We start from the raw sequence: 72,089 nt of genomic DNA on the forward strand, positions 1-72,089 counted from the left end.
GTGGTGAGACCAGCGATGCTCTACGGCTTAGAGACAGTGGCACTGAAGAAAAGACAGCAGGAAGAGTTGGAGGTAGCAGAGCTGAAGATGTTGAGGTTCTCTTTGGGAGTGACAAGGATGGATAGGATTAAGAATGAGTTTATCAGAGGGACAACCCACGTTAGATGTTTTGGAGATAAAGTCAGAGAGGCCAGATTGAGGTGGTTTGGGCATGTTCAGAGGAGAGATTGTAAATATATCGGTAGAAAGATGCTGAGGTTGGAACTGCCAGGCAGGAGGTCTAGAGGAAGACCAAAGAGGAGATTTATGGATGCAGTAAGAGAGGACATGAAGTTAGTTGGTGTGAGAGAAGAGGATGCAGAGGATAGGGTTAGATGGAGGCAGATGATTCGCTGTGGCGACCCCTGAAAGGGAACAGCCGAAAGACAAAGAAGAAGATATTGACAATTAAACCAATAAACAAGATACATTCTTGTTGGTGTCCAAAACCCGCCTTTTATTACAGCCGAACATGGTTAGTTAAATTTTCTTTCTCAGATATTTTAGAATCATGGCTTAAATCATGGACCCAAATTGAACTGTGTTACTTCTGCTTTGCTTTGATTAACATGTGCGCTTTGTAATGGCTTGAATCCACCCCTGCCTGCTCATTCGTTTAGCTTCATATTGTGTAATGTTATTCCATAATGAGACAGGCAGATACTACTGTTCCAGCTGCTAGGCAACATCATCACAATGACAGGCATGATGTGTGATACCTGGCATATAAACCCCTTAAAATGCCTTATTTTGAGTGTGTGGACTTTAGCACTATGCAAATTCGTGTTGTTAGAATGAAGAACAAAGAGAAAGAGAGGGAGCAGTCATGTCCAAAGAGAGGGAGAAATAAGGGAGGATAAAAGGTAAAAGGCATAGAGTTTCAAATAGGAACTTTGAATGTTGGCACTATGGCACTCTTTCTATACTCTCTCCTCTCTACTCCTGTTATTTTCTTGTACCTTATCTCTAAGTTTTGGCAATACAAATGTAAATATTTAAATCTTGAAAAGAGCTACAGTAGCTGATATGATGGAGAGGAGAAAGGAAAAATAATCCCCTTAAAATGTTCACATTTTGTTGCTTTGCATTCTGAAAAGAAGACAGAAACAAATTTTGTTTTATCCAGCTGTATTTACTTAAAAAACAAAACTAAACACCAAAAGATCAACCCCTTCCCAAAAATGACTTGTAGACCCAAATGGGTTAATCTAGTCACCTTCTAAATGACACACGAAGGCTTGCAGTATTTGACCACTCTTCTTTGCAGGACTGGTCATGTTGAATTAAATTTGACAGTGTTTTAAAAGACTTCAAGTCATTTAAAAATGTTTCAAAGGGGTTTAAGTCTGGGCTCTAATTAGGCCATCCAATGACATTCACCCTTTTTTCCCTTCACCCACTGTGTGGTCAGTTTTCCTGTATACAGTAGTTTGGGTAATTGTCATGTTGCTAGATAAATCATCTTCTCATTGACAACTTTCTAACCGAGGGCAGCACATTTTTCTCAATAATTTGACAACATTTTACTCAATCCATTTTCTTTCTATCCTGACAAGTGCTCCAGTCCTTGCTGCAGAGAAACACTCCCAAAACAAGATATTACCACCTTCATGATTTACTTTAGGAATGGTGTTATTTTGAAGGAGAGCTGTGTTGGATCTATGTTCAAACATATCGTTTGGTGGTGTGGAAAATGTACATTTTAGTCTGGTCATAATACCTTTCTCCATGTGACCGCAGACTCTTCGAGTGAGTTTTGCAAAGCTTATTTGCTCAGGGTTTTTTTTCTTGCAACCCCTTCTATACAAGCCACATTGTGGAGACTTTGTAATGCACAAAATGACCAATCTCTGCTATAAATTCCTGCAACTACTTCAGAGTTGATGTAGACCTCTTAGTAACCTCTGTAACCAGCTGTACCCTGGCTTTTCCATGCATTTTTGGGTGACATGCTGATCCAGGGAGGGTCTGCATTGTACCAAATACAAAAGGCAGTGATAAAGCTCTTGAAATATTTTGGATACATTTTCTGACTTTCTGTGAACAACTTTATCCTGAAGATCTTTTTGACAGTGCCTTATCACCCATAGTTGATTGTTTGCAATTTTTCATGCTGACCACAATTGAATAAAGTTGAAAGTCAAATGGCTTTCTGTGTCATTAAGACAAGCTGATATTTTACAAGTCATTTTAGGAGGAAAGTTGATCCTTTTTTGTATTAATGATTGTTTTTTATTTTTATCTGACATGTTGCTGTTATATTCTGCTGAATCCAATTTTTCAGTTGGTTGTTAAAAGTTGTTCTGGGTAAATAGAGTTGGATGAACAAAAAACGTCTCTCTCTTTGTTTCAGGCTGCAAAGAAACAAAATTTCCATTTTGCCGTCTGATTCACGCGCTCGAACACACCGCTTCCCGATTTTCATTTATCACTCTGTTCTAAATAAGTCTTGAACAAGCAACCACTCGTTGCTGGATTATTGCGTGCTCCAAGCTCTGTGTTTTTTCGTGTCTAGTTCCTGCCTAGAAAACTTTGTTGCCCTTCATGCTCCTGACTGCTTTTTGCCCCCTCAATTGCGTGTGGTATCGCATGAGGAATTCAAGTGTGGCAAAGGAGTATGTGAAGGTATAGCAAGCTATGTACAAGGACAATGTTACAGTGGTAAGGTGTGCTGTGGGTACGACTATCTGGGTTAATGTGGAGGTCAGACTGTACCAGATATCAGCCCTTAGCCTTTTCCTGTTTGCAGTGGTCATGGACAGCTTGATGGATGAGTGAGGCACTGGAAAGGAGAGGCATGAAGATCGATAGGAGCAAGACAGAATACATGTGTGTAAATCAGAGAGAGAGAAGAGAAAAGGTGAGGTTGCAAGGAGCAGAGGAAGGTAAGGCCCCCATTCCACTGAGCCGAATTCTCCCGAATTCTAGACTGATGCAAATTTGTTATGACCACTGAAGAGCTCGGTTGAGGAAGGTAATGGCTGCTTACAGCCTCTTTCGGGCTCTTTTAAACAGTCATGATTAAACACAATTGAAAGATACTGTATATTACATGTTAAAGTCTGATGCACAATAAAAATGTTTTTATCTAAAATGTCTGTGGTTTGATCATTTCTGTATATGTTATTATTTCATAATTAAGTCTGATGACAAATTTACCATCTAATTTTTATTCCTAAAATACATGTGTCATAACTGCCAACTTTTTAGAGAAGCTTGGAGTGAGATTCTGAAAATAAGAGCACTGGATTTGCACGCACACGCATGCAACGCCCCCAGCTCGCATACACCACACACCTTACTTATGGCTCAGGCTCTGTACTTTATTAGGACAGAGAAAATTACAATATCTGCATTAAGTTTAATCAAACACCAAACAGTGCATCACTATTTGTATTCACAGGAACATTCAGGTAAAAATACACTTGAGTAAAAGAGAATCCTAAAAAGCACAGGCAATATATGTGTAATGTATGATCAGTGTATACAGGATGATGGCTCCTGTATACACTTGTACTGCCGAAGCTCAGAATCAAGTCACAAAATGAAAAACAAATAAACAGATAAAACATATATACATGCATTTAACTGTGCAGTCAAACATAAAGTGACACTAGGAATGAAAAATACTGAAAAAGAAAGGCAAATAGCAAAGATAAATATAATACTAATAATACTAATTATTATTATTATTTTAATTATTATTAATAATAATTATGTGGGGGTCGACATGTTCCAACAGAACAAAAAGGCAGTGTTGCCAACTCGTCAGTAAGGAAAGTAGCTATTGGCTGTCGTAGAAGTCGCTAGAAGTCGCTAGATGACGTCATCACGTAATTTGCATAATGCACGCTGCACAGTGTGCCAGCATAGAACAGTGTTCAGCGATAACTGATGCCATGGTGGCTTCAGCTTTTTTTGATAGAGTCGTTTTTTTTTACCATAAATGGCAGTTTGTTTTGTGTGAAACTATTGTAGGGCTTTGCCTTTTGTGTATGTTTCTGAGTTGACATGTGTTTTTTTTATATCGCAGAGTTTGGCATAAAAATCAGTCTTGCAATACAGGCAGTATGCCCGTGTATTATCTCTAATAAAAGGCTTCAACCATCCGTTGAATTCAGGATTTGATTCCCACTCCTTTCTGAATTTCTGAGAGTATAGTTTTGACTGAGACATGATGAACTAGCGAGCTATATGTTTATGCTAAAGTCACAGAGAAGCACACACACGGTGGATGAGGTAAGTAATGAGGCTGTTTGAGTCAAATGCAGCGATTTATTCTTGTGCAGCAATTTATTTTAGACAAAGAACATTTTTTAATATGCATCGGAACAGGATATTTTAAATTTACAACCCGCTTACAAGCCAGGGCGGGATCACTTAACGGCGGATTCGCGCAATTAATTTGCAGTCAAGACTCGTAGGAGTGAGCATCTCCTGCTGTAACTGCAGCTGGGGGGGGGGGGGGTGGTGGGGGGAGAGAGAGAGACTCCTGCGAGAGGACAGGCCCGTCTGTGAGTGCTTTGGGACGGGGGAGGGGCCGGCGGCGGCAGCTGCTGTGGCAAGTTGAGAAGAGTCAGTACAGACACATCAGAGTCTCCAAAAGTCTCCAGTAACACAAGAAAAAGTCGCCAGATTTGTCGCTAGTCGCTTTTTAAAAAAATTGTCGCTAGAGGGATTTGAAAAGTCGCTAAATATAGCGACAAAGTCGCTAAGTTGCCAACACTGCAAAAAGGGTTTAAATGAAGAAACAAAATAAAATCTTCCCAAAAACAATCCCAAGAAAATTGCTTGTAACATAAATTCCCATGAGGTACTTTAGCCTTTTTTATTATTTAAATAGTAAACATCATGCTTTCTTTGTATTGAATAATTATTTAACCACAAATGGCTTTAATGTTCTTGCGGATTTATGAGTGAAGTAAAGCTGGTTCACAATGCGTGCACAATATGAAGAGTTTGATTTCAGTCATAAAGAGCAGCAACTTTTGTAGAACAGAATAAATGTAAATTAAATAATAGTTCCCCAGAAAAACAACAAAACACAAATATGTACTTTCTAAATAAACGCTTAAAGTGAAAGTGTGTGTCAATGTGAGCGGCTTTTTTTTCAGTCATAATATACTTAAAACATAGAAATGATATGAGGTCATGATCATATTGCTGACACATTATCATATTGTTAAATTGTCATGTGTGTAAACTTTTGAACAGCTGAGATCTGAGCAAGTGTTGCATGCAGTTTTTACCTCACTGGTAGTTTAGACATGATTCCTTCAATATACCTTTGTTCATTTGTAAAGTGTTTTCAGTAGCATCAGCAGGGTCTTTTTCTTTTAAACTCTTTAAAATAACCCTACCTCACTTTGCAGTTAATGTCAGTCACTTAACATTTACAGACAGTAATGCTATCTCACTTAACAATTAACAATGGTAACACTACTTCACATAACAGTTAGACAGTAATGCTACCTTACACATACAGATGTGGCCATTAAGACTGCGCGTGTTTTCCCGCTGGATGCCTCAATTTAGCGCGCGCCGCGACTTGCCGTAAGCAACATTCGGGAATTTAAATAAATGTGTTGTGCTTCACTGAATATCCGCCAGATGGCGCATGGAAGGACTTTATTTAAACGCCGGACCAAGTACTGTACAACGAAGAACTGTGTATAATTACTTAGTCTAAAACAATATTGTTCCCAATGCTGAAGCAAACATGAATTTCATTTTGCTTTACAACAGATCTTTCATGATAAATGTGTGTATATGTGCTTCATATTTTTTTCATAATGATGAAATTAGATGCCCAAATTCGTGCTTTAAAATTCTTAATAAGTTTCTTATATATTTTTTGTAATGTTTTAACAGGGACAAAACAGTGAAAGACATGGCAATGTCTCGGTTTACATGGTGTTGAAATTAATTTAATTTCCTGATAGTAGGCTATCTGATAGTCTTAACTATGCGAATGTCCTGATTCGTGAATATGCCAACATATCTTATTTAAAACGTAAAAAATGTCATCATCAGAAGACATAAATGAACTATATATATTATATTATTAAGTAAATATTATTTTATGAACACGAACTTCTTCGGGCTTTTTATAATAATCATCATATTTGCTGTTTGTGTCCAGCATTTAATAATTATTTCATACATTATTTAACCACGGCTGGAAATAATAGCTGGAATGTGATGTGATTGTGAATTCATGACTGAAATAAAGCTGTTCGTCTTTTGTAAAGTACTTTCACTTTACAAAAGGCAGCGTTTTTATAAAGCGTTTTTTAAAGGCAGCGTTTTTATGTAGGTTGATAAACGTGTGTTGTACAGTATATACACCGCGACAGCGCGCGCAGTTACTCACTTCTCACCTTTCATGTAGGTCTGCTCGGACTAATTCGTTTTAAACCCCTCAAAAATGTGTGTGTGTATACTGCCCCAAACCTCCATCAGTTATTAACAATAGCATCTATTTAGAAAAAATGCCCCAGTGATTTCGGAGCTTCAGGAAATCTCCCGGCGCTCTGCGCATAACACCGGGCCAACTCATGTCGGAAAGAATTTATAAACGGTTTCTAAACGTGGGCTATTGTTTTTTTTTTTACTTATAGTATTTGTTAATTTAATTTAAATGAGGTTTGGGCTCAGGACATGCAAACGGCGCAATTGGAACGCGGCCCAGAGACTTCAAAGAAGAGCCAGCGTGAGCGGACGGAGGCAGGAGCTGCTGTCCGCGGATGGCCGTCGTACTCGTATTTTATAGCGCAGGGTGCAAACCTGGGATCATTGGCATGGATGAGCTATGTCCAGCTCTGTACCAGCATGTCATATGGGCATTATAAGACTAAAAAGTGGCAGCTGGCACGCCTAAAATAGACGCAGGTTAATTTTTTTATAGTCTAAATTAAAATCCTCCTCTTAGTGCCTCCTATTCCTATTAATCCTATTGTTCTTTTAGTGTCACTGCGTGTGCTTACAATGCCAGACAACATTCAAATGCAAATTATTCACTCTCCCCAAGTGTGAATCAGCTGTTCTCACCTATACATATTAACCTATACGTTCTCACCTAAAGTGTTTAGGTAAAATTCCACCTATACAAGTGTAAAAAATATGCAAAGAAAAAAAATAGGAAGGGGCAAATACTTTTTCATGGCACTTCACATGTAGTCAGATTGTTCCACTGGGCTGAAACTGTGGCAGGTGGAGTTATAGCACTTTTCAAATCACACTTACTATACACTGATATGAATAACTTTGAATGATGAATTCTACGTTAATATGATCTCGGGCTTGCTCCACATTATAAAAGCAAAGCGCGGAGATGGAGATCAGGGAAGTACGTGATGTGGTGGAAAATAGGCAGTGGCGGTTCTACACTGAATTGCTCCGCGGGCGAGACTCCCTCCCGCCCCCGTCAGCGCCACTTCTAACCAACCAAACCCCCTGTCTGAAGTCTGCTCGGTCTTGTTAATTTGTTTTAAAACCCCCAATTCTGTGAATTCCCCAGCAGTGAAACCGGTTTGATGACTTCACACCTGTTGTAAAGGTGAGATGTGGGATCACAGTAAAGCCCAATCCCAATTCTACCCCTCGCCCCTTCCCCTTGTCCCTTAAAACGAAGTGGAAAGGGGAAGGGTTAAAATATTTCCCCTAAGAAATGGGACACCACTACAACACTGTTATACGTCATCATACGTTGTCGCTAGTTCCTAATGTTAGGTCAGAGGACTTGCGCCAAAGTTTATCACGCATTTCAAGATGTCGCCGTCAGTCATAGCAGTGTGGATTGCAGCGATTTTTTGGCATTTGTCATCAGCAAATTTTGTGAAACGAAGGAGACGACGATATCTCCGCCACTTAAGTTTGCTTGTGGATCGGGCTGGGGTGAGTATGATGACTGCAAAAATGTTTTGTTGAATGTAACATAGGCAATTACACAGCTCGCTAACTTTAACTGCTAATGGTTACCTGGACATGTACGTTAAGTAAACTAATGTTTTCGTGTTGTATGCGCACGTTTACATACATTTGTTAGATATATATAACAACAGACAACTGTTGTTTGATGGTTACGTGGTAGCATATTGTTTTCATATGTTTGTACCCTATTATGTATTAACTTTACTCTGTAAATTGTTTACAATCGTACATGGTAGCCTTTTGCAGATTAGCTTTTTTACTTTGTTTTGGGGCAATAAATGACATGTCAGTCCAATGCAGATTAATAAGGGGAACTTCTTTGTTACAGGCTGATGGTCCAGTATCATACTGCAGGCTAAACCATAACGTGCCAATTCTGCGGTTGTGGTTTGATGAGGAGCTTGAATTGAGGCAGGATTTTCGCCTGAGCAGAAGAGCCATGAATGCTTTACAGGGACTTTTGCACAGAGAACATGATCATGGCTGGGGTAATCAGCTGGAAACTCTTATTTATGTTTACTGGCTGGCTCATGGACTATCATACCGGGTAGTGTCCAGTGTTTTCGGTGTCCCAAAAGCAACAGTCCACCGTGTAATCCACAAAGTGGCACAAAACATATGGGTCAAACTAAAGAATGTCATCTTCTTTCCACGACCAGAGGAGCTGCAGGCAGTGGGACAAGGATTTGTTGAACTGTCAAGAACCCCTGCATTTAAAAATGTTGTTGGTGCAATAGATGGCACACACATCAGGATCAAACCCCCACGGCAGCACCAAACAGACTATTTAAACTACAAGGGTTATTATTCCATCAGCATGCAAGCAATATGTGATTCCTGTGGACGGTTCCTAGATATATTTGTTGGTTATCCAGGGTCAGTTCATGACGCACGTGTACTGAAAAACAGTTCATTTTATAGGGCACAACGGTATCCCCCTACAGGGTACATTATACTGGGTGATGGGGGCTATCCATGTTTAGACACCCCAGTCTGCTTGATTACACCCTACAAAGAGCCAGTGAATGGACAAATCCAGGGGCGCTTTAATTACCACCACTCAAGGGGACGCAGCATAATTGAAAGGGCTTTTGGCATAATGAAGACAAGATGGAGGTCTACACTTTTTAAAGCTGTCCAGTTACAGACCAATATCAAACCTCCCCTTTATCTCTAAGATTCTGGAAAAGATAGTAGCGGAGCAGCTATGCTCATATATACATAGAAATGGCATACATGAACTGTATCAGTCAGGATTTAGGCCTCATCACAGTACAGAGACAGCGCTCGTTAAAGTAGTAAATGACATTCTATTGGCCTCTGATCAGGGTTGTGTAACTATGCTTGTATTACTTGACCTCAGTGCAGCTTTTGACACCGTTGATCACGCTATTCTTCTTCACAGAATAGAAAATGTAGTAGGAATTAAGGGTACAGCCCTCTCCTGGCTCAGATCCTATCTGACCCATCGTTATCAGTATGTAGAATTAAATGGTGATTATTCTGCATGTTCTCTAGTGGAGTTTGGTGTTCCGCAGGGTTCAGTTTTAGGTCCACTGCTTTTTTCCCTTTACATGCTTCCTCTGGGCAACATAATCCGTAAGCATGGTATTAGTTTTCATTGTTATGCTGACGATACACAGTTATATGTCTCAGCAAAACCTGATGAGAAAAAAAAGCTTACTAAAATTGAGCAATGTGTGCAGGACATAAGAAATTGGATGCTTATTAACTTCCTTCTGCTAAATCCGGATAAGACAGAAGTTCTAGTCATAGGACCGCATACAGCTAGGAGTAAAATTTTAGATCACACCGTAACTTTAGATGGCCTTTCTGTTCCATCAAATGCAACAGTGAAAGACCTTGGTGTGATTATTGATTCCAGCCTTTCATTTGAAGCACATGTAGATAATATTACCAGGATAGCATTCTTTCACCTCAGAAATATTGCCAGGATAAGAAATTTATTGTCGCTAAACGATGCAGAAAAACTAGTTCATGATTTTATCACCTCTAGGTTGGACTATTGTAACGCCTTACTGTCTGGTTGTTTAGCTATATGCATAAATAAGCTAGGTAGTCCAGAATGCAGCAGCGAGAGTCCTCAATAGACCAGAAGATATAAGCACATCACCCTTATCTTATCTTCACTGCATTGGCTTCCTGTGAAATTTCGCATTGATTTTAAAATACTACTCTTGACATATAAAGCATTAAATGGTCTCGCGCCGCAGTACCTGAGCGAACTGCTAGTGTCTAATGATCCGCCATGCCTACTTCGATCAAAGGATGCAGGCTGCTTGTCAGTACCGCGTATTATGAAAAATACAGCTGGGGGCAGAGCTTTTTCCTACAAAGCCGCAAAGTTATGGAATAGTCTTCCAAATAGTGTTCGGGACTCAGACACAGTCTCAGTGTTTAAGTCCAGGCTAAAAACCTATTTATTTAGCCAAGCATTTTTATAAATAGATTTGCCATAGGTAAAGGAGCAGATCTGGGGGACTCATGGACATAGAGTATTATGGTGAACTGGTATGTTTGGATGCTGTCTTCCTCACTCTCATTGATCACTCAGGTTTGCTGACGGTGAGGTGATTGTTTGCTTTACATCTCAGTTCCCCCTTATGTTTGTGTTTCTTTCTGGCTCTCCCTTTTAGTTATGCTGTCATAGTTAGTCCTGCTGGAGTCTCTGCTTGCACTCTACAGTTAATATACATTTACTTTATACATTGTGTGACTGTGACCATACCTAACTTCCCTGTTGAGTCTGGTTCCTCTCAAGGTTTCTTCCTATTACCATCTCAGGGAGTTTTTCCTTGCCACTGTCGCCCTTGGCTTGCTCACCAGGGACAAACTGACCATTTTGATTCATATAAATTCACATTTCATACAAACTTAAAGAATTCTTTTGACTGTGTAAAGCTGCTTTGCGGCAATGAAAATTGCTAAAAGCGCTATACAAATAAAATTGAATTGAATTGAATTACTGTCGAATCCTCTGGAACACCTTTGGAGACGGCTTATGGTAGAGAAATGAACATTCAATTCACGAGCAACAGCTCTGGTGGACATTCCTGCTGTCAGCATGCCAATTGCACACTCCCTCAAAACTTGCGACATCTGTGGCATTGTGCTGTGTGATTCAACTGAACCTTTCAAAGTGGACTTTTACAGGTGGCCAGTCTAAGGCACACCTGTACAATAATCATGCTGTCTAATCAGCATCTTGATATGGCACACCTGTGAGGTGGGATGGATTATCTCGGCAAAGGAGAAGTGCTCACTATCACAGATTTTGACAGATTTGTGAACAATATTTGAGAGATATGGTTATTTTGTGTATGTAGAAAATGTTTCAGATCTTTGAGTTCATCTCATAAAAAATGGGAGCAAAAACAAAAGTGTTGCGTTTACATTTTTGTTCAGTATATATATATATATATATATATATATATATATATATATATATATAATTTATATCAATAAATATACTATTTAAATATTTATCAATTTATTTCTTTTTCTGAAGTGTGTATAAATTTTTTGACTGAAAAAAAAACTGACTCTGACTCTGTACAGAGGAGTAAAAGTGTATACACACTTCAATAGGTGTGATATGCATTACTTTAAAACTCGAATTGGATTATGGCAGCAATGTTTGTTTCCTCTAAAGATGTCAGTAGAGTCACCATTGTTGATGCTATTATGTTACCGTCAAAAGTTGTGATTGGAGCAGCCTGATTAGGATAACATCATACATTGAAGTCACACATCTATAAGTTTTGTCTGTGTGAAAAACACAGGTTTTGGAACAGTTTTTTTTTTTTCTTTTGTAAAAACTACAACACCCATTATAACAAGCAGCCTGCTCTACGGCTCCCTGTGTCATCAAAAATAATAATAAGAAGAAGAAGAAGAAGAATGGGACGCTTCATAAATAACTTTTGTCATTCTATGAGGTAGGAAGATTTTCAGTCCTAAATAAACTTGAACGAGATTCCTAGGATTGTTTTTGTGACACATAGTAAATACGGGCCCTGTTGTTACTTAAGTCCAGGGAGGATTCTGCCTCATGACTGTGATAAAGGTTTTTTTTTTTTCTTTCTTCTTTAAAAAAAAGAAAAGAAAAAAAAAAAGCAAGAATGTGGTTATTCGTAGCCTGCCTGTTTTTTTTTTTTTTTTTTTTTGACTACTGATCAGAAGGTCCTAGGTTTAAACCCCAGCACCACCAAGTTACCACTGTTGGGCCCTAGAGCAAGGCCCTTAACCTTTAACGTAAATTACAGGTATTTGATAATGTGTAAATTTCCAAAAACTAATATCATAGTCAATAGAGTTAGTATCTTGTAGGGAAAAAAAAAAATAATATATATATATATATATATATATATATATATATATATATATATATATATATATATATGTTGTGTGTGCACTCGCTCTCACTGTGTATATATATATATATATATATACACAGTGAGAGCGAGTGCACACACAACCCTGCGCAAGCGGACACACACACACACTCCCCGCGCGAGCGAGCACGCACAGACAGCTCCGCGAGAGCGAGCACACACTTGCAAACCAGGTTACTCACAATTCGAGGTTCTGTACTTTGATGTAATACATTTCTCTATTCATTTAATATATCACATAAGAAAAATACGGTACAATTATAATTGTTATTTTGTCCACATTGTGATCGCCAATGAATTACAAAAACAGTTAAAAACACAATGAAAACAATTTAAAAACACTTCTGCTTTTCCAGATGAGCTTCAAAGGTGTTTAAAGTATTGCCTCTCTGAGTGCAAAACAATATGAGTTGCATATAAGACATGAAAATGGAACAATTTGCCTTAACTCTTTAGTTTGTTAAAGATCTCTTGCTTGTGCAAAGTGCACTCCAACTTTTATATGAGCAAGACACATCTGAGTATAAGTAGCGTAGCAATATGCTTTAACATTAACACCAGTTAATTAACACCAGCCTACAGCACATGTCTCTGGACTGTGGGAGGAAACATGAGAACCAGGAGGAAACCCACCAAATAACACCACACACAGTGTTTTAATGCAGAACTCTGAGTTATGAAAGTTCAATAATAATGATAATAATAATAATGCATGTAAATAGTAATGTGAAAAGAAGTATTAATAATATGAGTTATTATAGCTTATTTAGCTTCATATTTATTTGAATAAAGACAAACTGCTTATTTAAAACAAAAACACCACACTGTGAACAAAACAAATTAGCACTGGTTCACGTTTGATAAGATTTTAGTCCTAGGAAATGTTCAGAATTTTTTTTTTTTTCAATGTGAAAAAACAACATAGCAAATACATTTTTTTTTGGGTGTTGAGAGTGATAAAAACACTAAAATGTTATTTTTTTTGTTCTATAAGAGTTAATATGCACATATTTTGTATATAAAAAGTGAGAAAAGAAAATTATCTTGCATATAATGTATACACTACCGTTCAAAAGTTTGGGGTCACTTTCTAACTCTATGATCGTTCCTGATTTTTATTTCTTTTTACATTGTAAAGGAATGCTGAAGGCGTCCAAAAAATGCATTAATCTCCCTTGAATAGTTGATATTGAGATGTGTCTGCTACTTCTGCTCTGTAAAGACTTCATAACGCCTCTAATCTGAGGTGCTGTTAATTGGTCATTTTTCAGGCTGATAACTCTAAATGAACTTCTCGTCTGTGGCAGAGGTAGGTTTTGGTCTCGCCCTCCTGGGACGGCCTTCATGAGAGCCAGTTTCATTATGGTGCTTGACGGATTTTGCAAATGCACTTGACAATACTGTTCTTGCAAGAACTATTACAGAAAGGCTGACCTCTGTGTCTTAAAATAACAACTAACTGTTGTTTTTGTTGTTGTTACATAATTACCTAATTCCATATGTGTTATTTTATAGTTTTGAAATCCCCAGTATTGTTGTAGAATGTAGAAAATAAATCACTAAACAAAAACAAAGAAATTTGCAAGTGACCCCAAACTTTTGAACGGTAGTGTATATATATATTGATGGATGTATTTAAACATACATACAGTACATGTATGTGTTAAATCGCTGTGTGTGTCTAATAATATGTAACATTCTATCCCCCGATTGCGTCTATATAAGTGGAGGTAATTTTCTCACTCTTGCGCTGCGGAGTGTGTGTTGTGTGTGTGTGCGCGTAATTTGACACCGTGCCGGTTGTGTGTGCTTGAAGCACCCCCTCTCTGCTACACACGCACACACACACACATTAAAGGCCAGAGAGAGAGTGTGAACCGGCGCGGTGTCAAATTACGTGCGCGCACACACAAGAAACACACACTGCAGCGCAAGAGAAAGAAAAACACACACACCTACACTCGAACACTGACACACACTAAAGACGAGAAAGGGAGAGAGATTGTGTGTGTGAAAACCGGCGCGCTGTCAAATTACGCGCGTGCACACACATAACACACACACTCTGCAGCACAAGAGAAAGAAAAACACACACACTTAAACATTGACACACAGTAAAGGAGAGAGAGAGTCTGTGTGTGTGTGAACCAGCGCGGTGTATCAGTTGTGATCACGTAGCGCTCAGTGTCAAATCAAGAAGCGCATGCGTGATACATGATACTTGGTGCTCGTAAACCAAGACAATGCTCATTTTCCAAGTCAAAATTAATTTCAAATCTTTGCTTGTTTTGCGGAACACTCATAAACTGCGTTACTCATAATCTGAGGTTTTACTGTATTACTATTATAATAAACCCTAGGCACGAGACAGCCATCAAAACCATTAATACAAATTCTTGTATAATGTTTATTTTGTAACACATTTATTTTTCAGTGGTTTGTCATGAATATGCAAATAAATATTTATATATAATAAAAATAAATAACTTTTTATAATGAAAAATTGGACGAAACTAATTTTAATATAAAATAGACTATATAAAAGTATACATTTCGCATTTGAAAAAAATATTAATATATATTTTTTCATATACAAATTTATTTTCATATTGCTTATTCTATTTTATTGTCTTATGTAATTTGTAAACCATTAACCTATGAATTTATGTTCTAATATAATATTTGATAGCGATTATGTAGGGGGGGGGCAATCCATGGCAGGGGGGCATTTCAGCGCATTACACGTGTTACAAAAAAATTTGAGCCGCTCTTTTGCTCTTTTTGATTTCGTCAACCAATCGAAGGGGTTGTGATCAGTGTTTCTACTGTCGATGCATATCGCCTTTTAAACCACGCACGAACGCGCAATAATCCTAGACAACTCAATCCAGCTATACTAATCATCAACAACAGGTGTGTTCGAAGAACCAACCAGACCAGCCAGATCGTAATTAGCACGATGATCTCATCTTAGATGTGTCAGTTTATCTCGGATGTGTCAAGCGACATATGAAGAACAGACCCCATATCTTTTCTAATTATAAACACAACCATAAATACAGCTAACAACTAACTGTTTGGAATCTTTGAGCAGAATATATAAATGTGTGTGTTAAGGATTCAACACACACATCAATGATTAAACACACAATAAAGAAAATTAATACAGGAGGGAAAGAAAATAAAAGAGAGAGATGAAAAAAAATTAGACATAATACCAGTGTTTAAGAGGCAGGTTGAGGTCATTAAATTAAACCAAAAAATGGTGCAAGTTTTATTTTTTCATATATTAGATAAGAAGCAAATGTTAAGGTGATTGTGAAAAAAAAGGTTATTTTTCATGAATTGTGATTTATGAATGTAAGAACTCCAATATAATGACTGAAAACAGTGAGGTTAAGTGCTGACGGACGAGAGTCTGTCACGTGATTCCAGCAAGCGTGGCGTTCTGTCATTGGTCATGTGACTCTCAGGGGAACAACACTTAAATTAATTTAGAAATGTTCCCTTTGCCCGATTACATAGAGGTAGCTGTTTTTTCAGAACGAAATTAAGTTTACAATGTGTATAAATTGACTTAATTTCATCTTGTAAAAAGGAGTAAGACTATATGTGGTGTTCTGTTGCATGGGTTAAAAAAAGTGAACCGATATCATATATTAATGTACTGTTAAAGTGGCCTAATTATGCATAAACGATAAATGAAGTTTTTTTTATAAATGTGTCTTTTAAATAAAAGTCGGCTCACATTCGCCTAAACAAGTCGTTAGCAATTCAAATCTTTTTCTGTTACGGATCCACGTCACTAAGTTACATATTTGCATAATGTCTTCCCATGTTCTACGTCGCCAACAACTTGCCTGCCCACAAACAGTACACTTTCCTCGTGGATTAACGTTACATCATGTCAAGAAGACGCTGTATCCTGCATTGTGAAAGTAAAGTAAAGGAAGAATCTACAAAGAATGAGTGGCTAAAATTCAGTTATGGTAATGGGTGTTTCATTTTCCGACACACGCTGTAGCGGTAGACCAGTCATAAATCACCATGCCATCTGACCAATCACAGCAGTGAGGGCTCACAGAAAGGAGGGGTTTAGACAGACTGATTTTTTTAACTGCTTTACACAAGTTGTTTACGAATCATTTAGAGATGGGGTAAAATTAAATCTATTTTTGGAGAAAACTAAAGTGTTTTTTGACCTTGCATACATGTAAACCTGTTTTAAGAGACTCATTAAGCAATATTAGCAACCTTTAAAATGGCATAATAGGGGCACTTTAAGAAACACCTGTAAGTTAACTGTTAATATTAATGCAGATTCTCTAGGGTAAACAAGACCTTCTGCTCATTTATATTTGGAATAAAAACAAATTCTCAAAAAATACTCAAGCCGTCATTTAGATTAACTGTTTGATTTTTATTGTCATTTTCTTGACAAGCTCAGGCTTCGACCTCACGCTCTTTGCTGGCACTGCCAAGTAAGACCAAAGCTTCATTCGGGACTCAACCAGAATGACCCGAATAAGGGTCCCGATGACGGGTGCCCCTGTACCGGCATTCTCTGCCAGTGTAACGGGTTTGATCCTTCGTGCACGGGCGGCACCATAAAGCACGGACACAAGGTAAGGTCTTTTTTTTTTTTTTTTGATTGTGTAAAGTTGCTGTAGTGACCAAAGCGTTCTTTCTCTGTCACTTGTTTAGACGCCCTTACAGTGATATTTAAACAATCCTTAGTGACAGTTCTTCGCCAGCATATTTTACTGTTGGTATGATGTTCTTTTTCTGAAATGCTGTGTTACTTTTACGCCAGATGTAACGGGACACGCACCTTCCAAAAAGTTCAACTTTTGTCTCGTCGGTCCACAAGGTATTTTCCCCAAAATCTTGGCAATCATTGAGATGTTTTTTAGCAAAATTGAGACGAGCCTTAATGTTCTTTTTGCTTAAAAGTGGTTTGCGCCTTGAAAATCTGCCATGCAGGCCGTTTTTGCCCAGTCTCTTTCTTATGGTGGAGTCGTGAACATTGACCTTAATTGAGGCAAGTGAGGCCTGCTAGTTATTTAGATGTTGTCCTGGGGTCTTTTGTGGCCTCTCGGATGAGTTGTCTCTGCGCTCTTGGGGTAATTTTGGTCGGCCGGCCACTCCTGGGAAGGTTCACCACCGTTCCATGTTTTTGCCATTTGTGGATAATGGCTCTTACTGTGGTTTGCTGGAGTCCCTTGATAGATCCCAATTACTTTTGTTCTCATTTGTTTCTGTATTTCTTTGGATCTTGGCATGATGTCTAGCTTTTGAGGTGCTTTTGGTCTACTTCTCTGTGTCAGGTAGATCCTATTTAGGTGATTTCTTGATTGAAACAGGTGTGGCAGTAATCAGGCCTGGGGGTGACTACAGAAATTGAACTCAGGCGTGATAAACCACAGGTAAGCTATTTTTTAACAAGGGGGGCAATCATTTTTTCACACAGGGCCATGTAGATTTGGATTTTTTTTTCTCTTAATAACGTAAACCTTCATTTAAAAACTGCATTTTGTGTTCAATTATGTTATCTTTGACTAATAGTTAATGGTTTTTGATGATTAGAAACATTTAAGTGTGACAAACATGCAAAAGAATAAGAAATCAGGGAGGGGGCAAATAGTTTTTCACACCACTGTAACTGATGACGCACAGTTATATTTCTCAGTAAAGCCAGTCTAACACCTCTGTAAACCATGAAGGACCTTAGACAATAGATGTTGAGTAACTCCCTCTGACTTCATACACAAGCCTAGGAATAAGACCTTAGGCACTTAGAAGTAAGCCTTCTAATTATTCACTACCTCTAAATGGTCCATACACCATGTGCAGTAGTGAAACACCTGGAAGACCTTGTCTAGATCCATGGTTCTCAACCTGTGGTCCACGCACCCTTCAAGAGGGCGTAAAAAATCACAAGGTGTGGGAGAGAGCGCCTTTGTCTGTTGTGAGGTTGTGAGGGAAATAGATTTGCTCATAAATTAAATTAAGTAATTTTAAAAAAGGTAAGATTATAATTACACACACACACACACACACACACACACACACACATACAGTGGCTTGCAAAAGTATTCGGCCCCTCTTGAACTTTTCCACATTTTGTCACTTTACAGCCACAAACATGAATCAATTTTATTGGAATTCCACGTGAAAGACCAATACAAAGTGGTGTACACGTGAGAAGTGAAACAAAAATCATACATGATTCCAAACATTTTTTACAAATAAATAACTGAAAAGTGGGGTGTGCGTAATTATTTAGCCCCCTGAGTCAATACGTTGTAGAACCACCTTTTGCTGCAATTACAGCTGCCAGTCTTTTAGGGTATGTCTCCACCAGCTTTGCACATCTAGAGACTGAAATCCTTGCCCATTCTTCTTTGCAAAACAGCTCCAGCTTAGTTAGATTAGATGGCCAGCGTTTGTGAACAGCAGTTTTCAGATCTTGCCACAGATTCTCGATTGGATTTAGATCTGGACTTTGACTGGGCCGTTCTAACACATGGATATGTTTTGTTTTAAACCATTCCATTGTTGCCCTGGCTTTATCTTTAGGATCGTTGTCCTGCTGGTGAACCTCCACCCCAGTCTCAAGTCTTTTGCAGACTCCAAGAGGCTTTCTTCCAAGATTGCCCTGTATTTGGCTCAATCCATCTTCCCATCAACTCTGACCAACTTCCCTGTCCCTGCTGAAGAGAAGCACCCCCAGAGCATGATGCTGCACACACCATGTTTGACAGTGGGGATGGTGTGTTCAGAGTGATGTGCAGTGTTAGTTTTCCGCCACACATAGCGGTTTGCATTTTGGCCAAAAAGTTCCATTTTGGTCTTATCTGACTAGAGCACCTTCTTCCACATGTTTGCTGTGTCCCCCACATGGCTTGTCACAAACTGCAAACGGGACTTCTTATGGTTTTCTGTTAACAATGGCTTTCTTCTTGCCACTCTTCCATAAAGGCCAACTTTGTGCAGTGCACGACTAATAGTTGTCCTATGGACAGATTCCCCCACCTGAGCTGTAGATCTCTGCAGCTCGTCCAGAGTCACCATGGGCCTCTTGACTGCATTTCTGATCAGCGCTCTCCTTGTTCGGCCTGTGAGTTTAGGTGGACGGGCTTGTCTTGGTAGGTTTACAGTTGTGCCATACTCCTTCCATTTCTGAATGATCCCTTGAACAGTGCTCTGTGGGATGTTCAAGGCTTTGGAAATCTTTTTGTAGCCTAAGCCTGCTATAAATTTCTCAATAACTTTATCCCTGGCCTGTCTGGTGTGTTCTTTGGACTTCAGGCTGTTGCTCCCAATATTCTCTTAGACAACCTCTGAGGCCATCACAGAGCAGCTGTATTTGTACTGACATTAGATTACAGACAGGTGCACTCTATTTAGTCATTAGCACTCATCAGGCAATGTCTATGGGCAACTGACTGCACTCAGACCAAAGGGGGCTGAATAATTACGCACACCCCACTTTGCAGTTATTTATTTGTCAAAAAAAATGTTTGGAATCATGTATGATTTTCGTTCCACTTTTCAAGTGTACACCACTTTGTATTGGTCTTTCATGTGGAATTCCACTGAAATTGATTCATGTTCGTGGCTGTAATGTGACAATATGTGGAAAAGTTCAAGGGGGCCAAATACTTTTGCAAGCCACTGTATGTGTGTGTATATAATTTTAATGCCCTACTTGTGTTAATACTTGTGTCTGTTGCTCATAGTGATAATTATGGCATGGAGAGCAGATCTCTATTGAATTTTTTCCCTCAGCTACAAATAATAGGAATATGCACAGTGGGGTTTTACAGTGAGTAATGTGACTGGCTTTCAGAAGGTCGAAAAATGTTGTCGCTACACGTTGTAGTTTTTCGATTTTGATTTGTGACCAATCATACACAAGAAATCTTCTTTAAAACTCGTGACATCCATTGACATAATCTGTACTGTGTATATGGTAGTAACAAATAACAGCAAGTAACAGGTAATTTAATAAAAAAAATAGAAGGGTTAAAATGTGTTATTTGGGAGGAAAATGAATATTAAAAAAAACAAAAAACCTCAGTAATTCTGAGTATCAATTAGCATTTATTAAAAATCCGTTATCTCATTATTACAGACATTATATCCTGCATTGTACGTCCTGCACACACACACACACATCGAATTGAAATAGGGATCGGAAGGTTCCAGTTTTAAACCCCACCACCACCAAGCTGCCACTGTTGGGTCTTTGAGCAGGGCCTTTAACCCTCAACTGCTCAAATGTATAAAGAAAAAAAAAGTCACCCTGGATAATAGCATCTACCAAATGCTGTAAATGTATACCTCTAGCCTTACCATTTTAAAAAAAAATAATTATGGAGATCAAAAAGTTCTGATCTTTTATAATTCAGATTTTTTACAGTGTAGGTAATAAAAGGCAGAATTAATAAATGAAAATAAACTAAGCTTAAATACAGAAATGAATGGGGTACTACAATCTAAAATGAAAATATCAGGACATAAAGAGTTATATAATGAAATAAAGACACAATGCTGGGGGTTAAACCAGGAAGTCGAGTCAAATAAAGCAGATACCCAGCTCCTTATAACTTTTACAGAAGTCCTCCATCGACATCCTGAAATGACAGATTTTATTTACATGTGGTAAGTAAAATACCTTGTATGATAATACACTGCGCAGTCAAAAAAAAAAAAGGTTTGCACACTTCAAGATTTCATTGAGCACCTTCAGTGTTGATTACACACACTGTGGTCTCCAGTTCATGTGATTCCTCATGCTCCCAGAGCCGCTTTTTAACAAATTGAGAATATGGCCGAAGAAGAGAAACTCCATAGATGTGATAACCTGGTGATTCAGTACATTCAGGTGGTCAGCTGACTTCACTCTGGAATAGGCTCAATCTGGACTTATCCAGTCTTTATGATCCCTAACAAACTGAAGCCTTTTTTCTGATGAGTCTCACTAACAAGTGGTTTTATTATGGACACGCAGCTGTTTAGTCCCAATCCTGTGAGTCCTCAAACCAATAATTTGACCCTTCTGAAGTGATGACCTTTTTTTTTTTGACCAAGTAGTGTATTTAGAAGATATTTATAATTAACACTAGGGGGTGTCTGTCCCCAATGTTAAAAGCGATATTCTGTATATAAGAACTTACAGGGGGAAAAAAATAATTATAGTTTATTATTATTATTATTATTATTATTATTATTATTATTATTATACCTACCAAAACTCTCCGTTGTTTTTATCCTCCAGCCATGTTTCACGATCCTGGCTGCTCACCTCATTCCACAGGGGAGATCTGAGGGGAAAAAATCAAACATATAAATCATGTACTTTATAAGTTATCACATGTAAAAATACATCACACCAGTATATGTATTTAAATATTAGTTACTGATATATTTTTTACTATAGTATAAATGTATAAATATATATAGTATAATTAGTAGTATTTTTCTACAGTGACATGTCTCTAAGTGTTCTGTGATTCCTTCCATAAATATTAAACAAACATCTCTTGACAGAAAACATCAGTATTTAACCCCTTATGTGTCATGTCCACTCTACAAGTCCCTGTAGATGAGCTGTTACTATCGGAACAATAATACTTAGTGTATTAAATGAGCATTATTTAATTAATTAATTAATTATTCGATTTTCACGTCACGCCAGCCGACCGCATCTTTTCGAACTGATCGCTTACACACCGTAACACACTCGGAGGACAGCACTATCCACTCCTTTCCCTTGCGTGAGCTCACAGATGCCCTTATTGGCTGTAGAGCCGTGTTTAGCACTAAAAGCGCCGAGTACTGGTCATTTGACCGCAATAGGGAAAAAATAAATAAATACTTCACACTCTATCAAATTCCAGGACCCTCCTTTCATGACTTTTCCTAGTTCTGTGAGCTTAATCACCCAGCATGCTTACATTTTCACAATCAAAATCACATCAGTAAAAGCCAGTATAAAGCTATTTTGCTCTTATTTACGTAAAATTGCTAACAGCTGCGCGCCGTTTCCTGCCTTTTCCAACCTGCGATTTTCATTTCTCTCAGCAGATGGCGCAAGGGATCGCGCATACTAGCTATGCATCATTCAGTGTGTATATGTAACTATCTCAGGTCTCATTCCATATATGCAGTTTATATATGGGCCTTCGAGTGGCTTAGTGGTAAACTGCTCGCCCTATCATCCGGAGGTAGCTGGTTTGGTTCCCGGGTGATGCTGTAACCTCTTGCAGCCGGAGGTCTAGAACTCCGCCGTTGCCGGTTCCCATGTGCCATGTTCCCATGTGCCGGATAAGAAAAGAGAAGGGTTGGGCGTTGGGCTAGCAACCCGCCCCGTAAAAACCCAACCACTACGGAAACAACAAGAATTCTTTTCAAGTTCAATCGAACACAATGGAGAACGCTCGTTGCCCTATGCACCGATATATATATATATATATATATATATATATATATATATATATATATATGTATATATATATATGGCAAGCCGTTTAGGAAAATACTTATGAGAGAATCAAATGAAAACTCTATATATATTGAATAAAAAGTATGAATATATTGAATGGATTCTGAATATATTAAATAAAACGTGAGAACATTGAAAGAAACTCTAAATACTGTATATTGAATGAAAAGCTCCGATGCAAGCCGATTTGTTCAAGTAATAATATAACATTTTTCCTGTGTATTTAATTTTTTTCTGTGTATAAGAATTGCATTTCAATTAATGTTTCATGGTGCACCAGATGGCCAGTCCTCTACTGCTCAAGAGTATAGTATATACTATATAAGAGTGTAGAATATAAAATGAAAAAGCTATTTACACGAGTGCTCAAATGTAAAGCAAACGCAATTATTAATTTATTGTGTATATTTAACTTGTTCGAATTTAAAGATGCCCGCGCGTGTGTGCAAAAAGATGAAGTACAACAAAAAATACAAAAGTGAATAATCTTTAATAAAGTTAGCCTAATACAATATTGTTTCCAATGCTGAAGCAAACATGATTTAATCTATTCTCTAAATACAACGTGACAGTGCGCACCGAGGTGACACCCACAGTTACTGTAATCCCTCTTCTCATCATTCATTCACGATAGGTGTGAAATTATCAAACCGGTTTCGCTGATGGGGGGATTCGCAGAACCTTTTGTCCGCATCACAAAATACTGAAGCTCAGCACGTCTACTACGCCTCCTTGTTTTAATCTGTAATGTTTACGTGGAATACTAATAATTTTGTGTATATGCTTAAATATTCCTTTTTATTTATGGACAGGTGCATTATGTCTGATCTGCATTATTGCGAGAGGCAATGACTTTCTGGTGGAATATGTCTGCATTTTATCGATAAATTGCACGCGTTTATCAGCCTTGTAATAAAAAACGCTGCCTTTTGTAAAGTGAAAGTACGAGCCACGCCGAAAAAACAGCTTTATTTCAGTCATAAATTCACAATTACATTCCAGCTATTGCAGTGACCATTTGCCATATACTGTCTGCTATATTCTATATTTAATAAAACTGTATTGAAACAAAATTGTGTATTTTCCTTATTTAATATTGCTTCCGAAACATTGTTGTCCAAATGTTGTATGTATATGGAAAACAGCGAAACCTAAACACATACAGAAAGGACGAATAAAGAAATGTACGAAACATTAACACCTTTACCGTGTTTAAATGAATAAAGAGTTACTGCATTGTTTCATGTTTCAAGACATCCTTAATTTACATTTTTCTCCTAATTATATTGTTACGGGGTGCGGTATGGAGAGGCGCACCACAAGATGTTTTACTGATAAGAGCCCTGATGCAGGGCTTTAGAGGGGGTCAGTGAAATAGGAGTTGTGAGAGTGCTTATGACAGGCACAGGAAGACCTTTCCGTTTGGAGATAGCATGGGATTATTAATTAAGAAACTTAAAAGGAAACCAAAAGAAAACTGAAAACACAAAATAAACAGAGCTCCGCCGTCTACATGAGAACGGACGGGAATCTGGAAACTAAAACAAAAAACTAAAGATCTCTTATGCCCTTACCGAGGATTTATAGGAAGAGAGAGTAGAGTTTGTGCTTTGTGCACTTTAACCTGAGAGCGCACACTAAACTGATGCGTGTCGCTCTCCCTCACTTTCTCTCTCTCTCTCTCTCTCTCTCTCGCTGGCGTCTTAGACAGACAGAGGCTTGGGCTCCGCTTCCCATTCAAAACAATAGGCGGTCAAATGACCGGTGAATCACGTTAAAAGTAAGTAACACTGGCACGGCACTTCTAGTGTTAATGTGGGAGCACTAATACCCCTCATCCCTCCCCTCTGAGAGGGATCGGCCAATCAGCTCTCTCTACACCTCCGGCTGCGAGAGGTTACAGTATCACCTGGAAATCGAACTCACGATCTCCGAATGATAGGGCAAGCACTTCACCACTGCACCACTTGGAGGCCCCCTTAAATAGGCATTATTCGTTCAGAATGCTGCAGCTCATGTGCAGGAAACTGTCTAAAATAAATTACTACCATCTAACCAATTAGAATGCAGAACTGAACAGTGTGTGTATAAACTGTGATCATTAAGACATTCGTGTGTGATTAATGCTGTGTAATCAGCAGAGCTTTACTTGTCACTCCAGTCTCCGTTCCACTCTCCTTTTCCCCAGGGGTTCAGCACTCTCACCAGCTTCACCTCCTTACGCTGAGTCTTCACCTGAGAGAGAAAAGGGTTTTAAACTGATTTAAACAGCATGAAGATATTATTACACATATACAAACACTATGGGCAGTTTGGAAACACCAGTATACAGTTTGGGAACAGCAGTCAGCCTACAGCGCATGTCTCTGGACCCCAGCACAGGGAGAACATGCAAACTCCACACACACACACACACACACACACACACACACAGAGAGACCTGAGGTGAGATTTGGTTCAAGGTGATGACACTCACCCCTGAGACACCGTGCCACAAAGACGATTATAGCTAACTTGTAGCGCGGCCACATAAAGGGGCATTTTAAGTAGCAGGGAAAGGGTTACGGAGCTAATGCGGCTCACCTGCGCAATGGAATTTGCCCGATCTGGTTTTATTTGTCCCCATAGACAGTGTTGGTCACAGGGTAAGCTCTCGCGAGCATGCGCGATCGCAGCGCGAGGGAACTTGAAAGCGGCGTCGGGTCACGTGTGCCGGCATAAAGCCGGAACCGGCAAAGTACTCGGGACGGAGAGATGAGACAGCGCGCTGCATTTGGTTTGAGAGAGAGAGAGATTGTTTGTAGTTACGGAGGATTACTTTCTATTACTGGATTAATCTTCATTGGACACATTCAGTACCCTTCTCGTTCCGTTTTCTCGTGCTCCCGGATTATACATCTTTTACCGGTGAGGCCGAGCCATCTCTCCTGTACACCATTTCATACTCACAATAACACGGACTTGGACTTTCATACATACGCACTCACACACACTCCTACATTCCACACATTATTTATATTTGTATATATTTTGTATATATTGGCTTATGGTGCACCTTGTTTGTTTGTATATATAGTTTTTTTTTCACTTTAATACACTTTGGTTTGGTTGGATAATTGTTGTTGTCACGTGTCTTGTCTTGCTCCGCGAAGATTGCGCAACACCGGAAGTGAATAATATTAGCCCGTATTTAGATCCTAGACCCCGTATTAGTGTAATTAGCTTAAACATAAGATCTGAGCGTTACAAACTGTACATAAAACTCCATTTTCATTCATTCTCAGAACAAATCTTTGCCATTAAATGCAACAAATATTGGAGCACTTCATGCCAAAGATAAGAAAATATTGATTATATCAGACTTTTTAAGCTTCCTTAGATATCAGCAAGATATACAGTTTTGTTTCTTTACTTTTGTATTGTATAGACACAGAACTGGTGGTGATAGTCTTTATCTGTTCTGATAAACTGTAATGTATAAATGCATAGATATGGAGTTTATAAGCAACATTTTATATAAAACAAACCATATACTTATTACTTTTCTTTTCATGCCATTTTTTGCTTCCTTGTCACCCCTTAATTATTAGCTTATTATTTTCATGCAGATAAATTGTCAGATGTTATATAAAATAATATTAAAATGCCCAGAGGTGTAAATAATCCTTGTAAACACACACTAGTACTCACCTTGGTCACTCCAGTGACAGTGTAGGCGTGTCCCTGCACAAGACCATTGGGAAGCACTGTGTTAGCCGCAGTGGGCTGAAAAATATATAAGAGAAAAGGAAACAAAAAAATGAGCAAAAAACAATATAAGTACAGGAACTAAACAGCCACCATCCTGCTAATGTAAACAGTAAGCATTTGTCTAATCACCAGGCTAGGTGAGACAAAATATGAACATGTGCTATACATCTACAGTAACATTATATATAATATAATATTCATCCACTATCCACTAGATCTCTGAAGGTGTTCAGTGTTTCATATTTGGCACCAAGACATCAGTACCAGATCCTAATCTGCTAGTTCGACTAGATCCTAGTTCTGTAAGTTTGGCCTCCATGGATCAGATGTGTTTCTCCAGCACATCCCACAGACACTAAACAGATTTAGTTCTGGAAATTTGTAGGTGGAGTCAACACCACAAACTCTTTGTCATGTTCCTCAAACTATTTAACAGTGTGTGTGCAGTGTGTCAGGGTGCATTATCCTGCTAAAAGAGGACACTGCCATCAGGGAGCACTGTCTCCATGAAGAGGTGTAACTTGGTCTGTAACAGGGTTTAGGGAGGGCGGTATGTGAGACCAATCAATCATCGTCTATTGCTCTGTGGTCCAGTTCTGATGCTCATGTGCCCATTGTAGGAGCTTTCAGATGACAAAGCTGGCCTGTTAGGGCGGGACGGTGTCCATCCCACTTGGAAAGGTGCTGCTCTCATTTCCTGTACTATAGCTCATAGTCTCAGAAGAGACCTAGTTAATCGTTGACAATACAGAGCCCAGACCAGGGAGCAGACAGACAGGCTAAACCAACCGTCTGCTAACTGCATAGAGTCGTCACTCAGGGTTCATCATATTGAGACTGTGTCTGTTCCCCGAGCTAAAATCAAATTTAGAAAGACTCAAAGTCTGTTTTAGTAATTTAATTAATATAGATACCACAAACTTGGATCAGACTGAATGCGCAGCCGGCACCTCTGATCTGAAGCTAGGACTGTTAAATATTAGATCTCTCGCATCAAAAGCAGTTATTGTTAATGAAATTATTACGGATCAGGAGTTTGATATATTATGTTTATCAGAGACCTGGATTAAGCAAGACGAGTATGTAGCTTTAAATGAAGCTGATCCTTCTGGATACAGCTACATACACCAGCCTCGGCTAACTGGTAGAGGAGGAAGCGTCAAAGTTATTTATGTCTATACTGGACTCATTCGGAGTAAATCAGGTCACACTTTAGATTTAATAATATTCTTCGGATTAAGTATAAAAAAAAATATTCACAATTCCACTGTCTGAAGTTATATTAGATCACTATTTTTTTCTCAATTAAAGTGTGTCATAGTAATAATGTGCCGCGCTACCGTATTAAATGCACATTTACTTTCAATACCACACAGCCCCCACAAAACTCAATCATGCGACTGAATATTTAGAGTCGACATTTCGCTATACCTTAGATAATGTAGCTCCAGTTAAAAGAAAAATGATTAAAGAAAAGAAACTCGCTCCCTGGTATAACGACCACACGCGCACTTTAAAACAGACCGCTCGGAAATTTGAACGTAAATGACGTTAAACTAAATTGTTAGTATTTCAAATAGCATGGAAGGAGAGCATCCTGAACTATAGAAAAGCTCTTAGTGTAGCTAGATCAACATATCTCTCCACTCTTATAGAAAATAACAAAAATAATCCTAGATTCTTATTTAATGCTGTAGCCAAATTAACCAGAAATAAGACCACTGCAGAAATCTCCACGACAACATCATGCAATAGTGAGGACTTTATGAGCTTTTTTAAGAATAAAATTGTAAATATTAGGCATAAAATTGAGGCTTTAAAACTGGACAATGTAATTGATGCAGATGTTAATCTAACCATGTCAGATCAGAACCTAGAATACTTTACTCCTCTTGAAGAGAAAGAACTAATTTCACTGTCGCCCAGAGGTGTAAATGACCTCTCATCAGGGCTTGCTCATCCGGGACTACCTGACCACTTTGATTCATACACATTCACATACCATACAAACTTGTATAATTCTTTTACATGTGTAAAGCTGCTTTGCGACAATGACAATTGTTAAAAGCGCTATACAAATAAAATTAAATTGAATTCTGGTATGTCCTGACCACTGCAGACAGGGAGCATCCCACAAGAGCTGCAGTTTTTGAGAATTTCTGACCCAGTCATCTAGACATCACAAATTGGAGCTTCAGATCCTTTAAATTCAAAGTAAAGAAAATGACTATTTTTAGTCTTAGAGGTGTTTGAGTTTGTAATAAATCAGAATGTACTTCAAACCGACTCCCATATCATTTTCAATTTATATTTTAATGTGTCTGTCAATTTGTTATAAAATCAGTTTCCAGTGCTGGAGACAGGAGACATCACAGCTCCAACACAGACTGATGCAACTAGCCTGGTAATTATGAGCTCACAATCAGGCGTGTTGGTGCAGGATACAGTCATCTTTACATGTTTTTTTCACAGCACTTTTCTTTTAAGCAAATTGATTGTGAAACAAATAGTTGCATGGAGACTTTTGCACAATCGCAGGTAATGAAAAGAGTAAAATTAGGAAAAAATTTTTTTTTGACATTAATGCTTTAGTTAAGATGTTTTGTGATCAAGCTTCTGTTGTATTGTCAGTTGTTTAGGTAGAAAAAAATACTAATAATCCCTTACTTATTGGAGTATACCTATATATACACTACCGTTCAAAAGTTTTAGAACACTCTCTAACTCCATGATGGTTCCTGATTTTTATTTCTTTCTACATTGTAAAGGAATGCTGAAGGCGTCCAAAAAATGCATTAATCTCCTTTGAACAGTTAATGGTGAGATGTTTCTGCTACTTCTGCTCTGTAAAGACTTCATAACGCCTCTAATCTGAGGTGCTGTTAATTGGTCATTTTTCAGGCTGATAACTCTAAATGAACTTCTCGTCTGAGACAGAGGTAGGTTTTGGTCTCGCCCTCCTGGGACGGCCTTCATGAGAGCCAGTTTCATTATGGTGCTTGACGGATTTTGCAAATGCACTTGACAATACTGTTCTTGCAAGAACTATTACAGAAATGCTGACCTCTGTGTCTTAAAATAACAACTAACTGTTGTTTTTCTTGTTGTTATGTAATTACCTAATTCCATGTGTGTTATTGTATATGTAGAAAATAAATTACTAAACAAAAACAAAGAAATTTGCAAGTGACCACAAACTTTTGAACAATAGTGCATATATATATATATGAGTCACTATAATTAAACATTTTAATTTGTTAGCGCAGGAACCAGACCCACAATCCTGTTGACTTGAACAGAAACATTCATGGTGTGTGTGTTGTGTGTGTGCACATGTGTGAGTAATTACCCCTGAGGGAGTACTACACCCCATCACAGCTCTGCACTTCACAGCCTGCTCCATCTGATCCCAAAGTTCTGAAGAAGCAGTTTGCAGGTTGAATGCTTCGTAAGCTCCGCCCGTGAAATCACGCAGACCATCAGATATATACCCACTATTCATTGCTGCATACGAACCACACACCCTAATGAGAAAAACAACACTATAACTTACATAGCATTGTATATATACAGTAGTAAGTAGTAATCGTTACCACTCCACGTACTTGGCGTAGGCTTTCTCCAGCAGCGCAGGCCAGAACTCATTACTTGTTTTGCAGTTAAGAAAGATCAGTTGTCCATCGATTGTGGGTAGCAGGTCATCTATTACAACATCTACCCACTGTCCATTTCTGTTGAACTGAGAAGAAATAACAAGACTATCTAAAATATGTTTTATTTTCTTATAACTGCACATCCCTGAGTGCTTTATTCCACCTTCACCACAGCAACATGCTTGTTATATCATGCATCCATATATAGATATATTTACTGTTTCTCCAAAACTTCCTGTTCTCACTTACGTTATGACTGCCATAAACAGTTGTTCTTTCTACAGCCACTCTTTTTTTGTTTGTTACTAAACCAAAAGCAGGATTGCTGCACTCACCCTGAAATGAAATATGCCTGCGTAATCCTGTGAAAATGACTGATTTTCAGGAATGACTTGATCCATGACGTCCTTCTGGAATGTAATCGCTCCAATTGCGGCCAAAAACCAGCAGTTCCCTAAAAGTTTCAGATACACAGGAACATATAATATTATAAGGTATATATAAAATTTATAAATATATAAAAAAAAAGTACAGATGGAGCATTTAAAAACAAGCGTTTTTTTCTGCGGCATGACGCAATTCTTCTAGCTGACTGCCGCGCTATTCTGCGAGTGCACGCCTTGCAATTTTCATCCAAGTGTTGTACTTCACAGAATTCCCACCAGGTGGCACATGGAAGAACTCTGCCAGAGCACATTATATGTATAATCATTCAAAGTCTGCAATGTATAGTATAGTCTATATGCACATGTATCTTAGTGATTGTGTGAAAACAGCTACAATAAATTCTGAACAAATAGACACAGTTCTTATATTTTTGTCTATTTGTTCAGAATTTTACACCAATATCTATATGTAATAATATTGTTGTTGTTGTAACAGTGTTTTCAAAAATACACACTACATTAATGTTGGCAAACAGCGTTTAATCTCTCTGGAGGAAACAGTTGTGTGAGGACAGGTGAATGCAGCGAAACTTTACTCAAAACGGAAACCCGATTACCCCCTCTTTTTTTTTTATTAATTGTATTTATAGTGAAGAACTGAACAGATGTAAATTCATCAATTTATCCATAAACACACACCCTGATCTCTGTTTCTCACTCTGCGTTGCTGCTGTCTGCTGAGCTGATTGAAAAATGCGCAGAAAGACGTGAAGAATCAAATGTAAAGGGGAAAGACGATAGTAAATCTTTAAGTTTATGGAGCTAATTGCAAAATTTTTAGGGGGGCTGAACATAAATTTAGGGGAGCTAAAGCCCAAAAATGGCCTAACAAAGCCCATGCATTTGCTTATGGGCAAACATTACTTATAGGAATGTGACAAATTCCATTTGCATTAAGTACCTCATTTCCAAAATAGGAGATATAGGAGAGAAGTTTTGTTAATACAATATATTTATATATTAATGCCATATAAGAATTGTCTATTTGTTCAGAATTTTACACCAAGTTTTTTCTTTGGGTTCTGCCAAAGTCGCGTGCATTTTCGGAAGCGGAGCCGTGCGCAAAGTCACGGGTAACTTTTATTTTGGAAATCTTACAACTAGTGTTGACTTTATTATCTAAATATTACTGGTAAATCATGCATTATAATGACAAACGACTAAAATGGCTTTAATGACTAAATGACTAGTATATTGTCACAGCGTGCGCCTATGATGGGCGTGCGCCCAAATTACTATCGCTCCTCGCTCACTTCGAAGCTCACTAGTTAGGCGCCTTCTCCTTCCACCGGTGCGCGAAGGAGCACGGCTGTGGAATTAAGCACCGCTGGTGAGCTATCACCATTAATGATCTCGGGGTGTAGCTCGGGGTCTGTCTGACTGTTGGGAAACTGGGCTTTGCGACGCGGTGGTCATATTAAAAGACAGTGGCACGCGAGCAGGGGCAATGTGCTGCGCCGTAGAGACTTTGAAAGCGGAATGCCGCCCTTTGATCTCCGCGAGAGGACAGCGCGTGAACGAGCTGCGCGAGCTCCCGCAGGACCTTCGCTCCCGCTTAGAGCCCGCCTTAGAGTACTAAAAGATACTATATGTAACAACTACATAAAAGGTGAATCCCAATTCTACCCCTTACCCCTACACTTAGCCCTACCCCTCCGTTTGGCGCGTTCACGTGAAGGGGTAGGGGTGTCTCATTTCTCCTTTGGTTGGAGGGGTAGGGCTAAGGGGAAGGGCCAGATAGCCCTCGAAACGAAGATTTTTCGGGACCTCACTTCAAACGAAGGGCTAACGAAATTTTCAAGATGGCCGCTCACTCGAGCAAGCAGACCCGTAAATTTAACGATTTTTTGCCATTAATAAGGATTTTTATGACAAGTTTTTATTATATGTATATTAATTTTAGTCTTGTGTTTGTGTTTATGGTGATGTTTTGTAAAAAAACGTTTGCAAAAAAACCGCTAAAGTTTGCTAGCGGATAGCGCCGATTGCGCAATATTACAAAAATATATTTTTATGTCATATACACTTTACTACATGCTACAAACAAATATGAAAGTTCAGTAGCACGGCAGTTTGCCGAGCTTTTGATAACGCATTGTTTGTTTTGCTTACGGCCATACTGTATGTGTACATGTGAATGAACGGATACGTATGATGACGTATAACAGTGTTGTAGTGGTGTCCCATTTCTTAGGGGAAATATTTTAACCCTTCCCCTTTCGACTTCGTTTTAAGGGACAAGGGGAAGGGGCGAGGGGTAGGGGAAGGGGTAAGGGGTAGAATTGGGATTGGGCTAAAGACTATAGACTGCTTAAAGTTCTTCTTACGAATCAGGGTGGACATACTGGAATGTAGTAGATGTAAAAAAACACAAATTAAAGTATAATCCGTCTTAATCTGTATTTCTGCCTATGTAACCACTTAATAAAAACCTTATAGTAATAAAAACGTGGTCTGATTGTATTAAATAGAAATATAAGTAAAAAAGTATCTTCAGCTTGAACTGATTAAACTAACTAATGACAAAAATGGTGGAGTGTTATCACAGATCGTCTGAGCACCGGTCGAACCGGTTTTTACATGTAAATTATATTTCGCACCTCATTGGGGGAAGAGATGGGGGGGGGGGGGGCGCAGTCAGAAATGTAAAGGGGGCATCATGTGTACACATCATGTTCGAGCACTGTTTTTTTCCCCTGTGCTTATAGTAACAGTATTGTCCTTGCTGAATTGTGTTGTTAGCTGCATCAGAAGCCTGGAGAAGTGGATTGCACTTTGTCAGGCCTCTACCTTCAGACCTGTACAACTTGGGTGTCCCACTCGAAGACTAAGCTGCTGGTATAGCTCTTAGGGTCGCTGATGAGGCACGCAAACCCCCTGACCACAATAAGGTGGCAATCCCTCAGGGGGGAAACTAAAAAAGAAAAATTAAATAAAACAAAATAAAATAAAATAAAATATCCTTGATTCAGATTTTATCAATCAATGACATAACATTTATCTAAGCTGGATGGTCTAATAACCTAAAGTAAGACTTAATACAGGTTGTCTTATGAATGATAATTAAAAAAAAAAACTAAGTTAAAACAGATGGGCTATAGAACAGATGATATAAATTTTTTATATATATATATATTTTTTTTCGTTATTTTTTTTTTAAGTAAATGAACAGCTCTCTTCTCTCCAATCCACTCTAAAACAACAGTCTCCTATTTCCCTTTGGAAAAACTTCCACAAATTCATCCATGAACTAGAGTGTGGGGCGGGGCTTTACGTAGGGGTCTGTCAGACAACGGTAATTTGTCTTCAGTCTGTCAAATTCAGCGGACGTGAACTCTGTGCTTGTTGTAACTGAAAAAACGCTGCAGCTTCTTCAACGTCTTTTCACTCCATGACCGCTGAAATCCGACAAGACACTACGTTAGGCTACGTCTTGACTTATTTGCATACGGACGGTGATTGGATGTTTACGGAGGGCTCAGGGAAGGTGTGTGTGTGTGTGTGCGCGCGCGTGTGTGCGCTGCAGCCTGTAAATGAATACAAACAAAGACTTGAGAAAAATCTATTACCGTATTGTGTAGTGTCCCTTTTTCGGCGGATTTTTCCGCTTGTAATATATTCATTTTGTGAGTATATTAACATGTGCTTTCTCAACATTTCAAATTTTTCATTTGTGAGGCCGTAGAACCGGCCTTGATGCAGTCTTCAGTATATTAAAGCTGTGAAGCAATCAAGGTACAATATTAAATCAGATCAAAACAGATCAGTGTATCAAAACTATTATAGTATGAGGAGGCTCCTGTTTTGCAAATCACTTTGGATGAAAAACATTTTTCGGCCAGGAAAGCATGGCAGCAGGCTTGGTCTCGGATACTTTGTTCCACCGTGGGGGTGGGAGATGGATTTAGCGAGATAATTTGTTGACGATGAAGGGGTATTTTGAGCATTTTTCATTGAAAAATGAACACATTTTATTTTGAACTTACAATATCAGTCTAAAAATACTGTCGGTCTGACGGCTCAGAAACTGCAGCAGAGGCATAAAAGACTCGCACTTTTACTTAACAAAAGGCAGCGTTATGATCAAAAGGATGATAAACGCGTGCGATTTATCGATAAAAATGCAGAAATATAACCCCCTCCCCCCCCCCCACCCCCACATACCCCCAGAAATACAATAAACACATATCTAGGCTACTCGCTAGATAAACGCTTGCTTTTCCCACACGCCAGCGCCGTCCGATGCGAGCCAATTTGTTCAAGTCATAATGAGAAAATATATAGTATATAGAGAGAAATAATATAGAGAAAGCATAAGACGACTGTCCATGCAGTAAACAAAAATAAAAGTATCAAATCCAACTATGTCTGATTTATTTGCTATCATTAATCTTTATCTTTTAAATCTATTTTAGGCAGAGATGTCCGCTCTGTCTTCTTAATTCATCTAAACCTAAACCTCCCTAAAGTATTTCCAACAGCGCACACAGTTTGCTAAATTCTCACCTATCGTGAATGAAAGGTGAGAAGAATATATGATATGGTAGTAAGTGCAATGAAAAAGCTATTTACACATGAGTGCTAAAATTTAAAGCAAACGCAATTATTAATTTATTGTGTTTATTTAACTTCATTCAGCCGTTTAAGTTATATGAAAAATAACGTTCCTACCACCCCACTATTATTTTCTGTTCCAATTTAAAGATGCCTGCGCATGTGTGCAAAAAGACGAAGTATAACAAATAATTCAAAAGTAAAAGTAAATAATTTTTAATAAAGTTAGCCTAATACATTATTGTTTACAATGCTGAAGCAAGCTTGATTTTGTTTTAGTCACTACTTAGCAAAATATTTTGTTGATGATGTGGGGGGAAGGGGGGCTATTTTGTGCGCAAAAATTAACACGTTTTATTTTAAACTTAGAATATCAGCCTAAAAATATATCACCATAGGAGCACGGCTCCGGAGCCGCAGGTTGGCGACCCCCGATCTAGGCTATATATTTAAATATATGCATATATATTAAAAGAAAGATTGACACAAACATAATAAAACTCGACCTAAATCCAATCTAGTGTTTTTTTTTAAACTAAGGTGTATGAAGGCTGCTGTCCCGCACGCACCTGACTTTGCAATCAATCTGAAGCGCTGCTATTTTAATGATATGACTTTTAATAGCTTTTGGTTTTTGGTTTTTACAATAAAACCTCACAATATAAAGTTATGATATTAAAAACTGAAAATATTACAGTAAATGTGATTTCCACGCGTTTACTTTATTAGTTTGTTTTAATCTGTGCCTGAGAACTGCCACCTGAAACATGACTGCCACCTACTGGTCTGAGACATGGTGTCTCTTGAAATCTTGCGCACTGCCGCGAGTCGCCATGAGATTTCTGTCCCTCTGATGCGCATTTTTTACTGCCCCATTTGTATCTATAAATTGATACATTTTACTTAAAATTTCCTTTGCATTAAGACTGAGAGCAGAAACTAAGTAGATGAAATAATTTCAGTAGTTAATTTTATATGGCATGGCTAATTAAAGTATAGCTAATTACAATTTAAAAGAAAATTTTTAGACAACATAACTGTGGATATAAAATTTTCTTACCAAGATGTCCTTGAGAATAATCAAACCTGGACTCGCCATCTACAACAAGACATGGGTCACTCACCAGTTCCTAAAAAAAAAGTGGTACATTATTATTATTATTACCACACTGCCATAAACTGTTTTTTTTTTTTACATTTTACAACACAAATGTAACTGACACAATTCACAGTTTATCCTGTCTACACCTAATGAGTCACAGCAACTCTGACCGAAACCTGAATCTGAAAAGCCTCTCCAGTAAGAGGTGCCAATAAAAAAACAACCTGTCACAATCAGCTATCCTTATAAAAATGACAGTTATTCCAAGTTTATTTACAAGGGCATAATCAAAATAAAATTAAATACAACAGCAGAAAATACGGGCAGCAGGTCTGTAGCCAGAGCTGTCATGTTTGATAGAATATTTTGTACATTTTATTTTATTTTTATACATCATTGTTGAATAGCTACTTCTCTAACGAGGTTATATATTATCGGCTGTTCCCTTTCAGGGGTCACCACAGCGAATCATTTGCCTCCACCTAATCCTATCCTCTGCTTCCTCTTCTCTCACATGAACTAACTTCATGTCCTCTCTCACTGCATCCATAAATCTCCCCCTTGGTCTTTCTTTAGACCTCCTGCCTGGCAGTTCCAACCTCAGCATCTTTCAAACAATATGCTCACATTCTCTCCTCTGTCCAAACCATCTCAATCTGGCCTCTCTGACTTTATTTCCAAAACATCTAACATGGGTTGTCCCTGTAATGAACTCATTTTTTATCTTATCCATCCTTGTCACTCTCAAAGGAAACCTTAACAACTTCAGCTCTGCTACCTGAAACTCTGCCTCCTGTCTTTTCCTCAATGCCACTGTCTCTAAGCCGTAGAGCATAGCTGGTCTCAACACTATCTTAAACACCTTTCCTTTCACTCTCGCTGAAACTCTTCCGATCCAGTATGGAAGTCCTCTTAGTGATTCGCATCATTTGATTTGGCAAATGTTTTATGTCGGATGCCCTTCCTGCCACAACCCCCTGCATTTATCCAGACTTGGGACTTGCACAAGAAGATACTGGATTGTCCCCCCCCGTGGTTGCATTTCTAACTAGGTTATTTCTACGGCATTAAAAAAACTTTGCATGCAGCTTTTTCTTGGCATTCAAATTCCAACGAACGCAAGGAAACCGCTTCTCCTGCGTTTTCTTCACGTTCATTTAACGCTGGTCACATACAATTGACTAAATTCATAGAAAAGAAATATACAACAAAAGCCAGTTTAAAACACATTATCTTAAACTGACCTGTTCATTGTCAAATCTTATTTAAAACTGCTTTCTTAAGATTTTGAATTAAGAATGTTAAATTTTTAATTCAATACAGTATTTAGCAAATGTACATATAACTTAACTTTTTATCTCAATATACAGGTCCTTCTCAAAAAATTTGTGATAAAGTTCATTATTTTCTGTAATGTACTAATAACCATTAGACTTTCATATATTTTAGATTCATTACACACACCTGAAGTAGTTCAAGCCTTTTATTGTTTTAATATTGATGATTTTGGCATACAGCTCATGAAAACCCAAAATTCCTATCTCAAAAAAGTAGCATATTTCATCCGACCAATAAAAGAAAAGTGTTTTTAATACAAAAAAAGTCAACCTTCAAATAATTATGTTCAGTTATGCACTCAATACTTGGTCGGAAATCCTTTTGTAGAAATGACTGCTTCAATGCGGCGTGGCATGCAGGCAATCAGCCTGTGGCACTGCTGAGGTGTTATGGAGGCCCAGGATGCTTCGATAGCGGCCTTAAGCTCATCCAGAGTGTTGGGTCTTGCGCCTCTCAACTTTCTCTTCACAATATCCCACAGATTCTCTATGGGGTTCAGGTCAGGAGAGTTGGCAGGCCAATTGAGCACAGTAATACCATGGTCAGTAAACCATTTACCAGTGGTTTTGGCACTGTGAGCAGGTGCCAGGTCGTGCTGAAAAATGAAATCTTCATCTCCATAAAGCTTTTCAGCAGATGGAAGCATGAAGTGCTCCAAAATCTCCTGATAGCTAGCTGCATTGACCCTGCCCTTGATAAAACACAGTGGACCAACACCAGCAGCTGACATGGCACCCCAGACCATCACTGACTGTGGGTACTTGACACTGGACTTCAAGCATTTTGGCATTTCCCTCTCCCCAGTCTTCCTCCAGACTCTGGCACCTTGATTTCCGAATGACATGCAAAAGTTGCTTTCATCCGAAAAAAGTACTTTGGACCACCGAGCAACAGTCCAGTGCTGCTTCACTGTAGCCCAGGTCAGGCACTTCTGCTGCTGTTTCTGGTTCAAAAGTGGCTTGACCTGGGGAATGCAGCACCTGTAGCCCATTTCCTACACATGCCTGTACACAGTGGCTCTGGATGTTTCTACTCCAGACTCAGTCCACTGCTTCCGCAGGTCCCCCAAGGTCTGGAATCGGTCCTTCTCCACAATCTTCCTCAGGGTCCGGTCACCTCTTCTCGTTGTGCAGCGTTTTCTGCCACACTTTTTCCTTCCCACAGACTTCCCACTGAGGTGCCTTGATACAGCACTCTGGGAACAGCCTATTCGTTCAAAAATTTCTTTCTGTGTCTTACCCTCTTGCTTGAGGGTGTCAATGATGGCCTTCTGGACAGCAGTCAGGTCGGCAGTCTTACCCATGATTGCATTTTTGAGTAATGAACCAGGCTGGGAGTTTTTTAAAAGCCTCAGGAATCTTTTGCAGGTGTTTAGAGTTAATTAGTTGATTCAGATGATTAGGTTAATAGCTCGTTTAGAGAACCTTTTCATGATATGCTAATTTTTTAAGATAGGAATTTTGGGTTTTCATGAGCTGTATGCCAAAATCATCAATATTAAAACAATGAAAGGCTTGAACTACTTCAGTTGTGTGTAATGAATCTAAAATATATGAAAGTCCAATGTTTATCAGTACATTACAGAAAATAAGGAACTTTATCACAATATGCTAATTTATTGAGAAGGACCTGTACATCTGAACAGTTTGAGGGTTAAGGGCCCAACAGTGGCAACTTGGTGGAGGTGGGGTTTGAACCTGGGACCTTCCACACTATAGTTCATTGCCTTAACAACTAACTTATATAAATATATTATTGTTGTTTCATTATGTAGCATGTTTATCACCAGTGTTGGGTGTAACGCGTTACAAAGTGTTAGAGTATTTGGATTACTTTTTTGATGTAACAAGTAATCTAACCAGCCAGTTGTCCGCCATTTAAGTATTCAGATATTTAGTTATATTTTTAAAAATGTAATCTGTTATTGAGACAATTTATGTAAACTGTGAGCCAGACAGCAGTGTTTCCATTAGTGTGTGTGAAAGTCGTCCTACAAGCCCCGCCCCCAATAACCCGCCCCCCTCTGTTATTCCTGCTGTTATACCCCTATGTCACCTATGCAGTTTGACACGCGGTGAGAAGCGGTGTTAGACACCGTGACCCGCTACGAGTGATCGCTCGACGGTACACAAAATTCTGCAAGGTCCACGAGCTTCCGAGAGGGCTGACGTGCAGAAAGATGGAAACGTAATCACAGAAAGTAATCAGATATACCTAAAGGTCCCGCTGATGTTGTACAGTGGTGTGAAAAACTATTTGCCCCCTTCTTGATTTCTTATTCTTTTGCACGTTTGTCACACAAAATGTTTCTGATCATCAAACACATTTAACTATTAGTCAAAGATAACACAAGGGAACACAAAATGCAGTTTTTAAATGATGGTTTTTATTATTTAGGGAGAAAAAAAAATCCAAACCTACATGGCCCTGTGTGAAAAAGTAATTGCCCCCTGAACCTAATAACTGGTTGGGCCACCCTTAGCAGCAATAACTGCAATCAAGCATTTGCGATAACTTGCAACGAGTCTTTTACAGCGCTCTGGAGGAATTTTGGCCCACTCATCTTTGCAGAATTGTTGTAATTCAGCTTTATTTGAGGGTTTTCTAGCATGAACTGCCTTTTAAGGTCATGCCACAACATTTCAATAGGATTCAGGTCAGGACTTTGACTAGGCCACTCCAAAGTCTTCATTTTGTTTTTCTTTAGCCATTCAGAGGTGGATTTGCTGGTGTGTTTTGGGTCATTGTCCTGCTGCAGCACCCAAGATCGCTTCAGATTGAGTTGACAAACAGATGGCCGGACATTCTCCTTCAGGATTTTTTTTAGACAGTAGAACTCATGGTTCCATCTATCACAGCAAGCCTTCCAGGTCCTGAAGCAGCAAAACAACCCCAGACCATCACACTACCACCACCATATTTTACTGTTGGTACAGTATGATGTTCTTTTTCTGAAATGCTGTGTTACTTTTACGCCAGATGTAACGGGACACGCACCTTCGAAAAAGTTCAACTTTCGTCTCGTCGGTCCACAAGGTATTTTCCCAAAAGTCTTGGCAATCATTGAGATGTTTTTTAGTTTCACCACTGTTCCATGTTTTTGCCATTTGTGGATAATGGCTCTCACTGTGGTTCGCTGGAGTCCCAAAGCTTCAGAAATGGCTTTATAACCTTTACCAGACTAATAGATCTCAATTACTTTTGTTCTCATTTGTTCCTGAATTTCTTTGGATCTTGGCATGATGTCTAGCTTTTGAGGTGCTTTTGGTCTACTTCTCTGTGTCAGGTAGCTCCTATTTAAGTGATTTCTTGATTGAAACAGGTGTGGCAGTAATCAGGCCTGGGGGTGACTACAGAAATTGAACTCAGGTGTGATAAACCACAGTTAAGTTATTTTTTAACAAGGGGGCAAAAACTTTTTCACACAGGGCCATGTAGATTTGGAGTTTTTTTTTTCTCCCTTAATAACGTAAACCTTCATTTAAAAACTGCATTTTGTGTTCAATTATGTTATCTTTGACTAATAGTTAACGGTTTTTGATGAGCAGAAACATTTAAGTGTGACAAACATGCAAAAGAATAAGAAATCAGGAAGGGGGCAAATAGTTTTTCACACCACTGTATATCTATCTCTTGGCAGCCTCCCTGCCTGTACATATTGAAGGTAATGTAACTGTGGTCTCCACTTGGTGATGATGGTCTACACAGTGTTTCACGGTACAGGTAACATTTTAAAAATACTTTTATACCTTTCTCCGTGAACTGTCTTGTGACAATGGTGGTAAGCTTTTAAGCAAATGTACTTCTAAAGAACGTTACTTGCTGAACTTTTACACAAAAGTACAAAATGTTGTTTTTATATGATTCTTTGAAGGTTTTAAAGATAAACATCCTGCTGAGGTTCATTGTGAATAGCAAACCCAACACACACACCCTAGGTTTAAACATGAATGCAGTCTGGTTCCAATTCAGCAGTTGGTCTGTGAGACGTGTTCAAAAGTGTGTAAGCAAGAAGAGAGACACCCTTTTTTCCTGCATTATTCCAGAGTAAAACAGAAGAGCAGCCCACCGATCTAGGACCAACAACTGATGGACATAATCTCTAAGTAAAAGATAGTTTTCCCTTGTGCTAGCAATTTATATATATACACACGAGGTCGCAGGAATAAAATTCATATTGCCTTATAAAAAAAATGGGAAATATTTTCCAAAATGTCATGTCTCTGAAAATGAGTGCATACATTTCTTCGTGTTTAAAAAACCCACAGTATCATTCCACATGATGCTCCTAGAGGGTCAAAACCAGAATGGTGCACCCATTAAAAAAAAAGCTCTGGGCCAGGGGTAGCTCAGTGGTTAAGGCATTGGACTACGATTCGGAAGATCCCAGGTTCAAACCCCCCAACCACCAAGTTTGCGCTGTTGGCCCTTGAGCGCGGCCCTTAACCCTCAACTGCTCAGATGTGTAATGGGATAAAAATGTAAGTCGGTTTGGATAAGAGTGTCTGCTAAATGTAAAAAAAAAAACAGCAAGTGTCATTAGAGCGGTTCCTTATTATTAGAGAGTAGTGATTCTGTAAGCGTTTGTGCTCCCCCTCCTCCTCCTCTTACCTTCACACACGCACACACTAACGGAAACACTGCTCTGTCGCGATTCTTTTCAAAGGTGAATTTCAGGTTAATTTGTTTTATTTTTACTTCATATTTTGTATCCATTATTTTTATATGTATATTTTGTGTTGTGGCACAATTCATCTGAGTTTCTATTATTTACTATGAGTGAAATTCACTTTAATGAATACAAGCACGATTCTGGAACGAATCCTCACAATCCGGGATTTCATAGCAGTGCTAGCAACAACTGCTCCAGTCCTCCAGAGCAAAACCCCCAAAAGTTGTTTAAAATGAATTTATGCTTTTACTTTTTTGCTCACATCAGTTTGAAATTAACGAGCAGTTGACCTTTTTAAACCCAAATGGCATAAGTAAAGATGTATCGCTGTGAGCATGTGTGCCATGTCAGAGGACAGATGCATTTACATTAGAGTCAGGTAAAAGTCACTTAGATGACTTGTGACATGAACATAGCCATTGTACCTTGTGTTGGATGTTATTAGCATTAGACAGTGTTGAAATTTAAATTAAGGACTATCTACACGTGCATCCTGCCTCTCCTCCATACAGGACAACCACTCAGAGTAGTGATATGTAGTAATATGATTTAATAACTAACATGGCTATTTTTGAATAAGAGCCAAGATGCTGTGACAGGATGAGTGACGTCTATCAACTAACCCGTGCCTGAAACATTCTGAACTAATTATCAGGTTTTTTTAACACCAGTTGTTTTTTATATTTTGGTAAAATAAAGCAGAGAAGTAGCTTTAACCAGCTCAGTGACAGAGACTGCTAATACATTATTTGTTTGTTTGTTTTTTCAATATTTGCTCCCTCTATAATATTAATTTTTGATTAATATTTGTAGAAAACTGTGGAAAACTAACATGCATATAAAATTAAATTTCTGAATTAAATTATTACGGTTAATTTAATAACCCTTTAGTTGTTTTAAACATATCTTAAGCTTGTATATGTATAGGATTAGCAAACTTCATCATGCTAAATAAACTCTTTTACATGCATTTTAAACTGGTTAAAGGACTACACTACACTGGGATAAACATGTTGTGTAGATGGGAGTTGAGTTGTGATGCACGCTAACGTACCGTTGGTCTCTTCCACAACACTTTATCCACTTTGGCGAGCGACAGCAGGCCCGTTCCGAAGGCGTGCTGATCTGCAGGAAACTTATCATCCACAAACTTCTCTTCATTAGCCAGACATTTCTGACGAAGTTTGATAAAATCCTGACCCTGGAATCTCTGTGGGTTGAAGCGAGTCCCGACTGTGCTCACCTTGAGCTGTTTATTCTCCTGAGTAGCCATGTAGAGAAATCTGACCAACGAGAAACACAAAATCTATAACGGAAACAACTTTGTTTATTTATTATAATTTACACACAGGTATGTATTAATCTACCCTAACCATGAGTTCACCTGGGTAGCTTGTCCCTCCTGTCCCAATCCTCAGTATTAAATAAGAAGGTTCTCTGCTGATTCTAAAGCACTTTATCGCCACGTATGAACTCATTTGTAAATAATGCAGTATAAAAGGAAAGAAGGGGTGTAAATGATCTCGTTTGATCAGGAGGTGTTGCTCTGATTAATCTGATCATCCAAAGGCTGTGAATGGCTTTCTGCCAAACTCTATATTGATCACAATGTTGCACAGTATGGTCTTTAATTAGAATCTGGTTTTCATCAAAGATAGAGCAACAATTATTTAATTATCAGCAAGTACAAAAAATGTTAATGTGTTTGTGGATATTCTATAGCAGTGTAGAAATAGGAGGATTCTAAACAACTGATGGTATTTCATTTAAGGACAAACATTCTGTAAACGAACATAAAGCTCAATAGAACATGTCTCCTCAGAAATTTCCTGGAACTTTAAAAAGCTATAGTAAGTTCTGTAGAGCATCAACATCATAGCAAAAGTCCTATTAAAATTAGTAACATTTTTATAAAATATGATCCATAAAGCAGAGGTTCTACAAAAAATGAATGCTTACAGGATTTTGGAGTCTTGTGAGAAATGAACATGTAAAATGTTTTCAGTTAAATCTTATGGCTGTCCAGCTGAACACTGCACAAGGTTCTGTTGGTCTGCTGTGCAGTTTAAAAGAGAAACTAATATGATTGTTTTTTGACTTTTGTTCCTCCCTTCTAGCAATAAAATGTAGACAGATCTTACCTGAACGTGTGGATCCCTGAGTGTTGTCTCCTGTCTCTTCGCTGTCTGTTTGTAGGTGAGCTTCCACCAGCTTTAAATCCTGTGGATAGCGTGACTCCAGCAGTGTTTACTTTATGTGGGAGGAGTTAATCCTATAGAGCCGTGTGCTGCAGGGCTTCATTATCACATAGCAAATGTGTATTAACTCGCATTCTATTTACTCAGAATTCCTTTATCTACTTCAACTGCTGTCACATATACACACTGCATACAGACTGTGATGTGAGGGCTCCAGAAAAATGAGTTTCAGTCAGAACTCGCATCCTTACACAGATGTTTATACACAGAAATAATACGGACATACTGGCGAGAAGATCACACAGCATCATTATGTCTCACAGTTACTGTGTTGTGCATGTAACCAGGACATTTGTCAATCAACATTTTGCTTAAAACATAAAAGGAAAACATTCAAAAAGTCAGTAAATAAAGTTAGCAGAAGTTTAAAAATCATTGAGAATTTAAACTGCAGGATTTGTGAATTAGAACATTTCAAAATAACGCTTTAGTCAGTTTTGGACCCATTTAAAAGTAGATTTTCTTTATGATATTTTAATTGTTATGTATATACTAATTCAGTGACCTCACTGTAACTGTACCACAGATGACAAATAGATGCAGTTATCATGGAGTGATCCATATATAGGGTAGAAAAATACTTAGATACGCTCACTGTCCAATTTATTATGAACACCAGTACACATTAGTGCTTTAATCTAATCAGCCATAAACATGGCAGTGATGCAATAATAAATAAATGAATAATAATAATAATATACAGATACAGGTCAAGAGCTTCAGTCATTGTTCACATCAATTGATTAATCGAACCAGATGGACTAGTTTAAGTATCAGAATCAATTGATCTCCTGCTGGGATTTTCGCTCACACTCATGACTAGAGTTTGTAAAGGATGTATGTTTGTGTATAGCACTTTTAACAATGGTCGTTGTTGCAAAGCAGCTTTACAGAATCTAAAGAAAATTATGGAAATGTGTTTGAAATGTGAAAAAATATGTACGATTCAAAATAATCTCTCAACCAGTCAACCAAGGCAAATCTATTTTAAAAAATGCTTGGCTAAATAAATAGGTTTTTAGCCTACTGAGACTGTGTCTGAGTCCCGAACATTAATTGGAAAGCTATTCCATAATTTTGGGGCTTTGTAAGAAAAAGCTCTGCTCCCTGCTGTAGTTTTCATAATACGCGGTACTGACAAGCAGCCTGAAAAAAATAGTACCTAACAAGCTTTCATCAAACCTAATCTTGACAGTTTTATTGCCCCTTTTATTGCTTTTTTATGACCTTTTATGACCTTTAGTTGACCTTTGGATGACCTTTAGGATTTTTTTTTATGACCTGGAGGTTCGATAAAAGAGGGGTGTAACGATGCTTATGCGTTAGACAATCAACTTCTCGCATCATTTTTATGTTGATGTGAGAAGTTGATTGTAGGTGTATTGTGTTTTCTTTTATTAGTATTACTATCATTATTACCGATGAAAATGAATGCTTATGAGGGTATAATTTCGGAGTTGCCTTTGATGGCTGCGTATGAGTCGTCTTTAACTAGAGCTCAGAAGAAACGTGTTATGTATCTGCATCGAACTCTGCGACCACCGCGTGAATCGCTTCGGGAAAAGATGAGTCTGGATCACAGGCGCAAGTAAGGATTCGTGTTTAAATACTTAGACGGGGAGATGTTTTTTACCAACTGAAGAATGGTAAAACATTTGACATGTGTGTTGAAAAAACAATGATCACCTCAAACGACTGGTGTGTTTAGATCGATGATTTTCAATCTACTTAATGAAAAAAAGAAGATTAAAAGATCCTTACCAGAGAGTGAGAACCTAAATCTTTGGCACAAAATTAAAGAAGAAATTTGTGTCGATGAAATACCAACAACAGCAGCAAAGACTGTGCTGCAAAACGAATCTAAGGAAAGACAAATGAGAATAATATGGGAGACAAAAGCAGCAGCTACGGGTAAATGGTTTTACCGCGTGAGCTGGGGATTGACCTGCAAGAACGAGCCAGAGGGTTTGGTGACCGTGGAGCGCTTCAACACAGAGTGTGGTGAACATCCCAATAAATACCTGGATCAGAATGCACAAAGGTTTTGGGGAGCGAATCACAGGACTTTTCCACAAGAGTCGTGATTGGAGGGATCAGCTTGTGACGAGATGTGCTCTCTTCTAGCTCTGCCTCTTCTTCAGGCGGTCAGTTTAAATCCCTTTAGTTCACAGCTTCGACCCATTCGTCACGGTATCCGAATTTATGTCACTGGTGTCATAGCGAGCGACTTAGCACAAGCCTCGGTGCCTTCAACAGTGTCTGAATGTCAGCCGTGTGATTGGGAGGGCTGCATCACGATGATGCGTTTTTCCAAGATAACTTTGAAGAAGTGCGGAAGAGACTATGGACTGATCGTTTTATTTCGTCTATTGTGCGCTTTCTGGAAGTGAACAGTCTGTCTCCAGGTTAAAATGCGCGGGGAGAACCACCGAGGATGTCAAAGAGACGCTTATACAGATACAGAAAGACTTAACCGGGGAGGACGATACTACGCCTAAGAACCGAAGCTTAAAAAAAGTTGTGAACTTTTGGTACGGGAACGCCGTCTGAAGAAGAAGATGGGTAACTGCCTGCAAAAATAGAGCTTGTATGCGCACGAGTATTTGGTGATCAGCGAGATGCAGAGACTGGTGGTTAAAGTAATCGAAAACAGAGTCGACGACGCTTTAAAGTTTAAATCCAATTTTATGTGTGTATCTGATGAGGTAAAGAGATTTGAAGAAATTCTGTGTATTATTAAATCTGTAACCGGTTCTGCAAAATGGGAAGTCCATCTCATGAAAAATCGGAGCAGAAACAAAGGTGTTGCGTTTATATTTTTGTTGAGTGTATGTGTACACTTTATGCATTGTTTGTTAATATTATGGTTATTTTTATTAAAAAAACAATCATTCTGTAGACATTGTTAACGACTTGCAAAAAAATCATGTTGTTTTGTATAGAAATGGCAATGTAATCCTTACACGAGCTTTGAAAGTAATCAAACATTGTTAATATTACTATTATAATCGATTCTTTTTTTTCTTCTTCTTATATGATGTTTTTAAAGGGAAAAAAAAATATGTGTATAGAAATGGCAATGTAATCCTTACACAAGCTTTGAAAGTAATCAAACGTTGTTAGTATTACTACGTGATTGATTCTTTTTTCTTCTTGTATAATGTTTTTTATATATAAAAAATAAAATGAGTTTAAACGAAATAAAGATATTCTTTTTTCAACCCTCAACATCAAGTCTCATGTAAACAAACACCCTAAGGGTAAACACACTTCCTAAACGAGGGACAAGCAAAAAGGGTCATAAAACAGACATTTCCTAAATGAGCACGTATTTACTTTGATAATGATCAGGTTTTTACTTTGATCATTAGAGCAGGGATGATCAGCGGGGGGTTCTACTAATGAGGTGTCAAGATCATCACCTCCTCTTCCTACTTGCTCTGTTTCGACCCCTTGGATGAGGATTGGAGACGCTGCTTTTTTCCGAGCTCCGCCAAACTGACCAATTTTTCAACTTTTTCGTCCTCTTACGAAAAGTGAACATATAAGAGATGAGTATTTTATAGTATCTTTTAATATATTTACTCGAAACGCCTGTTATATCATTAAGTTTTAATTGTTTTGCAGCACACCGCTTTTAGCCGCCATTAGCATCGCTAGCCCGTTAGCCCGGCTATCACAAGTTTGTTTACGCTCTTTTACACCGGTTATCTCCGTTTCTATACACCATGTCGGTTGTGTCTCTGCCTCTGAGTGCAGGTGAGGAGACATTGGAGCTGCACTCGGTGGATTTGGAGCTGAAGGCCGTGAAGAAGCTGATCCGTGACCTACAGATGAAGCTGGCCCAGCTACAGCAGCGGAAAGCCATGCTGGAATCGTCGCTCACCGACGCTCACCTGTCTCAGGTAAATTCTCGGCGTGAGAATTCTCCTACAACCTCAACCCCGCGTGTTTCTTTGCCCAGGTCCAACGCACCGAGGACGCAGCCCGCCCAGGTTTCCTTCACCCCGGCGCCGGGATACCACGAGGCCTGGAAACAGCAGCAGCGGAAGACGCGCGCCATGCCCTGGGCGAGAACCTCTCCTCCTCCGCCAACACCCGTCTTCGACATCGCGACCCAAAACCGCTTTGCTCCTCTCCGTGATACGGCACACGACGCGCTGGTCATCGGAGACTCTATCGTCCGGCACGTGCGTGCTACCACGGCTAAAGGTAAGGCGTGCACTCGCTGTTTACCTGGTGCACATGTTCTTGATGTTGCTGCACAGGTGCCTGTGGCCCTGAGGAAGAACATTCAAACTGTGGTCCTTCATGCTGGCACGAACGACACCAGGCTGAGGCAGACGGAGATCCTAAAGAAGGACTTCAGGAGCCTGGTCGAGAAGGTCCGTAGCACATCACCCATGACAAAGATCATCGTATCTGGACCGCTTCCCACATTTCAGCGGGGAATCGAGAGGTTCACTAGATTATTTGCCTTTAATGAATGGTTACAATATTGGTGTCAACAACAGAGATTACCCTTTGTTGATAACTGGAATGTTTTCTGGGAGCGGCCTAGGCTCTACCACACCGATAGCCTGCACCCTAGCAGAGCTGGAGCAGCGGTCCTCTCTGACATCTCCAGGACACTACGAACCATCTAACTGGCGGTAAGTCATACTTTAGATTCTTTAGACATTAGCCACAATACAACTCACCATACTAATAGATGCACACACATAGCTTCTCCTATAGAAATTGTGTCTGTTTCCCGAATAGTGAGAAAAAAGAATAAATTTGTTAAATCCAGCCGAATCTGATAACCAGAAAAAGGCCAAAAAAGTAATCGAAATCAACCTCTAAAGTTTGGACTTCTCAACATTAGATCGTTTGCGCCTAAAGCTCTTATTGTTAATGAAATGATATCAGATTATTGCCTTGACGCACTCTGCCTCATCGAAACCTGGCTTAAACCACATGAATATATTGGTCTAAATGAGACTACTCCATCAGGAAATTTTTAAAGCACGAGCCCCGTCTTACTGGTCACGGTGGTGGTGTCGCCACTATCTACAATGATACTTACTGTTACTTAGAAAATAAGGCCCAGGTTTAACTAATTTGAAGTGCTCATCATTAATGTTGCACTCAATGAAATACATAATAAATCCTTGCTATATTTTACCCTGGCCACCGTGTACAGACCCCCAGGGCCATATGTCGATTTTCTTAAAGAATTTGGACATCTGCTATCAAACCTATTGGTTAACTCTGAGTAGGAGACTTTAACATTCATGTAGATGATGCTAACGACGCTTTAGCCCTCACATTTACGGACATAAATGGAGCAACTCACCGCTGTAATCATACGCTAGATTTAATTATATCCCATGGTATAGATGTCTCTAATATAGAGATTTTACCTCAAAGTGATGATATCACAGATCATCACCTCCTGATATATACTCTACCCGTAGAACAGATTAGGTGTGTCTCCCCACATTATCGATTTGTTAGAAATATGAAACCGATTACTAAAGACAGATTTACAAGTAATCTGCCGGATCTGTCCCAATTTCTTATTAGACCCCTAAATGCAGACGATCTAGATGAAGTGACTAGCACATGGCCACTATTTTTACCAGTACATTAGACACTGTTGTTCCCATCAGAAAGTTAGAGATAAAACACTTGCACCTTGGTACAATAGTCATACTCGCGCCCTAAAGAGAGCAATCCGTAACCTCGAGCGAAAATGGAGAAAAACTCAATTAGAAGTTTTTCGAATTGCGTTTAAAGACAGTATGTGCAGCTATAGACAGGCTCTAAAAACTGCTAGGACCGAGCATCTTAGCCAACTGATAGCAAGAAACCAAAACAATCCCAAGTTCTTATTTAGTACAGTGGCTCGCCTAACAAAACCTAAGATGCCTGCAGAGAGTACTCCACAACATTTTAGTAGTGAAGACTTTATGGACTTCTTTAATGAAAAAATCAATAGCATCAGGAAGAAAATAACGGAGGTTCAACCTCTAATAGCATCTCATGATCTAGTTCCGCCTAAGGCTTCACATTTAGTTTTTCAGTGCTTTACAGGTATAGGACAGGAAGAGCTTTATAAACTTATCACCTCAGCTAAATCAACAACGTGCCTGTTAGACCCAATCCCAACCAGATTTTTAAAAGAAGTGATGCATACGGTTGGAGAGCCACTTTTAAACATTATTAATTCCTCATTATATCTAGGTCACGTCCCTAAACCTTTTAAGTTGGCAGTTATTAAGCGGCTTCTTAAAAAATCTAATTTGAAAGAATGAAATAAATTACAGACCGATTTCAAACCTTCCCTTTATATCAAAAATATTAGAAAAAGTAGTATCAGCTCAAATATGCACATTCTTGCAGGAAAACAACATCCTTGAAGAATTTCAGTCAGGTTTCAGGCCCCATCATAGTACAGAAACTGCACTAGTTAAGATTGCAAACGACTTGTGTGTAGCATCGGACCAAGGCTGCATCTCAATACTAGTCTTGCTTAATCTTAGTGCTGCATTCGACACTATAGATCATAATATTCTCATAGATCGCTTACAAAATCACATAGGTATTCAGGGACAGGCATTAAAATGGTTCAGATCATACCTTTCTGATCGATACCATTTTGTAGATCTAAATAGAGAACCATCTGGTGTAATGCCAGTTAAATGTGGGGTCCCACAAGGGTCAGTTTTAGGACCTCTGCTGTTCTCAATATACATGCTTCCCTTGAGTAACATCATTAGAAGACATGGGATTGGTTTCCATTGTTATGCTGATGATACCCAATTATATATCTCAACAAAACTAGACGAAATACCTAAGTTGTCTAGATTAACCGAGTGTGTCCAGGACATAAAAGACTGGACGACCAATAACTTCCTTTTACTAAACTCAGACAAGGCAGAGATATTACTCATCGGCCCAAAAACCCGCACACAACAGCTTTCACAATTCAGCCTGCGTTTAGAAGGATGTACTGTTACTACTAGCTCAACAGTAAAAGACCTGGGTGTAATATTAGACAGTAACTTGTCCTTTGAAAATCATATTTCCAATATCACAAAAACAGATCTTTTCCATCTTTGAAATATTGCCAAACTTAGGAGCATCTTATCCGTATCTGATGCAGAAAAGCTAGTTCATGCATTCATGACCTCCAGACTGGACTATTGTAATGCATTACTAGGTGGTTGTCCTGCATCCTCAATAAACAAGCTTTAGTTAGTCCAAAATGCAGCCGCCAGGGTTCTCACTATATCCAGAAAATATGATCATATAACCCCAATATTATCATCCCAGCACTGGCTACCTGTTTGGTTTAGAATTAATTACAAAATATTATTACTTACATACAAGGCTTCAAATGGTTTAGCTCCCACATACCTAACCAGTCTTCTGATACGCTGCAATCCACCATGCTCCTTAAGATCACAAAACTATGGGCTTCTTATAATTTCCAGAATTTCAAAATCTACAAAAAGGGGTAGGGCTTTTTCATATTTAGCTCCAAAGCTTTGGAATAGCCTTCCAGACAGTGTTCGGGGCTCAGACACAGTTTCCCAGTTTAAAAGTAGACTCAAGATGCATCTCTTTAATCTGGCATACGCGTAACTCATCCCATAACTTCATACTTCAGTACATCTATCCTGAATGGCAACTACGCTAATTCTCTCCATCTGTTCTGTACTTTTCTACCCATCCTGAGGCATCTGGAGATTGTGCCAGCTTCAGTAGACAAAGGCCAACCCTGCGAGGAGCCTGAGGCATCCAGAGAAGGACCACCTCCAGCTGGATTCTGCTTTATGATGGTTGGAGCTACACATGCTGCTCCTGTGCTCCCAGTGATCCAGACCCCATCTGCCCTCTGCACCTACTGACTCATCCCTATGATGAACTGGACTTCATGTTAATTTAAAGAATTTCTGTTATATTGTACTGTACTTTCAGCTGCATAACACACATGATGTTATATCATCTCTATCTGTTATCACCCAAATGAGGATGGGTTCCCTGTTGAGTCTGGTTCCTCTCAAGGTTTCTTCCTATTACCATCTCAGGGAGTTTTTCCTTGCCACTGTCGCTGTCACCCTTGGCTTGCTCATCAGAGACATTTCATTCATTCATCTCATTATTATCTAGACACATTTTTCTCACACATACACAATTTATTATTATCATTATTTTTTTATTTTTTTTTATTGAAAAAAAATAATAATTTCTTTCATTTTTGTAAAGCTGCTTTGAGACAATGACCATTGTTAAAAGCGCTATATAAATAAAATTGATTTGAATTAAATTATCGTCTACCGATAAGTTTAGGGGTTGATAATTCAATTCAATTGTTATTGTCACAAAGCAACTTTACACAAGCAAAAGGAAATAATTATTTAAGTCAGTATGGAATGTAAGTGTGCATAAATCAAAATGAGCAGATCGTCCCTGGTGAGCAAGCCACGGGCGACAGTGGCAAGAAAAAACTTCCTGAGATGGTAATAGGAAGAAACCTTGAGAGGAACCAGACTCAACAGGGAACCCATCCTCATTTGGGTGAAACAGAAAGCAGGAATTGATCTGCATTTATACAGTGTGTTAGGTGGCAGGCAGTTCAGCTATAACAGTTGATGTTAATTGATGTAAATATGGAGTCCAGGTCGTTATTGGAGACAATTGCAATCTTGAACTACTAGCAAACGCAGCCTCAGAGAGACAGGTGTCAACACCAGTCGAGGCCAGAACCATCTTTATGGTAAAGTGAAACCATCCCCAGACACCAGACGCATTCCAAAGAGACACACTGGGCATCCATGCGACGAGATCTCCAACCAGAAGCGGGGCACCAGGATGGGTCAGACAGGTCCGGAGGGCAGAGGGAGTCTGGATCACTGGCAGCTCAGGAATGACATGTGTAGCTCGACAGAGAGAGGGAAAGAGAGGGGGGGGGGGGGGGGGAGAGAGGGAAGAAAGAGAAGAGAAGAGGGAAGAGCAAAAGAGGAGAGATAACAGTTAGGTATGGTCGCAATCACATAATGTATGTGAATGTATATTTAGTGTAGATTGCAAGCAAAGATTCCGGCAGGACTAACTATAACAGCATAACTAAAAGGGGAGAGGCAGAAGGTAACACAGACATGAGGGCTTCCTGAGAAGTAGGCAAACAATCACCTCACTGTCAACAAACCTGAGTGATCAATGAGAGTGAGGAAGACAGCATCTAAACATACCAGTTCACCATAATACTCTACGTCCATGAGTCCCCTAGATCTGCCCCTTTACCCAAGATAAATCTATTTATAAAAATGCTTTATTAAATAAATAGGTTTTTAGCCTGGACTTAAACACTGAGACTGTGTCTGAGTCCCGAACATTATTTGGAAGATTATTCCATAATTTTGGGGCTTTGTAAGAAAAAGCTCTGCCCCTAGCTGTATTTTTCATAATGCGGAGTACTGACAAGCAGCCTGCATCCTCTGATTGAAGTAGGCATGGCGGATCATAAGACACTAGCAGTTCACTCAGATACTGCGGCGCGAGACCATTTAATGCTTTATATGTCAAGAATAGTATTTTAAAATCAATGCTAAATTTTACAGGGAGCCAATAAAGTGAAGATAAGGTAGGTGTGATGTGTCTTCTGGTTCTAGTGAGGACTCTCGCTGCTGCATTCTGGACTAGCTGAAGCTTGTTTATGCATCTAGTTGAACAACCAGACAGTAAGGCATTACGATAGTCCAACCTAGAGGTGATAAAAGCATGAATTAGTTTTTCTGCATCGTTTAGCGACAGTATATTTCTTATTTTGGCAATATTTCTGAGGTGACAGAATGCTATCCTGGTAATATTATCTACATGTGCTTCAAATGAAAGGCTGGAATCTATAATCACACCGAGGTCTTTTACTGTTGCACGTGATGGAACAGAAAGGCCATCTAAAGTTACAGTGTGATCGAAAATCTTACTTCTAGCTGAATGCGGTCCTACCGATCTGGGGCCTCATGTATAAAACTTTGCGTAGATTTCATCCATAAAGTGTGCGTACGCACATAAGGCAGATTTTGCGTACACACAAAAGTTTTCAAATTTATAAAACCGTACGTACGCCAGAACCTGCGCAAGGTTCGCTTTATAAATCACAATTATCTGAATATTGTGCGCAGGTGCACGTGCTTATAGCTTACCCCAATCTCCTCCCGAAATAACCATATTTGGAGGTTAAGACCGCCTATTTTGAATATGTATGATCTCCCTGCATATTAATACGACCGATAATTGTCATTGATCTGTTTGGCTAAAAATGGAAGAACAGAAACGAAAAGCAAAAAAAAGGAAACTTCACCGACTGCGAGATGGAGGTACTGCTGTCTGAGGTGGAGGGCCGAAAAAAAGTTTTATTTGGTGGGCTCTCTGCGAGCATTTCAAATAAAAGAAAGATGGTAGAATGGGAGCAAGTAACAGAAGCAGTCAATGCTGTTACATCGGTGCCTCGCACAGTCCAAGAGACCAAAAAAAATGGTCAGACTTAAAAGTTGTGGTAAAAAAAAGAATATGTGCACACAGGCGCAGTGTTGTAACAACTGGTGGTGGTCAAGGAATCACTGACCTCTCAGCCTTTGATGCAAGGGTGGGCGCGATTATAGGGGAAACAGGATTAAGTGGAGTTCTTCCAGAATTCCAAGGTGATACGGATGTGATTTGCGGTGACGATGGTAAGTAATTGATTTATCTACACATTATATAGGTTTTTGTCTGTTTAAAATTCTGCTTTTTTTATTGTGGATAATTTAAATCAATCAATTCAAATTCCGCGGAAGTGGAAAGTCCTAAAATATCCAAGTGACAAATCTAGCAATAGATGCAGCTGTATTTAAGAAATACGTTTATTAAAACAGTCGATTTTCCTGTTTATTCATATGCAAAAAATTTAACTTAAAAAGACAAAAGCAAGTCATCAAGTGCACATTTTATTTCACACATTTACAGATATGCAATACAACCTTTAATTAAACGTTTTTTTAATGATTAAAGGAAAAGTTAATCCTGGAATGCCTTCAAGCCCGGTGAGTGGTCCAAGTGGGGTAGACAAGGTAGGCTTACATCCTACGTGCCACCGCCGCCGCCATCCTGTGTGCCTCCACCACCATCCTGTGTGCCTCCACCACCATCCTGTGTGCCACCACAATCCTGTGTGCCTCCACCAACGTCCATTGTGCCGCCATCATCAAATGCCCAAGCAACCCCATCCTGTGCGCAATCCAGTGCATCATCATCATCATGCTTTGTGCCACCACCGAGCGCTGGTAACTCAAGGCGTGTACTGACGGAAGAAGTCATGCAGACCCAACGTCACATGGTTCATGCTGTTAATGCGGTGTGTTCCGAACTGAAAGAAAGAAAAACAATTTTGTCAGAAATAAGTGGTTCACTTAAAGAACTTGTGAAAAAAGAAACAGTTTGAATTCACTTGTCTTTTTACATTGCATTTATTACATTAATACGCCGCTGTATTGCCATAGCATTATGCACTGCATTAGGAGGGCCAGGGTCGGGTTCATTATCTTCAGGATGGGCATTCGATGGAACAGGTATACCTTTCTTTTGAGCAATGTTGTGCAACACTGCGCAAGCCACAACAATGCGGCAAACTTTTGTAGGGGTGTACAATACTGTGCCACCAGATGTATCCAAGCACCTCCAGCATCCTTTTAGCAGACCAATAGTGCGTTCGACCACTGAATGCGTCCGGCAATGCTTCTCGTTATAACGCCGTTCTTGTTCGGTTTGGGGTCTAGTTAGTGGAGTTAGCAGCCACGTTCTAAGGGGATAACCACTGTCTCCTGAGAGGTAAAACATTTACAATTTTTTAAAGGAAATATAACAAAACAATGAATGTAAATACAATGGGACAATTAATATAACATTTCAAGTGCTAGGCAGAGGTAACAATTAGAAACAATATTATAAAAATACTTTAAAGAAAGTACATCCAGATCGCTTTTTGTTTTTTCCAGGGCAATATTGATTCAATATAACATTTCACTTAATTTTTAAATGCTATGAAACATGTTTTGTTTCCTGAAAATTTGCATTGATGTGAAATTTTGCATTAAAAATATTAAAATAAGTGTGGGGTTGTTTATCATTGGAGATTATAATTATACCTAAAAGAAAAAAAACATTTTAAAAGTTATGCTTTAAACACATTGGCATCATTACTCAATTACAATTACATGCGCATTCCTGCCGACTTACCAAGAAGCCACCCATCACGCACAACTCCTGTTTGCAGTCTGTTCCCTACACTGCTGTTGGACAAAATGTAGGAATCATGAGTTGACTCAGGCCATCTCGCAACTACATTTGCCAGAGACATATGCGCATCACATATGATCTGCACGTTCAAAGAATGAAAATGTTTTCGGTTAACGAAAGCAAATTTAACAGCAAGCGACACAGCTCATAAACGTGTCAAGCTCAAACTGATATGTATTTATTCTTCATTTTTATTCAGAATTATTATTAGTAGTAGTAGTAGTAGTAGTTCTCCGAATTTATTTTCTATTATTATTGTAACGCACCCGCGCGTGTGCAAAAGGACTACAAAGATGTATGCAAATTGTAGAGGGTCGAGCAAGTATACTGTTGGCCTATAACAGTATTGTTTTATTGTTTTTATGCGCTCCAAACATACATGGGCACTGGTGGCTCAGTGGTAGGTGATTTGCCTGCCATGCGGAAGACCCGGGTTCGATTCCCAGCCAGTGCTCAAAATGCCAGTGTTATGCGCTAAATGCCACGATATAGCCATTACATTATCAAGTTATGCTTCAGTACTATATGCATGTTTGCAATTGAATTTTTTTTTCTTAAGCTATGAAACACATTAGCACTCACCACACAGTTGCTATAATTTAATGATTATCATAAGCAAAAAGTATAAAACAAAGGATTCACATTTATTACATTTATTTTCACCCAGAGCGGGATTCGAACCAGGGTCTGGACGATTTTATACTATTATTTAAGCAACGCCACACCACATGGAAAGCGGCAAAAATGCTTCAATTTCATTGGTTGTCACTGAGTGTCAGCTATTCACCACTGGCCCCCCGCGGAACGCAGAATCCCCGGGCTTTGACTGCGCTTTCTCCATTCGTTATTGCCAGGGGCGGACTGGGACCAAAAAGTGGCCCTGGACTTCCACTACAAGCGTGACAAATATGCAAAGAAAAAATAAATCAGGAAGGGGCAAATACTTTTTTATGGCACTGCACATGTAGTCAGATTGTTCCACTGGGATTAAACTGTGCCAGGTGGAGTTATAGCACTTTCAAAATCATACTAACTACACTGATATGAATAACTTTGAATGATGAATGCTTTTTACCACCCTTGTGACTCAATAAGAGACAATGCAAAGAATATTTTCTAACAGCATGTAAATAATACATTTTGGCAGTATTGTCTTGCATCTTTTGAAATACATAAATAAATTAAAAAATCACAATACTGACAAAATGTCTAATTTTGCTGTCAAACTGTTTATAAGCCTCCTGGCTCTCTGTATGACTGGTGCTACTGGACATTGAAAATATTGTATTTTTATATGTTGTTTGACTTATTATTCTTTCCTTTGTTTTACAAATATGACCCAATATATGTTCAGTAAAACTTTGTTTTATGTTTTTGTATTGTGTTATATTTTTATACTAGTAAGTAGTTTTAAAAAATTATCTCCACTTTATTGAGCCAGTGTATTATGATGTGGGATGTGGTGGGCTGCTGGGTCCAGCCTCACTGTCCCTGACCTGTTATAGGCAGAATCTGTTCATTTGAAGCATTTCACAGCATTTACCTCTAAACCTTTTTTCTTATTTTCGCGTAACCTTTTCTTTTTCCTCCTTTTTATTCATGGAAATTATTATTAATTTGCTCAAAAAATTCGCTGCATTAAGAAAGGATCAATATCTAAAATTTTGAAGATGCCCACGTATGTGAACAAAGAATACAAAAGTGTATAATCTTTAATAAAGTTAGCCTAATACAATATTGTTTCCAATGCTGAAGCAAACATGATTTTATTTTAGTCTATTCATTGAATACGACGTGACCGCGCCTCGAGGTGAAGCGCACCCACAGTTACTGTAATCCCCCATCTCACCTTTACAACAGGTGTGAAGTCATCAAACCGGTTTCGCTGCTGGGGGAATTCGCAGAATTGGGGGGTTTAAAACAAAATAAACAAGACCGAGTAGACGTCTCTGCCTAAAATGTATTTCGCCAGCAAAACATAAACATGAATAGAAAAATAAACACGTAGATATAAAATGTTTAATGGTAACAATTAAATCTGACTTCATAGTTAGCATAGTAAAAGTTCTCTATCATAAGTTAATATATACATATATACCTATATCAAATAAAATTTCATATTATTCACACACACATTGATTTATACACATCGCGCAGGGGGGGGGGGGGGGTTAGAAGTGGCGCTGACGGGGAGGCGAGGGGGGGGGGGGTTCCCGCCCGGGGAGGAATTCAGTGTAGAACCGCCACTGCCTATTCTCCACCACATCACGTACTTCCCTGACCTCGGACTAAACTCCGCGCCTTGCTTTTATAATGTGGAGCAAGCCTGAGATCATATTAACGTTAATTATCGCCAGCCGAAACGAATAAGCGGCTCCGTCCCTTTGCCGCCTATTCAGGGAGCCTACGGAGTGAGCGAGTATCAATAGTAGATTTGGGCGCACACCCATCACAACGCACGCCGTGACAGATCATCATAAGTTTCTTTAATAGTAAATATTGACCCCCGTTGCGCTGTACCACCGCTGGCAAAACCCTTATAAAATAGAAGTTAAGAGAATTTACAAAACTGTATGCGTGGTTAAGCGCTGGTTCTACCTACAATAGGAAAGTAAAGAGGAGCAGTGGCGGACTGGCCATCTGGAGCACCAGGAGTTTTCCCGGTGGGCCGCTGGCCAATGTAGGGCAGCCCAGTCAGTACGCAAATATATGTATATAAATTTGTTTTAATGTATATTTAAAAAATGACGGAAACTATAATACCATGCATCTCCTTTCTACGCATATGGATGCGCAAGTGCGCCGCCGACAAAGAGCGCGTGTTTATGTTACCGCGGATCCCAGTGGAACAATCTGACTACATGTGCAGTGCCATGAAAAAGTATTTGCCCCTTCCTAATTTTTTCCTTTGCATATTTGTCACATTTGTATAGGTGGAATTAATAGTTCGTAAAAACAATGCAATTTATGCTTTCATAAGGAAAATATCAATATCTTCCATTCCAAGGATTAAAAACGGTAACAATGTCAACTTTAGAATCTAGAATCCAGAAGATAAAATTTACATAAATTTAAAAAGAGGCCTTCATCACTGAAAGTCTTTAGAAGAGCCTCAGATTCAAGAGGTTTTTAAAGTGGGGAGAGGTGCATTACAGTTCCTCTGAATGTATAGGTGAGAATAGCTGATTCACACTTGGGGAGAGTGATTAATTTGCATTTGAATGTTGTCTGGCATTGTAAAGCGCAGTGACACTAAGAGAACAACAATTTAGGATTAATAGGAATAGGAGGCACTAAAGAGGATGATTTTTATTTAGACTATAAAAAAAATAGTCTATTTTTAGGCGTGCCAGCTGCCACTTTTTAGTTAGAAGTTTTCAGTACAAATCTTATAATGCCCACATGACATCAAACATCCCCCTTGTTAATATTTTAACTATTACCATCCGTGCCTAATTTCGCGGCCCCGCTGCTTCGCATATCTGAAGGGGAGGCCGCCTAACTAGTGAGCGAGGAGCGATATTGATTTGGGCGCACGCCGTGACAGGCTTAAAAAAACTATTGTCCTTAAAAATGTAACAGATGAGGACTCAGATTAATGTGCAAAACTATATAAGACTACATAGCCTTTATAAAACTTTTATTTAAGCGAACTCACAATAACGAAAAAACGTTGTGATTTTGTAAATGTTTTAAAGCAAATAAGGTGCGCTGTTCCCTTTCAAAGGCTACACTCGATGCTGCGTGAAAACGCTATGGGAACATCTTGTCATGTTGCCGGTTGTGAAGCATGTGTGTACCAAACACGCCAATTTTTTGGCTTTTATAACCTTGGTCAGGTGACGTCATCTGATTGGACGCACCTGCAGGTTATAAATAGGAGTGAACCGGAAACATTCCTCAGATTCTTGTCTTCACCTAGTTGTGAGCGTGTGTGTCTAACCAGCAAAAATAAGTGTTTAACTCACCGATAATGGCAGAGTTTAAACGAGATGTCCCTCCGTGTGTATAATCCATATCGGAGGGCGATCTCTACACTTTACTGCTTCGATTAAGTGCTACGCGCGCGCCTCGCATTCCGAGCCGCCGCGCATTCCGAGCCGCCGCGCATTCCGAGCCGCCGCGCATTCCGAGCCGCCGCGCATTCCTGGGGCTTAAACTCGTGCATCCGGCAGAGCAGTGAGAGACGGATTTAAAACTCCTTTCTTTCGCGTTCTCATCGGATCGGGAAATCCCTCTGTCCGCTCGCAAGCGCGCGCCACGCTTCTTGTGAATGGGCAAGGATAAACAACCTCTCTTGCTTTCGCGGAGATGGTAATAGGCTCTAAGCACTTAAAAATACAGTAATAAAAAAAAAAAAAAAAAAACATAGACGGCAGGTTCTGTCGGGTGGCCGGGGGCGGAGCCTTAACGACTCTCTCTTCCCTTTTCTTAGCAATCTCCATATGAGTTAACCCTTTCATGGAGTAAGCTGTATTCATCCCGTGTTTTCCTGCCATCAACTTATTTATTTATTTAAATATAATTGAGGTAGAAACGCGGAGTTATATGATGACACCCAGATAGAAGAGACGCTTCCAGGCTATCTCTCTTCTGGGACATCATCCTTCCTGAGAAGCTATTACTTCCTTTCAAGCTGTGTAGACTTTTTATCTTACCTGGAGGGAAAAGCTTTTCAGGCAGCAGGTCAGGTTGGTGCTCCATTGCACACCATGGCGGTTTTGCATGCCTACCAGGCTGACCTGCTGAGAGACTTGAGTACTGGCGGGGCTCTGCAAGGTAAGGCATGTTGGATTTACGCCGGGCCACAGACTTGTCTCTTCGTGCAACAAAGCAGACGGCTTGTGCTATCGGCCGTATCGGCGGAGAGGCACTTGTGGTTGAATCTCAGGGGCATTAAGGAAAAGGATCGTGTACTCCTCCTCGATGCCCCATCTCGCCTCCCGGCCTACTTGGCGATGTCGTTAACTCGGTCGCCACTAGGTTCATGAGGCGAAGTTATATAACAAGCCTTCGGGAAATTCCTTCCCCGCCTTGCTCAAGAGTCGGGACTGTCGGCCACCCAGTCTCGACCGGGTCTGACTGTTGCGAGGCATGAAACACACAAGGAGAGTGTTTTTGAGCTGGGCACCCCCTCGCAAGATTGGGGTGCGTCACGCAATCCGCCTCAAAAGAGGTCAGACTGGCATATTGTCTTCACAAAGAAGCCCTGAGGTTCATGTGCCCAGGACCGTGGGGGGTGGCCCCCCAATGGGGAGAGGCACGCAGAATTCCTTTTAAAGAATGAAGTGTTCTCCCTGGCACCCCCAGGAGGTTGGTGTTCTTGCTCCGCCACCACTGGTGTTTCGGGCAACTCCAGTCTCCAATAAAATGTTAGTTCTTCGGGTTTTTCCTGCCGTGTTTCAGGATGCCGAACATCTAACATCCCCCCCGTTTAACCAAGCCGCTGAGCTTTGCCCCTTTCTGAGAAACTGGCAGCGTGGAAGCTACTGCCAAGTATATCTCCTTGGGCACTAAGCACTGTACAAAGAAACTACAGGATTCAGTTCTCACATCACCCTCCGCGTTTCAATGGCGTGGTCTCCACTTCCATGAAACCGGAAAGTGCAAGAGGAACGGGGGGCTGCGTCCAATTTTTTAGATTTTGCGGGCTTTACCGCTATCTAAAAATAAATCAATGGAAATATTGCCACAACACAGGAGGTTCCTGAGGTTCGCTTTCGGGGGCGAAGCTTACCAGTATCGGGTCCTTCCATTTGGTCTAGCTTTTTCACCCGCACATACACAAAATACACGGATGTAGTTCTGGCTCTTACGACTCCAGAGCATCCGTATTGAATTACATGACTGGCTGGCCCAGTCTCAGTAGCTAGCGCTTCGACATCAGCATGTCGTTCTAGCTAATCTTTGTTTCCTAGGATTGAGATCCAATGCCATGAAAGCATGCTCTTTCCTGTTTAGAGGACAACATTTTTGGGTGTCACATGGAATTTGAGCGTAAGCGGGCACAGCTGTCTCCCGCTCGTGTCGAATCCATTCTCAACACCGTCAAGGAAATCAAGCTAGACCAGAAAGTGACCATCACTTTCAGAGATCTTAGCTCTCATGGCAGCTGTATCCACGGTGACACCTTTGGACCTTCTGCACATGAGAGCATTTCAGTTGTGGCTAAGAACCAGGGGATTTTACTCTAGGGCCAATCCCCAATAAGGGCCAGGTGCTTCGTACCCTTCCTATGTGGTTCAGACCCCGGTTTCTGACTCTGGGTCCCACTCTAAGTTCATCTTGTCGTCGCAGATGCTAACGACAGACGCTTCCCTCATGGGCTGGGGTGCGGTCTTAAATGACCGTCCAGCCCAAGGGAGCTGGAGAGGCCATCTTTTTGCACGGCACATCAATTGCCTCAAAATCATGGCTCTATTTCAGGCCCTAAAGCACTTCCTCCAGCAGTTGAGACTACCATGTTCTAGTGCGGGTGGACAACACTATGGCAGTCTCATATATTAATCGCCAGGGCGGACTGTGCTCGCGCCGCTAAATAGCTAGCGCACCAGATTCCTGTCCCTCAGGGCGATTTACATTCTGGGAAAATTTCATGTAGCGTAGGTGGACCTCTTTGCCTCGCAAGATCAGCAAATGTCCCCTTTACTACTCTCTGACTCTAAGTCAAGCTGGTCTTCCAGCCAGCGTAATTAAGACTATTCTAAGTACTAGGACTGCCTCCCCTCAAATAGAATGTATTTGAAAAGTTGGTGCATGACGAAGCAGGTAGACCCAGTCCACTGCCGAATTGTTCAGTGCTGGAGTTTCTGCAGAAAAAAATTGTCCTCTGGCTTGTGCCCCTTGTTGAACCACTAGAGTCAGCGCCTCAGGTTTCTGACCCTTAAGATGGTTTTTCTAAATGGTTTTACCTCTCTAAGAGGATCGGACAGCTATTGCCCTCTCCTATGAGGCGCGTGGGCTCACTTCGCCTCTAGGAATCAGGGCTCATTCAACCAGGGGAATCGCCTCATCAATTGCATTAGCAAGAGGTATTCCCTTGCAGCAAGTATGTGACACGGAGGGTTGGTCCTCTCCGCACACATTTGCCAACATGCATCCTATTGTTTTGAAGCCTTCTGTCCTCCGCCTTTACAGCTTCGGAGCAGGAGAGACATCACTTACTGTGTCCAGTACGCGCTCTTCAGATTTACATCCACCGCATTAGCCAGTGGCGTAAGTCAGAGCAGCTTTTACATGTTTTGAAGCTGCAAGCTGCGTGAGAGATGCTATTGCCCTCTCCTATGAGGCGCGTGGGTTCACTTCGCCTCTAGGAATCAGGGTTCATTCAACCAGGGGAATTGCCTCATCAATTGCACTAGCAAGAGGTATTCCTTTGCAGCAAGTCTGTGATGCGGAGAGTTGGTCCTCTCCGCACACATTTGCCAATATGCATCCCATTGTTTTGAAGCCTTCTGTCCTCCGCCTTTACAGCTTCGGAGCAGGAGAGACTTCACTTACTGTGTCCAGTACGTGCTCTTCAGATTTACGTCCACCGCATTAGCCAGTGGCGTAAGTCAGAGCAGTTTTTACATGTTTTGAAGCCGCAATATATGTGAGAGATGCTATTGCCCTCTCCTATGAGGCGCGTGGGTTCACTTTGCCTCTAGGAATCAGGGTTCATTCAACCAGGGGAATCGCCTCATTAATTGCACTAGCAAGAGGTATTCCTTTGCAGCAAGTCTGTAATGCGGAGGGTTGGTCCTCTCCGCACACATTTGCCAATATGCATTCTATTGTTTTGAAGCCTTCTGTCCTCCGCCTTTACAGCTTCGGAGCAGGAAAGACTTCACCTACTTTGTCCAGTACGTGCTCTTTAGATTTACGTCCACTGCATCAGCTAGTGGCGTAAGTCAAAGCAGCTTTTACATGGTCTGGGGCCGCAACGGGGGGTGGCCCCCACTACACAGGGCTATTGCCCTCTCCTATGAGGCGCGTGGGCTCGCTTCGCCTCTAGGAATCAGGGCTCATTCAACCAGTGGGATCGCCTCATCTATTGCACTAGCAAGAGGTATTCCCCTGCAGCAAGTGTGTGACACGGAGTGTTGTCCTCTCCGCACACATTTATTACATTTATAGTTTGGATGTTCATGCTACTCCGGGCTCACGGGTCCTCGAGTCAGCTACCCAGACATAGTTCTGAGACCTTCTCGGCCTTGTGCGCACACGCTACACAACCTTGGAGTCCAGACACTCGCAGTGCAGCGGCGTTGGCACTCTCGTTCCCATAGCGTTTTCACGCAGCATCGAGTGTAGCCTTTGAAAGGGAACGTCTCGGGTAACTTTGCTGTAACCCTGTTCCCTGAAAAGGCGGGAACGAGATGCTGCGTCCCAATGCCGCACTGCCTATGTGACCGGACGTCCGTTCAGACAAATCAATCTGAGGAATGTTTCCGGTTCACTCCTATTTATAACCTGCAGGTGCATCCTATCAGATGACGTCACCTGACCAAGGTTATAAAAGCCAAAAAATTGGCGTGTTTGGTACACACATGCTTCACAACCGGCAACATGACAAGATGTTCCCATAGCGTTTTCACGCAGCATCTCGTTCCCGCCTTTTCAGGGAACAGGGCTACAGCAAAGTAACCCGAGACGTTCTGTATTGTTTTTGGTGAACTTGAGCGCGTCAGAAAATAAACGGAAACGTTTTTTTTAAATGGTCAGAGTCAGTCTGCTTGCTGTTTTCCCGACGCGTCCATAATCATCAGTCTACTTCTGCCGGGGCGCTCTGAAAAACTCCATGCATGTGGCTGAGCGCTGATTAAAACTACGGAGTAAATTAAAGAAGGGTCATGATGCCGAATCGAAGTCCTGAGCCCAAACCTCATTTAAATTAAATTAACAAATATTATAAGTAAAAAAAAAACAATAGCCCACGTTTAGAAACCGTTTATAAATTCTTTCCGACATGAGTTGGCCCGGTGTTATGCGCAGAGCGCCGGGAGATTTCCTGAAGCTCCGAAATCACTGGGGCATTTTTTCTAAATAGATGCTATCTTTAATAACTGATGGAGGTCTTAAGATGTATACACACGCATTTTTGAGGGGTTTAAAACTAATTAATAAGTCCGAGCAGACCTACATGAAAGGTGAGAAGTGAGTAACTGAGCGCGCTGTCGCGCTTTATTATAACAGCTTTATTTCAGTCATGAATTCACAATCACATCGCATCCCAGCTATTATTTCCACCGTGGGTAAATAATGGATGGAATAATTATTAAATGCTGGACACAAACAGCAAATATGATGATTATTATAAAAAGCCAGAAGAACCTACTATGATAATACATATATTGTTTATTCATGTCTTCTGATGATGTCGACACATTTTTACGTTTTAAATAAGATACGTTGGCATTTTCACGAATCTGGACATTCGCAGTTAACACTATCAGATAGCCTACTATCAGGAAATTAAATTAATTTCAACACCATTTAAACCAAGGCATTGCCATGTCTTTCACTGTTTTGTTCCTGTTAAGACATTACAAAAACTATATAAAAAACTTTTAAAGCACGAATTTGGGCATCTCATTTCATCATTGTGAAAATAATATGAAGCACATATACACACATTCATCATGACAGATCTGTTGTAAAACAAAATAAAATTCATGTTTGCTTCAGCATTGGAAACAATATTGTTTTAGGCTAAGTAATTATACACAGTTCTTCGTTGTACAGTACTTTCCATGCGCCATCTGGCGGATATTCAGTAAAGCACAACACATTTATTTAAATTCCCGAATGTTGCTTACGGCAAGTCGCGGCACGCAGCGCGCTAAATTGCGGCATCCCGCGGGAAAACACGCGCAGTCTTAATGGCCACATCTGTATGACTAGAACTTCTGTCTTATCAGAATTAAGCAGAAGGAAGTTAATTAGCATCCAACCTTTTATGTCCTGCACACATTGCTCAACTTTAGTAAGCTGTTTTTTCTTATCTGGTTTTGCTGAAACGTATACTTGTGTGTCATCAGCATAACAATGAAAACTAATACCATGTTTACGAATTATGTTGCCTAGAGGAAGCATGTAAAGGGAAAAAAGCAGTGGGCCTAAAACTGAACCTTGTGAAACACCAAAGTCCACTAGAAAGCATGCAGAATAATCACCATCTAAGTCTACATACTGATAACGATCGGTCAAATAGGATCTGAGCCAGGAGAGGGCTGTACCCTTAATTCCTACTACATTTTCTAATCTGTGAAGAAGAATACTATGATCAATGGTGTCAAAACCTGCCCTCAGGTCGAGTAATACAAGCATGGTTACACAACCTTGATCAGAGGCCAATAGGAGGTCATTTACTACTTTAACAAGTGCTGTTTCTGTGCTGTGATGAGGCCTAAATCCTGACTGATACAGTTCATGTATGCTATTTTTATGTAGATATGAGCATATCTGCTCCACTACTATCTTTTCGAGAATCTTAGAGATAAACGGGAGGTTTGATATTGGCCTGTAACTGGACAGCTGACAGGGGTCGAGGTCAGGTTTCTTAATTATTGGTTTAATAACTGCTAATTTAAAAGATTTTGGAACATATCCAATGCTGAGTGAGAAATTAATTATTCTCAACAGGGGTTCTGTTATTGCTGGTACTATCTGTTTAAGAAAATGTTTCGGTATAGAATCTAATATACAAGTTGATGAATTTGCAGAAGAGATGAGTGAAATTAGTTCTTTCTCTTCAAAGGGGAGTAAAGTATTCTAGGTTCTGATCTGACATAGTTAGTTTAATATCTGCATCAATTGCATTGTCCAGTTTCAAAGCCTCAATTTTATGCCTGATATTTAAGGGGCCGAGACGGAGCAGGGCGGATCTGTGGAGGCTTCCTCTATAAGATTATTTATGTTTGACAGTTGTAGTAATGTGTTTTCTATTTGAGCGAGTCGAGAAACTAAAGACTCGGGCGTAGAAGCGTTATCTGATAATATTTGCTGACGTGACTGATCTGGTGATCAATGGTTACAGACTCGGGCTGTCGGAGTGCTTTTATCTGATTTATCAATGTCTGATATTCTAAGTAGTACATATAGTAGTACACATGTAGTACACGATAGTAGTACATGCTGAAGCTAACGATATACGCCTTCGTCAGTCAGAGGTTAGCAAGAATAACTTTATAGAGGTGTTTAAATTAGCGAAGGTGATGTCCGATGAAGTAGTATGCTCTGGTCCCATCCCAATGAGACGTGGTGACATAACTTACAGCAGGTTATGGTCGCTGAACCGCTGGATGTCCAGGTGGTGCTCCGCAAAACCGTGGGCTTTATTGATAATTGTAGGACCTTTGAGGGCAAAGATGGCCTGTTAGGGCGGGACGGTGTCCATCCCACTCGGGAAGGTGCTGCTCTCATTTCTTGCAGTATAGCTCATAGTCTTAGAAGAGGCCTAGTTAATCGGTGACAATCCAGAGCCCAGGCCAGGGAGCAGACAGACAGGCTAAACCAACCGTCTGCTAGCTGCATAGAGTCGTCACCCAGGGTTCACTGTATTGAGACTGTGTCTGTTCCCCGAGCTAAAAACAAATTTAGAAAGACTCAGAAAGTCTGTTTTAGTAATTTAATTAACATAAAGACCACAAACTTGGATCAGACTGAATGCGCAGCCGGCACCTCTGATCTGAAGCTAGGACTGTTAAATATTAGATCTCTCGCATCTAAAGCAGTTATAGTTAATGAAATTATCACAGATCAGGAATTTGATATACTCTGTTTAACAGAAACCTGGATTAAACAGGACGAGTATGTGGCTCTAAATGAAGCTAGTCCTCCTGGATACAGCTACATACACCAGCCTCGGTTAACTGGTAGAGGAGGAGGCGTCGCAGTTATTCACAATGATAATTTGACTATTGTACAAAAACGCGGACACAAATTTAATTTAATTGAAATTCTTTATAGTATTATAAGTGTATTTAACTATATTAAGTCAGCTCAGTCGATCCCGCTAATTGTCATTTACAGACCTCCAGGGCCGTACTCTGAATTTCTTAGTGAATTTGCAGATTTCCTTTCAAACCTAGTCGTTTCTGTAGACAAAGTGTTAATTGCTGGAGATTTTAATATTCATTTTGAAAACCCAGAAGACCCTCTGAGAACAGCATTTATGTCCATACTGGACTCGGTAGGAGTAAATCAGTGTGTAGTAGGACCCACTCATAAAGCAGGTCACACTTTAGATTCAATGATATAAAAATTTCAAATTTCAAATTCAAATTTCAAATTTATTTGTCACATACACAGTCATACACAGTACGATATGCAGTAAAATGCTTTTTCGACTACCAGTGACCTTAAAATAAAACTTAAAGATAAGAATAAATATAAATAAAAGGTAATACGGTAATACAAGTTAACTGGTAAAATATACTGTACAAGTAAAAATAAAGACATATTGCAGTAAAAGAAATATTGCAGGAAAATGGAATTAACTAGTAAAAGTAAAAATATACTGTGCTACCTAAGATAAAATAAGAATAAAATATACTGTACAAATAAGAACAAAAATATATAATATAGAAATTATGATACTTAATAATTATTCGGATTAAGTATAAGAAATTTATTCACAATTCCACTATCTGAAGTTATCTCAGATCACTATCTTGTCTCAATTCAAGTGTGTCACAGTAATAATGTACGCACAGCGCCGCGCTACCGTATGAAACGTACATTCACATCAACTACCACACAGAGTTTCATCAGTAATCTCCCAGAGTTCCCAACTTCGATTAGATCACCGTCTGACCCCACAGAACTCGATCAGGCGACTGAATATTTAGAGTCGACATTTCGCTATACCTTAGATAATGTAGCTCCAGTTAAAAGAAAAATTATTAGAGATAAGAAACTTGCTCCCTGGTATAACGATCACATGCGCACTTTAAAACAGACTGCTCGGAAATTAGAACGTAAATGGCGTCAAACTAAATTACTAGTATTTCAAATAGCATGGAAGGAGAGCATCCAGAACTATAGAAAAGCTCTTAGTGTAGCTAGATCAACATATCTCTCCACTCTAATAATCTAAAATTTTACTCCTAGCTGTATGCGGTCCTATGACTAGAACTTCTGTCTTATTCGGATTTAGCAGAAGGAAGTTAATTAGCATCCAATTTCTTATGTCCTGCACACATTGCTCAATTTTAGTAAGCTGTTTTTTCTCATCAGGTTTTGCTGAGACATATAACTGTGTATCGTCAGCATAACAATGAAAACTAATACCATGCTTACGGATTATGTTGCCCAGAGGAAGCATGTAAAGGGAAAAAAGCAGTGGACCTAAAACTGAACCCTGCGGAACGCCAAACTCCACTAGAGAACATGCAGAATAATCACCATTTAAGTCTACATACTGATAACGATGGGTCAGATAGGATCTGAGCCGGGAGAGGGCTGTACCATTAATTCCCACTACATTTTCTAATCTGTGAAGAAGAATAGCGTGATCAACAGTGTCAAAAGCTGCACTGAGGTCAAGTAATACAAGCATAGTTACACAACCCTGATCAGAGGCCAATAGAATGTCATTTACTACTTTAACGAGTGCTGTCTCTGTACAGTTCATGTATGCCATTTCTATGTAGATATAAGCATAGCTGCTCCGCTACTATCTTTTCCAGAATCTTAGAGATAAAGGGGAGGTTTGATATTGGCCTGTAACTGGACAGCTGACAGGGGTCAAGGTCAGGTTTCTTAATTATTGGTTTGATAACTGCTAATTTAAAAGATTTTGGAACATAACCAATGCTGAGTGAAGAATTAATTATTCTCAACAGGGGTTCTGTTATTGCTGGTACTATCTGTTTAAGAAAATGTGTCGGTACAGGATCTAATATACAGGTTGATGAATTTGAAGAAGAGATGAGTGAAATTAGTTCATTCTCTTCAAGGGGAGTAAAGTATTCTAGGTTCTGATCTGACATGGCTAGATTAACATCTGCATCAATTACATTGTTCGGTTTCAAAACCTCAATTTTATGCCTAATATTTACAATTTTATTATTAAAAAAGTTAATGAAGTCCTCACTATTGCATGATGTTGTTGTGGAGATTTCTGCAGTGGTCTTATTTCTGGTTAATTTGGCTACAGCATTAAATAAGAATCTAGGATTATTTTTTTTATTTTCTGCGCTGTGCGTACATTATTACTGTGACACACTTGAATTGAGACAAGATAGTGATCTGAGATAACTTCAGATAGTGGAATTGTGAATAAATTTCTTATACTTAATCCGAATGATATTATTAAATCTAAAGTGTGACCTGCTTTATGAGTGGGTCCTACTACACGCTGATTTACTCCTACCGAGTCCAGTACGGACATAAATGCTGTTCTCAGAGGGTCTTCTGGGTTTTCAAAATGAATATTAAAATCTCCAGCAATTAACACTTTGTCTACAGAAACGACTAGGTTTGAAAGGAAATCTGCAAATTCACTAAGAAATTCAGAGTACGGCCCTGGAGGTCTGTAAATGACAATTAGCGGGATCGACTGAGCTGGCCTTGACTGGTGTTGGCAACTGTTTCTCTGGGGACTTGACAGTTCGATAGTTCATGACTGGAACTTCTTACAAGTCTACCTGGGTCTTCAATAACTACCTGGACTCCATATTAACATCAATTAACATCAGCTATTTTAGCTGAACTGCCTCCCACCCTACACACTGTATAAATGCAGATCATTTACTGCTTTTTGTTTCACCCAAATGAGGATGGGTTCCCTGTTGAGTCTGGTTCCTCTCAAGGTTTCTTCCTCTTACCATCTCAGGGAGTTTTTCCTTGCCACTGTCGCCCTCGGCTTGCTCACCAGGGACAAACTGACCATTTTGATTCATACAAATTCACATTTCATACAAACCTAAATAATTCTTTTGACTATGTAAAGCTGCTTTGCGGCAATGAAAATTGCTAAAAGCGCTATACAAATAAAATTGAATTGAATTGAACTTAATATAGTTAAATACACTTATGTTACTATAAAGAATTTTAAATGAATTAAATTTGTGTCCTAGTTTTTGTACAATAGTCAGATTATCATTG

The 72,089-nt window shown here is 39.6% G+C and overlaps 1 protein-coding gene across 1 annotated transcript; it reads right to left on the reverse strand.

Annotated features, from left to right (window-relative positions):
• Positions 1 to 20,769: 20,769 nt before the first annotated feature.
• Positions 20,770 to 55,903, reverse strand: LOC128520327 (calpain-1 catalytic subunit-like). Its single transcript, XM_053494516.1, has 11 exons — positions 55,782 to 55,903; positions 46,595 to 46,690; positions 43,466 to 43,694; positions 36,360 to 36,429; positions 30,635 to 30,753; positions 30,252 to 30,385; positions 29,996 to 30,170; positions 26,587 to 26,661; positions 25,046 to 25,131; positions 21,641 to 21,715; positions 20,770 to 21,025 (listed from the first exon to the last, which is right to left on the reverse strand). The coding sequence occupies exons 1-11, from the start codon at positions 55,901 to 55,903 to the stop codon at positions 20,968 to 20,970; spliced, it is 1,239 nt and encodes a 412-aa protein (XP_053350491.1). The 3' UTR covers positions 20,770 to 20,967.
• Positions 55,904 to 72,089: the final 16,186 nt, after the last annotated feature.

The sequence above is a fragment of the Clarias gariepinus genome, chromosome 4, assembly GCF_024256425.1.
Source record: "Clarias gariepinus isolate MV-2021 ecotype Netherlands chromosome 4, CGAR_prim_01v2, whole genome shotgun sequence".
NCBI classification, from domain to species: Eukaryota; Metazoa; Chordata; class Actinopteri; order Siluriformes; family Clariidae; genus Clarias; species Clarias gariepinus.

Bases quoted from the DNA above. Each gene is read 5' to 3' on its own strand.
- LOC128520327 (XM_053494516.1), bottom strand. From the start codon at position 55,903: ATGGCGGCACAATGGACGTTGGTGGAGGCACACAGGATTGTGGTGGCA. The intron at 46,691-55,781 runs GTAAGCCTACCT...ATTCTGATCCAG, and splicing joins GCGGCGGTGGCACGTAGGAT to GTATTTATTGGGATGTTCAC. The intron at 30,386-30,634 runs GTGAGTGCAGCA...ATTTCTTCTCAG, and splicing joins CAGGCATATTTCATTTCAGG to TTCAACAGAAATGGACAGTG.